The sequence below is a fragment of the Saccoglossus kowalevskii genome, chromosome 6 (assembly GCF_978046115.1).
Source record: "Saccoglossus kowalevskii chromosome 6, keSacKowa6.1, whole genome shotgun sequence".
In the NCBI taxonomy this organism is placed as follows: Eukaryota; Metazoa; Hemichordata; class Enteropneusta; family Harrimaniidae; genus Saccoglossus; species Saccoglossus kowalevskii.
In genome coordinates, this window is record NC_140646.1 from 18,988,383 (window position 1) to 19,060,471 (window position 72,089).

Here is a 72,089-nt window from a genome sequence, read left to right on the forward strand (position 1 = left end):
TTCAACTAAGTTGGTGGTGTTACCTGGGTTAATAAGGAATGAATCGATAATATTTTCTGGTTCTCTGTCCAGCAACTGTTGGCGACGCTCGGTAATAATGGCTTCGATAAGTGATGACACTTCCGCTTCAACTGAGAGAAATAAGCGTTTCTTGGTTGTAGGAATATACCAAAATAATGGTAGAAATGTTAATAAATCAGTATTGGACGCGGCTTTTTTAGACACCTTCGCCAAAAGTGTTTTGAAATCATCATTACTGTATTCAAACCTTTTACTGAACACCAGGGAACAGAAAACGTTACCAATTGCTATATAGATGGCATCTTTTGGATATATTGGTTTTCCTGCAGCATTAGAGATGTACTTCTCTAAAACATCGCATTCTGTCTTCAGAATCTTTTCCATTCCTTTATTTTTCACAACATATTCATTTAATGTCTTGATCATATGTTTACGTGTAACTTTCCAGTCGTTCCATGGAGTGGCCACACCTATAAGACAAAATAAAATAAAGTGAATACAAGTTGACCAGTGTAAATTCTTAACAATGAAAATGACTACTTTTTTTATATTCTTCGTTATATTACGAAAATACATGATCATGACCTTTACCTTTGTACCAATACGTGAACCGGGACTTGCAAAGAGTGACGAAATATTAAGTTCCTAACTGTTCACTGGTAGTGCAATACTAAACACTAACTCGAACAAACATTATGTGACCAATATATATTTTTGAGAGACGCATCAGTGCCATTTTTGTTGATTTCGAAGGCCAAAATTAGTTTTCGCTTTAGACATTTTCACTATATCCTATTTTTATTTTTAAAACACAAACCACTCGCTAACATCACTGTATTTCATTCACATGACGAGGGGAGCAATAGAATATATGTAATACAAGGCATTAGAACAAAGTATTTCAGCGACGTAAATAGCAGCTTGAAAATGCCAGGAAGAGTATTCTTGGACATAATGCTATTTCTATGGAGACATGGGCGTGAGAATATGCGTACAATGACGAACGAAAACTGTACAGATGGTTTTGAGTACCTTTACCAAGCAGTCGGTCAAATGAATAAGAGTAAATTTCGGCTTAGTGATCATAATTTAGAAATTCAAAGCGGCAAACGACAACGAGCAAAACATTCCTGCGGAAGAGCAAGTTTGTAAAAAATGTCATAAAGAACAGCATTTTATGCTAGAACTTCAAATAAACTAAATAAAAATAATTTCATTAAAATACTGACATGCTTTATATCCCAAAGCTGTCACCTGTAATTAACATTACATTTTTTTAGCTGCTGTATTTTTATTATTTTATTTACCAAATTGCGCCCTCTGATGGCATATTGATGTAATAAGTTATTACTAATAATGACTCTGTGTGTGATATAGTTGGCGAAAGACAAATTTATGCTGTTCCACGTGAGTATCCGTGTACCTTGTATTAATCATAATTTTTATCTGACTGTCCACATTAATCCGGACGTATTATTACAAGTTAAGTAATAAATCCAGTAACAAATTCATCAATAGCTTCTACAAAAAAACACCCATTCCGACACTGAGGCAATTGAAAACATCAAACCAGTTACCCAAGTAACCCCCAACATGATTGAGTCTTGAACACACTGTCTCATACCCAGCTTGATAATATTAATAGTGATGTTATTGGAGTAATAGTCCACAACTCAACAGTAAATGTATCTAACTGTGATGTTACTATCAACTAAACATTTACGTAGATGAAAGCAGGAAAGTTTCATTTACACATTTCCACTGTTTACTCACATTATATATATATTGCATATTTTTCTTTTCTTATTAATATAATAAAAACAATGTGAAAGGGTATAAAATATTCTTTGAAATTGCGAAATGTTTTTCCTAGTTTTATTAGGAAAACGAGTGTTACTACTATACTCTATGTTGTGTTTATATTATAAACTCATGTATGGTTAACCGCAAAAACGGTAGCGAACGTTATATTCTTGCGCCCACGATCGAATGATTTCAGTTTCAACGTCACTTATTTTTAGATCTATATATTCAGTGAATTTGCTTCAATTCAATTTTAAAATAGATTAAGCCGACTTATATTTTTGTACTGGTAACCAAGAAATAATAGTCGAAAATTACAGCATAGTTTCCTTGTGGCATCAGGATTTTGCAACGTAGTATGGTTGTCGTTCTACTTGATCTATCAATAGTGTATTTAAAATTAAATTGGTAATATTAACGATTAACATTTTTCGGCCCAGTTTGCGTCTTGTTGTAAGATGGACTTTTCGCATTTCTGATGTAGTTTTCTTGTATAACAGATAAATTAATTGCAGTGTATTTAAACGAAGCACAATAATAGTATGTACTAGTAAAAAGGAAGTATTCATGAAGCGGGCAGTGATAACGTGGAATAAAATACATATTTGGTCGAAATGTTATATAAGCAAACTTTTATATTGTGGTTGTTGTATGTTTGAAAAAAAAGATGACTTTCATTTAATATTGGCAACAATGATTGAGACCATGCAGAATGTTCAACACACTGTTGAAGATCAATTGAAGGAACCTCAGACTTTGGTGCATGGTCAAGCACCTGATACTGTCACTATGGGTGAATCTAGGAAGCTACATCGAAAAAAAAATAGTGATTGGTCAACTGTGTTGGTTGTAGTATGTTTGGAGGGTCCATACACCCACCCGACAGGTGAGGAATGGTGAGATTAACCTTAAGGGAGTGGAATTGCTAGCGCTTCAAGAAGGAAGTTTTACATCAGGTGTGAAAAATGCAGAAGTTGGGTATACCTGAGGCAACCCATGGTACGGTCATGGGGGCACAGGACGATGACATGGTACATCCCGGCAAGGAGAGAATGATTTGATTAAGGATTTGTTGGCCCAGGATGGAATTATACATGGGTACAAAGGTGAAAGCTGACCCTTGAAGGAAAGACTTGGACTCTTTCTGGAGCCATAAAAAGGTGGATGTAAGGATATTGTAGTGATCTAGTTTACATATGAATGGCATTCCCTCCTGAATGAATTGTATGCATAAATTAACTGGTGTTTATTTGATATTCAGTCAACTGTGTGTACGTGTGTTTCCTTTATGCTTTGCCACCATGTGCCCGCTCCACTAGAATAGTACACTGGTGACGAGGATTTCAATTAAAGTCTGAACTTTATTTTGATATTTAATGTGAAGTTGAACTTCTAGCTATCATGGCTGCTCAGACTGGTTTCATTTTTTCACAAATTGTTCCCTTTGACGTGCACGGAGATTCTGGTACATTGGCTCGACGATGGAAACGTTGGCTAGCCCGTTTTGGAAATAGTTGTGTGGCCTGGGATATTACAGATGCTGAGAGTGAAAAAGCTATGCTTTTAGGCATAGTTGGCTCGACTTCTTCAAAATTTATGAAACTTTAACAATGACTACTGAAGAACAGTATGACAACGCTTATAAGCAAATTGTTAAAGCCTTTGAAGATTATTTTTTGCCAAAAAAGAATCCAGAGTACGAAATTTTTCAATTTAGGTGTACTGTATAACATGGCAGGGAAACCATTGACAATTTTGTTACCCGTCTTCGCAAACTGGTTGTAAATTGTGGCTATGATGACCAAGCAGCGAGAGAACATGAGATAAAACATCAAATTGTACAAGGAGGGAAGAACGGGAAAGTTCGTAGACATGCGCTTTTGGAAGAAATGACCCTAGAGAAAATCATCACTTTTGCTCGAAGTTTCAAAGTGTCCGAAAGAGAAGCGCATAGAATAGAATGTGACGTGCAGACTACAAACGCGGTGAATGAAGTTTTCCAATACTCCACGCCCTTAAAACAGACTCAAAGTTCCGATTCATCTTCGTGGGTGAAAAGACGTAACCAACGTTCTGGTCGTGACAATCGTTCAAGGGAAGATCGAAACTTCAAGTCTGGGACTAATCCAAATCGAACATGTGGATGTAAGTACCCACATACAAATTTATGTCCAGCAAAGGACAAAGAATGTCATTATTGTCATGAAATTGGGCACTTTATTTCATGTAGTCGCAAATTACGCAATAAGAATCGATCAAGTGGTAAATTTAGATCATGTGAGAATTCAGAAGTTAAACATGTAAATGAGCAAGATTCTGATACTACCGGTAGTGCTGAATACTTGTACAATATTCATATTTGTGAGAATTATGAACGAAAACTTCCATTTGCTGAACTGTCCATTAATAACAAATTAATTCGTTTGATGCTAGATTCTGGTGCGGCATGTAATAGTTTGAATCGTCAAGATTTTGATACTATTAGCGAGTTCGTTACTTTAATGCCAACACACAGAAATGTATTTGCATATGTTTTAGGTACTGTTGAAGCCAAATTGAACTTGCAGAATTATAATCAAAAATTGAAATTTATTGTGGTTAATACTGATGATTCGTCCATTTTAGGATATTCTTCAGCAACTCAACTTTCATACAAGTACATTCTCATTATGAGAGTAATGTTGCAAACACCAACACACGTACACACATGATCCAAGACACTTTCCACACGTGTAACTGAAATAACATCTAATTTACAACAAGTCTCAGAAGTATTGAGGCAGCCAATTTGCAAACTCGCTAGCAAATTGGCTAACTGCTTGGGTTTTGAATCTCGCTGGCGCAGACTCGTGTTCGCGTCCTTTCTGGGCCAGTATTCCAGATTGCATTCAAAGGAGTAGGAACATTTAACGGTAAGAAAGTAAAGTTACATATCAATCCTGAAATAAATCCTGTACGCCAGAGTCATCGACGTATTTCATATCACTTACGGAAATAGATTCTTTGGAAAAGGCCGATATTTTAGAACGGGTTGATAGTCCAACTACATGGATAAGTCCAATAGTTGTGGTTCCGAGAAGTGGCACTGAAAATGTTCGAATATGTGGCGAATACCGAGCGGTCAATAAAGCCATACAAAGAGAGCGCCACGTAACACCCACTGTTCAGGAAATACGTACGAAATTAAATGGCGCAACTATATCCAGTGCGTTGGATGCAAATAAGCATTATTTACAGTTCAAGCTTGATGAGGAATCTCGAAATTTGACAACAATTAGTACACATATAGGTCTGAGGAGATGTAAACGTTCGCCATTTGGTATCAATGCAGCCGCTGAGGCTTGTCAAAATCAGATGTCCTTGCTGTTGCAAGATATGGCAGGTGTTGAGAGCATCTCTGACGATATTATTGTACATGGCAAAGATTAACATGCACACGATGCGGCTTTGAGAAAGTGTTTGGTTGTCTTGCCCGTAATAATCTAACACTAAATTTGTCAAAGTGTAAATTTTCGGTACCAGAGATTACATTTGTTGGATTCGTGTTTGACAAACATGGTATGCGATGCGATGAAAAACGCATTAAAGTCATTCGCGAATTGAATTATCCGGAGAATATTTCTAAAGTTAGGTCATTTTTTGGGCATGTTAAGTCAATGATGGTACCACAATTCAGTAGATTGAGTGAACCGATAAGACATCTCACGAAAAAAATGCATTGTGTTCTGAATATCACTTGGTTATTTTGATGTGAGAAAACCTACAACACTTACCGTCGACGCAAGCCCTGTCGGTTTGGGTGCAATATTAAGGCAAGGCGACACTTTAATTAGCTGTGCCAGCAAATCTCTTTCGGAAACTGAAAAACATTACAGTCAACTCGAACGAAAAGCGTTAGCCATTTACTTGGAAATGGATCACCATCGTTTGTATCTTGATGGTTCTCCAGAATTCGTTGTTGAAAGTGATCATAAAGTGCTTATAAATATCTTTAACTGCAAAGAATTACATAAAATGTCGAGTCGTGTTGAACGATAGGTGACTAAAGCGCAAAGGTTTAAATTCACTGCTGTGTACAGACCCGGAGTTAACAGTCCTAGCGATTATATGTCTCGGCACCCTCTACGTCAAACTTGTTCTACTGACAAAGGGTTTGACGAATATGTTTCATTCGTACATGAAAATACAAAACCTCGTGCAATTAGTTTGGGTGAAATTAAATTTGCTACAAACCACGATCCAAATTAATGTTTATTATAAATTGTTTGGAAACTAATAATTGGCATAAAATCCCGGTAATCGTATACTGTGACAAGATTCGTATATTTAAACAACTTAAACACGAACTATGCTTTTCAGACGGAATTTTAGTTAGAGGTTCGCGAATCGTTGTACCGTCTTCACTCCAAACCCAAATGATTTGTACGGCACACGAAGGTCATTTAGGCGCTTCAAAAACGAAAGCGTTGATGCGAGAGAAAGTGTTGTTCCCGGCAATGGACACGTTAGTTGAAAACGCTGTAGCCAATTGTCGCGCGTGCCAATTAAATGTAGACATGACAGTTTGTGAACCACTAAAACCAACACCATTACCGAAATTAGTGTGGTCACAGATATGTACGGTCCTTTACAATCAGGCCAATATTTGATGAATACTCTCGATTTACAGAAGTAGAAATAACACATTCTACAAATTTAAAAATGTTAAAAGTGATAATGTATCTCCGTATAATTCCCGGGAGTTTAAATTATATGCTCGACGTTCTGGTTTCAAACACCAAAAAATTACACCAGAGTTTGCAAGAGCTAATGGTTTGGCTGAGAATTTTATGAAAAATCATTGCAAAGTCATTAGATGTCCTCACCAGTCAACTGGCAAAACGCCTGCTGAATTAATGTTTGGTCGCAAAATGAAAATAAAATTACCTGATTTCGAACTGCGAGATTCTGATAAACGAGGAAAGACGAATGCATAATAAAAGCATGCTAAAAAAACAAACGTTACCACGATAAGTTAAATTCACAAAGTTTAAAGAAGGGGAGAGAGTATTAGTCAAAAACACAAGACGAACAAAATATGAACCACGTTATAGGAAAGAAATTTGAAACTGAGAATGTGTAAGGAAGTATGATTTCCGCGAAAAATAAACAAGGTAAAAATATAACGTGTCACATTTTTAAATTTACCATGGTCGTGATAATAGTAATATAAATGAGTTTAATGAAGATCTTGAAATAGAAAAAATTCTGCCAGAAATGGCCAATTGTAAAGCTAATCTTGCGCCTGCGCAGAAAGACATTTCACAGTCACCAAAACATTGATTCCACACGCTGAAGAAGAACCAATTGTACCTAGAAGGTCTGGGAGAATTAGAAAACCCAATGTTAAACCTGATTATTTATACTATTGAATTCAAATGACTACGTATCATGGAATTGTATTTAAATGTATGTTATGAATATAAAAATCTATAAATTTAAAAAAAAAGAAGAAAAAAATATAAAATGAAATTAAAAAATATATATGTATAATTGTAATTTGTGTATAACGTTAATGTGTCGCATTACAAAAATGAGTATCAAATGTCATGTATATTATAGAATTTTAGATTTACAAGTTTTATTCTAAGGTGAAGGGAAATGTAGTGATCTAGTTTACATGTGAATGGCATTCCCACCTGAATGAATTGTATGCATAAATTAAGAGCCTATATAAGTAATTGAATAAACTTGAACTGGTGTTCATTTGATATTGAGCCAACTGTGTGTACGTGTGTTTCCTTGGAATGGATAGTGCCATAGATACAACAACATGATGGGGACATTGAGCGAGTATCAAAAGATTGACTGGAAGAATTATTTTGCAAGCATAAACTGTGAGAAGTCGAATCTACAGGCTACTCTCCCTACTACCTGATATATGGGACAAAACCACGCTTACCTGTGGATATATATCTGGGTCTACAACTTGACAGTTCTGAGGGAGACATGAAGGTAGCATGCATGAGGGAGAGAATGAAGGTTGCATATAATTTAGCTTTGGAGGAGGCAGTAAAATATTTTGTATGTAAGTGATATTGTCCGCTCAGGAATCTACTACTTCCATGTAGCGCATTGGTGATGCCTTACTCTGATAGACCAAAAAGGGAGAGGGCCAGGTATGGGAATAGCCAGACATGCTCCAAGCAATTCTGAGTCTGAGTTAGAAACAAAGTGGGAAAGTGCAAGTTCTGATGGCGGGCTTGTGTATTGCATTGTATGTCCAGAGCCACACTGAGCCAGCAGTATCACCCCTGTTGGTTTAGGTGGTATATTAGATAATGAGCATCCTGATGGTTTGATCACAGTCCCGGGTTAACTGGTGAACAGCAAAAAAATGGAGGTCAGTTATGCAGGTGCATCTTGTGGTGTTACGCAAGTGTTGGGTGTTAGGGGATATTTACACATAGACCCCCCTGCAAGATATGGTTATGATTGTTTAAGTAGACTGTAGACTTGTGCAATCCTTGTGACTTGTTGGAGTTGTATGCTGAAGCAAAAAAAAACAGTTTGCGTTGAAGGCTGAAGAGGCAGATGTCACTTGAAAATGAGGTGACTCAACTTGAAGAAATGTTCAGTAATCACCTTTGAGCTCTTCATCTTTTTCTTTATATACCTTGATGTGACATATATGTTTGAACAATGTGATCCCTTCCTGTTTTTTGCTGGTATTATCAGTAAGCCTGCTAGGATGGGTGACATGCCTAGCTAGGGTGTGGGCTCCCCCAAGATACTAGTGTGCCATGAGGTAGCAAATCAGTGTTGAACATACTCTCTTTATCTGTGACTCCTGTTGGCAAGGTGCAGCCCTCACCTGCACACATTGAGCAATTTGCTATAAGGAAATGTTGAGGAGTTAAGAAAAGAAATAAATGATCTGCAGGTCACCCGGATTGATGACACAAGATTCCGTCTCGTCATCATGAGAAAATGGGGCTCGCAAACACAGCAGAGGTTGCTGCCACTTGTCTGGCTGCCTCATATCTAGGATTGACGTGATGGATGAGGCTCTATGCAACCAGGCAGCCAGAAGTTAGAGTCGACAGACATGAACAGGTGCATGGCATCGAGCTCCAGTGGTAAAGCTGGGTCTTCGCCAGGGTCTCTGGGATTGAGATGTGTATTGTGACCAGAACATTTCTGGTGGACAGTGGGGCCAAGGATTTTGTCTTCTCAAATAGAAAGTGGAATTGCATGGTACCACACTTTTGTCTTATCCTCCGGGTGAACTCTTCAGGTTGTGGTGTCTGTATGGCAAATTGTACCCAGATAAGAGTTAATGGATTGGGTTATTTTTTCAGTAACTATTTGATTTCTGGGTCAATGTATTACACATCGGCAAAGCCATTGTATACATTGTGTGTATGTAAATATCCCACTTATGGGGTTGGGTCATGATTGATGATGCCAAAGTTGTGAGAGGATTTGAAAATCAGAGACGATCTGAGGGTGTAAATAGGGTGTAAGGAGAAACATCCTTAAATAACACTGCGCTGGTGGACTGCTAGTTAAACTGGAGGCCCTAAGACATTGATGGCAGTGTTTCGATTGTTTGATTAAGTCATTAATTAGTTTAATCCACTTCATCCTTTGTGTGAAGTAGTGCAGGTAGCATTTATTGTTTTATTCATTCAACGGGACCATTATTGTTTGTACAACAGTTATAAATTTATGCTGACGTAGCAGCTAGGTCCGATGAGGTTCATTTAGTTTAGAGGTTAAGTTGACTTGAAAACTAGGCCCTGCCTGGCTCATTTGGGGGTAATGATTAGTTTGTTATTTCCGTGGTGAAATATTTAGCTGAAGTCGTTATATTAAATTGGCATTATGTGCTGTTACTGTTTTAAACTATAGGATTAGTGTTGGCAGAATTGCTGGTTTGACTGACTCATTGCCTGACAGTTTCTCAACTCCTTAAAATCTGTCATTAGTATATGGGACAGTCCCAGTTATTGCGAAAAGGGAGACAGATACACATTTCTTACTGAGGTTATTTATTGCTAGGAAACAGTTTTCTCTAATGTTGTTTCATAACAGGCCTATAAAGGGACCAAGAATGGCCTGTCACTGTGGGACAAGTGATGCGAAAGTCAAAATTAAAGTGTTTAATTTACCGACAAAAAACATCATTCCCTAAATCAACATCTAACAACATTGAATGCTTTTACGCTTGTGTGAAGGAAGCTACTCTAACAAACTGATATAATGATTTGAATGAACAACCAACCTTTCTGATTTGTTGCTCTGCTGATTATCCACTGCTTTGGACGGTCTGCAACTTTTGTTGATGAATGCAGAAACGCGTCTCTTATCGCATCGTAGCTATTGAGTACAACCACTAACTGTACCCCAAGCCTTACACTGAATACGTCATCATAAGTTTGACTCCATTTGTGGAACGTCAAATATGTGTGTTCACAACATTGCAGCACTGACCCAATCAAAGGCCATCCTTGTGGACCAGGTGGTAAATTATATCGACGATGGACAACCACTTTGTAGACAAAATACAAACAGGATGCTAGTAGAATCAGAGTTTGCACCAGTGAAAATAAGAATGTGAAAGCCATGATGTAATCGTATTTGCAGTGCCGGGAAACAGTATACTGTAAATATAACAAACAGTTTCGTAAATGTATTACTGTTGAACAAATATCTCCCGGATAGACATTTCGCCCGACAATGACAATTCGGGTTTTCATGTGAGCATCTTGGTTCTCACGATTTTACCTTGGAAGTTCTGTGCATTACTAATTCTCACAATTATATCTTATTTACACATGAAAAACAAGTCTTCATTTTAAATTCAAAGATGTATGGGTTTGTGAAATTAGTTCAGCTACATCCTACACCTTTTCAGGCAATATTTAGTTTTTTGAAGCAGACCCTAGAATAGTGTGATTTTTATAGATCTGAAGATGGGGGTGCAAGATTCTCCAATGCAAATTGCGATCATGACACTCTGCCGATTTAATTCTTAATATTGATCAACATAAAATTATATGTTAGGTCAGCTGATGTTATTGTTAAACTATTTAAGGGAAGTTGCATATAAGCCTACACGTTTTTTCTTTACAAATATCAAAACAACCCTGTAACATATGGTGATACCCGCCAATGCTGCCATTCATGGCTGTTCAACTGTACATTATCCATCTTTAACATGATTATATGTTGGCGTAACATAATGCTGGAATCATTATATAGTTGTGTAAATATATATTTGCTAACATTGTATTATGATGGTGTATTCTCATATGCTGGAATCATATGGTTGTGTACCATCGTTATAATTTATGTTGGCGTACAATCATTATATATGTTTGTGTGGTTAAACAACTATGTTATATGCCAAGACGTCATTATATCATATACTTACGTTATTATTTGGAGAAGTTTCACTTTATTATGTACTAGTTCTTTATTGAGGAGTTTGAGCACGGAGCGATTGCCCATGCACAGTAAATGAGTGTTTGTCGGGCAGCAAAGGAGGGCATATTTTGGCAGTTGGGCATCAGTAATCTATTGCAGAACGCATTGACTCCGATGTTAAATCACTAACGTTAACGTATTGTTGAGTATGTACCATTTATCGGTTGCAACACATGTGACTGCAGCAAATGAGATCACGGACAGCACTCTGCAGTGTCCCTGCTCATGGCGTTACACGCCGCATACAAGGGCACGGCTCTGAGTGATGTTTTACGTCAACATGCTTTCGCGCATCTACTCGGTGACAATTATGAGAATAGCTCATTATTAGTATTCAGATTACCGTTTAAATTATTAGACAAAAATAGATGGCTGATTTGGGGTCAATACTATTAGTAGCTTATAGACGTTTATGATCATAGAAGCGCATGTCAACAGTCCGGATAAATATTCGTTAGTTATTGCGCGGAATTTCAACATATTTAAAGAGTGTTCACGTATTTCCCCATAAATCAATGAGGCAATGTGGATAATATTTGGTTGAGTATTTCTAAAATAAAAAAGAAATCATCAGTTAACACAACCGAAACTGCACTGAACATTTCAGCACTCGGGAATATATTTATCTGTCCTATCCAGACTAGTCTAAACACAACGCCAATTGAACTATTGACACTACATAAATGTTCGTGAACTGAGATCTCATTCGTGGGATTATTCCCCCACCATGCGCTGCAAACATTTCCTTTAACATGAATGTGTCAACATTCAAGCACATATAATGAAGAACTTGAACATAATAGAGGTGCACCACCACAATGACGTTAGCATATACTGTAATGACGTTTGAAAGACATATTTAGCACACAACATAATCACATCACACATATGTTGCCGCACGAACATATATATGTTTGTACATAATATATTGACATCCACTTGACACGTTAGAAACTGCACAGAATAACACATTTTTCGATACAATGCCAAGAGTTTATATTGATTATTGGTAACACCTGATCGGAATGAAAAGACTACTCGGCAATGCGACTAATGCATTTTTTTTTATAAATGATTGTTAAAATGTGTTAAATAGCTGACTTACATGAAAATCTTTGTCTTGAAAAACGTGTCTTCTTTATTGGTGTGGTAGGATGTGATATGGAGTATGTGACTAAATAATTTGTATATATTTGTAGTACATACCAGTAGAAGTAAAAAATGTTCTTCCTGTTAAGGTCAGTATTTTACGAGAGAGAGAGCTGCCACCAAACCCCTGGACAATTGCTTAGTGTATTTTAATAATCATGTTCAGTTTATTTGTAAAATGTCGAAATCCAATTTATGACGGAAGGGTGTGAATAAAATAAAGATGACCCTGCCTTGATGCGAACGTTTTATAGAAAATAACAACGAATTTCACTTTGAAAACAGCAACGTTTATTTCTATTCGAAAAAGATACGTTAATGGCTACATGACGTGGAACGTGTATATATAAATAGAAGCTGGCATTAGTACTCTATACTCTAGTATAAATAAGCATACTGACATACTGTGTTTAATGACACATTTAAAGACAAATTATAGAGGCATACATTGCATATTTACGTGTGTTATATTGGTTTATTTTGCTATACATGCAGAAGTAATGTGCATAAGGCCGGGGAAATATAATTTTCATATCACTAAAATCTGTTTTGAATTTTGTTTAGTTTGGGTTGAAATTGTGAGTGGAATTAAAACTGTATTTTTTTTTCTGGATACAACAATTGTCTTGCATATTGTTATTGGAAAAGAGGTTTCTGGGCCTTGAGTCCATCTGTATAATTAGATGATTATCAAAGAGTGAGCAATGTCATGACCACTCATTTGGTTTTTATGACTAAAGTATGCTGATTTGTCAATGTTGCAGTTCAATATATACTAATTGTACAAAGCAAATATTAATCCAACATGGGTGTTATCACAATTATTTTATATGAAGGCCAAATTGGAAGATATGTTTACAGTTAAAAATAAAATGTAAAACCCTCGATACAATATGTTTATTTATCCACATTCCCATTGAATTGCATATTTTTTTCAAAATGAAAAACAACAACATGTCTGTAAAGTGTATTTGTCCAGTAATTTAGGTAGTCTCTATACATAGGTGAGACCAATAATGTGTTTACATTATTCTCACTTGAACAAGACATTTACAGGCAAATAAGTTTGCAATTATAAACATTCATATAGACGCTTTAGTCATTATGTGCAACTGTTATATTCGTTGTGTTATATTGTTTTCGCAGCAACAGTATTTTTCTAAATGACCTCATTAAAAGATAACAGCACACAGAACACACTTTTAAACTGATAAATAATAGCTTTTTTTGCAAACTTGCCAATGTTGTTATTATATTATATCTTATATATACATTTTTTATGTACAGTTTTATTGGGTCAAATTTATACAACTCTGTATTATGTTGCATGATGCATATACAATAAAATAAAAATGCTGAATAGTTCTTTTGGAAGTCACAATGACAGTAGACGATAATTTCATAGATAATCCAATACTCCATTTAAGCAGGCAAATTTTATTGAAAAACTATATGGCGATACTTTTCATAATAGATGCAGAAATCGTGTAACTATGACAACGGGAATATATCCCTAGAAATACAGTCCCTGTATTAAAGCTATATTTGCACAAATCCATTAAAATACGGCTTCTGTATTAAAGTAATTTTTTCACAAATCCATTAAAACAGTCCGTTTTTAGCAATGTTTGCACAGATCCATTTAAAACGTAGCTCCCGTACTGGAGCTATATTTAAAAAATCCAGTAAAATACGCATTACTTATCACTGCACAAAGCAGCTTTGCAAAAATATCATTTGCATATCCGAATATGTTCGAACTACAAGACCCTGTCGGTTAACGAAGTTATGTGAAAGTCATTTTAATCACTTTTATAAGACGTTTCACGCCCTGGCTCCAATAAAATTTTGAGTTAATTAGATTAAAATACACGTGACTTGGGCTAGAAAAATGCAATCCTTTCCTAGATGCCAAAGCATTAGATTGTACAATAAATGATTAATTTTATAAACTTACTAGAACCTTTGTGTTCTATGGCTGTTAGACGCGGAAAATCGAACCCGTTCAAGCCAGAAATAGTATTGAAATATTCACCAGAATACAAGATGAACGGAAATGTTAGGAAACCCCTTTCAGTAAAATAATAAGTGTTTTTTTCCCAACTATATACGTTAACAGAAGCCCCCACCCCAGTTTTAGTGTATCTCGTGCGCCATTTCACGACAGTAACATTACCTTACCAAAACATAGTCCGCGATAAAATTTACGTTTTTACTGGAGTCTGACATTAATAAATAGTTAATAACATTAATAACCCCCCCCCACTTTTTGTAATACGTTTTCAGATGTGACAACTACAGGAAAATGGCCGTGCGTAGTGAGGAAATTTACCACAAAATTGAAGGCTGTTGCAGGGGTATTATAGCGTAAAGCGCAAAGACCTGGATAGGAGATTGCTTTGTCATATGTTGGCTGGTTGGTTGGCGCATTAAGCCACAAGAGGCCTGTAGCTAGTAACGGTTCCAGAATTCTGATTAGTCAGTCACTTTCTCCTTGTTTGTTCTATTTCCCTTGGTTAACTGACGTCAGCGCTCGTAGCCCGAGAGCGGGGGTTTCCTTGTACTTTCGCAAGTTGAGCGGATATAAAACATAATAATAAGTATAAAACTGTTTTTCTTTTGTTATAAATTTCCACAGAAACATCTCGAATATGTAAATCTAAGCACGCATAATGTATTGGAATGGCGTAATGAAGACTTGTTTTCAGAAAACGAATATTATAATGTTTTTAAACTACGTCACTTAGTCACGTGACTTCCTGTCGGAATTCCGGCCACGTGGGACACCATGGCAATTACTAGTTACCTGCGTCCTACTTGCCAACCGCAAAGGACGCCGGGAACCAGCGAAGGCGATTACTAGTTACCTGCGTTCTACTTACCATTCGCAAATGACGTCGGGAACCAGCAAATGTCACATGCGTCTTTCTAGGCGATTTTGGCTAAAATGACGCTCCGCCATCTCTTTACACTAGTGTTTATGAACGGAACTTGTTACTTCTTTGTACAATCTAAGTTGCTTTTTAGTATTTTAATGAAATATTATTCAAGGCAGTCTACGCCTATATAAAGGATCTGCGCGTGCGAGGACTTATTTGTCAACATCAAAAATTGGGTGGGACACAAAGTGGCTTTGCACTCCGGAAATATTGGTTTATGAATGTTATGTTGGGAGTTACAAAAATAAAGATAAAAAGTGATATTATATACATTTTAAACAAATTACACTATATATAAATACACTTTTAAACTAATTTCATATTGTAAAACGTTTGATTAACGAACATCTGCGCACGCGCAGGCTATATCGTCTGCAAGTCATTTTGACGAAGTGGCTAGTCCATTTATTTTCTAGGTTATATCCACTGTCGTCTGCCAATAGGTAAGTCATTGTATCATTTTTGTAGATCAGCACAACTGAATAGAATGTGTAGTTATTGCCTATAGTAATTTTGACCCCTTTGCATGTTCTTATTGCTGCAAATCGAGCAGTGAAATATGACGGACGAACTTGTTATCGATAGCGGGCGTTATAGGCGATCAGCTGTGTTGTGAATGGTCATGATGTTATCATCTCCAGATTATCTCCCTCGTGTCGTCGTTTGGGTGGGGTGGGGGTAGTGATACAGTATATAGCTGGGTAGGAAAATGTGTCCCTGAGCCTGACCATTTTTATACCAATGTATTTACCACAATATTTACACCAAAAGGAGAAACCCAATGTCAGCCTGCAAATTTTATATACAATCATCTGAATCATTGAAGGAATCAGAGCTCTAGTTTGTGCAATCACGCTTGACAATTTCAAATTGTAATGAAATAAAGTGCATTCCATATGCCTTTTTGCTATATGTAGTATTCACCGGATGAATATACAGCTTCGCTGTTTTTACCAGCCATCAGAAACCACAAGATTTCAGAATTGTGTGCTTTCAAATGTTTATTTTTATTTTTAAATGTCAAAACCTATGCATTTTGGGTGTAAAATAAATTGGTTAGTATTTTACCCTAAAGCTCACAACCGTATTACGTACTTTAATTCTGTATCCAGCTGCAGCACATGATTAGTATTAAATTCTTAGAACAATACAGATGTTGGTCAGAAATCTTAAAGATTGTATAGTATATGAGTAAATACACATTTTCATATAACGACTGCAACACAAATAAACATTGTATTCTTTTCTCGTCAGGTAAAATCACTTATTCCAAAAATATATTGAACAATGTAGTTGTAGAAAATTTGTCATAATAGAATGCTTGGAAGGCATTTGTAATTTCACAGAATACTTTTTGACTCCGTGTGCGAAACACACAATTGGAGTCTTTGCTGTTACATATTACATCATAACATGTAGTTTTATTTCCAGTTTTGTGTTACAATAACAACATTACAGTTAACTGAAAAGAAGATGGTTAAAGTGGTTACAACTGTACAATAGTGGCCGTTAATGTTTGTTACTTAGTAATAAAATGTTCAATGATGTTGATGTGAAATAAAAATTTTTATTCAACTTGTGTGGAACATCTTTCTGTCTTTAGATTTTTTCCAATGTTGTAATGCTGCATTAAAGTCAAATGTTTTTATTGGGTCACCTTCAAGTTTGACTATTAGCAAGTCATCAACTCTTGCAGAGGACAGCCTATTTCTAGCAGCTGGTTTAATCTGGTTCTGGGCACTGACACCCCTTTCACAATCAGCAGTATGGATTGGGGCGGTTAAAGCCAATGAGGCCAGAGTTAACAAATTTGGAAAATCATCTTTATGATACTTGTTAATCATTCCCCACAAATCAGCCATTTTGTCTCTTGGATAACCAGCTTTGACTACCAATGGCTTCACAAGGGACCACTCTTTTCCTGTAGTTTCTGCATCAATTATTGGTTCAACTGTCACAGGAGTCTGGTCATTCAGAGGTTTGGACACCTTAGGCATTCCATACTGGCAAACAAGTGTTTCTAAATGTTCATTACCCCATGTTTCAAGGTCTTTTTGAGAACAGAATGACATTGGCCTCATTCCAAGCACACCAAAAGCATACACGATATTACTATCATTATTTGGAAATCTCTGGTCAATTTTTTCTAAGATTGCATTAACAAATTTTTCCCTTATTGAATCAATGTTCTGTTTACCCTGTATGATATGGTTACCTTTGAACGTAAGTCTCCCCTTTTCAGAGTTCAGATGCTCACTCTGTAGCAGATACAGGTAAGTATCCTATTTAGAGCCGTTTTGCAGTGATCTACTGACACTTGCACTAAGCTAACATCAAGGTCAGATTTTTGAAAAAACAAGGCACAATTCTGAGACTATTAGTAATATGTCCATGAGCAGGTAAGTGGGAGCTAAAAAAAATTGTACTTGGACATCTTACTCCCATAACCTTTAGATTTAGCATCTTTGTCGGTGGTAACAAAATGAGAGAGTCTAAACACCTATACACAGTTTTTACATCCAGCTGGTAGACAGACAACCATCTCACTTTATGAACCTCTTTATTTTTTAAATTGGGTTCTTCGAGCAAATTTTGAATATCTGTTAAATCTTGATGAACGATTTGATGATGCTTTAAAAAGGTAGAAAATCCCAGTCATGATTCGATGGTATTCAACCAAGTAGGGAACCTCATCAGCTGCCAATGCTAAACGATGTGCAATACAGTGGTAATTTAACATCATTAGCCAGTTACACCCTGTCATCACGGTGGCGCCGTCTGTACCAAGGCCCATTATCTTGGTTGGTGGAAGCTGCTTTTCTTTTATAACACCAGACAATTCTTCGTGAATGGCTTTGCCTGTTTCACTTTTTACTTCCACATTGCATAGAAAATGTGTTGATGGTTTGAAGGAGTCCGGGTTTAAAATTCACCTATAGACAACCATTTTTTTTAATACTAATATTTATGGTCTAATCACACAGAACACTGACAAAGAGCGACTTTAACAGTCTATTATCAAGTTCTTATCGGATAACAGTGGCAAGAGACTCTAGCATTTCACATGCTGCTTTGTTGGAAGCGTAAATTACATTTTTTCCTGTTCTGAGTCCTGTCACATGTGGACATTCAAGTTGCTCAAGCAAGTTAAGTAGGCTATCATTTTTGTTAATTGCAATTTCCTCTTTTGCTAGCCAAAACACTACACGTAACACAACCAACAGGCTATTTTCATTTTAAGTGTGAACATTTTTACCGCCTTCTTAAAGTCGGGAATCATTGAATCTGACATCATTGCTGCTTTGTGATCGTTACATTCTGCATGGCGAGTAAGTGTGCTTGTTCGGAAATTAGCATTCGCTTTGGTAATAGTGTTCTGTTTATTATGCTTGATACACACTTTGCAGGTCATTGCATTCTAGGAAGCATCATATTGTAGCCACTTATCTTGACAATGTCGGACATACCTTGAAGTTTGCATTCCCGGGAAAGACTGTTCACCCCCGATGTCACCTTCACGCTCTTGCGATGTACTAGTAGAATCATGTACCGTAGTTTTCGAAGACTGTGATGTTTCCGGTAGAGATAAAGACACATCTTCCACAGGAGTGGATTCTGACTCATCTAACCCAATCTCGTCATTCGATTTGCTTTTCTTTTGAGCTGATGGTCCGAAAAAGCTCAATATTGTTCTACCTTTCGTTTTGAACCATCGTATGCAGACAACTTGCTTTCAGGTACCGACTCAATAAAACGGCAGTGTTGATTGGTTGAGGGCGTGAGCTTCGCCAATGAAAATCAATTTCACAGTTGAGGGTAGACTGACTGTGCGCTGGACATCGCTGTGACAGCAAGCGTAAATTTTAGTACGCGAACTGAGCCAATCAAAATCAATTTGACAGGACGTGCACTAATTGAGCAGTCGCTATGTCAACCATGACTGATAGCGTAGATAATTCTAGTCGTGATTTTAGCCAATGAAAATGGAGTTCACATCGGCGATTAGGTAGTATTTCGTAGACACAATATCAACACTGTACGCAGACTGTATGATAGCATATAAATACATACACGTGGGCCTAGGTAAAGGCGATTTCGGGTTTTTTTATTCGTCATTAAAATAAAAATGAGTCGTCAAATTGGCGTGATTTGTTTGAAAGTTATTAATCATTACAGATTTGTACTGGCAAAATGAGTGCGCCCAAAGGCCCTTCCAGCCAAATAAAGTTGCGTCATTTGTTATTTTTTTGCGGGAATGACGCAAGGGCGCGGCCTCGGCTTAACACTGAATAGTGTTTTAAGGATGGCAGTAATTCAATAAAATTATGGAAAAGATTTTTCTGAAATGTTGTGCTCCCACATCAAGGATTTTGTCTCCTGAAAACATGATCCGATAGGCCAGAAAATTGAAAATTTAGGAGGCAATATTTGGAAATCATGATACTAGTGTTGAGGGGTTGTTTTAACATTTCTGACAATTCTAGAATACTAGTATTTTGATCGCACCAAAAGTAGATGGTGCCAAATGTACATTTGTGAATCAGAATAAACACTTTTACATTTAATATTCTGTAACTCCAAATAAAATGTGATAATACAAACAAAAATTTATCAATGCAGTAAAAATCTGAAAATTTTTTCCCTAGTCAATAAAAAATCGCGTCAAAAATGAATTAGATTGGAATAGATTTTTGAAAACCCCCAGGAACCTGGCCTGGAAATTAGTTAAGATAATTCGTGATCTGAAAAACAGGTGACGGATTTTCAATCGGCTGACAGTCTATGAAATCTTTTCTTCTAGTTGTTTATGCTCTTTAGTTCTTTGCGGATGCCCTTACTCCGGTTGTCGGAAACCATATCGGTGACGTCGATGTACTTGTCCGGATATTTAAGATTGCCAACTTCAGCTTCCTCTGCTGCATGTTCGCTGCAGCTATCGTTGTCCGAAACTTCCGAGGTGGTCCAATCACAGTCGGGAAATGCTTCTAAATATTCGAAAACTTCGTCACTGCTATCGAGAACACGTACTGTAGTATAGTATATATATATTTATTCAGTACCATTGGCCATAGGCCATAATGTACACACTTAAATGTAACACAAATAAATAAATCGTTTGACAAGAATAATCACTGCTACTGCTTGTCTGAATATTACAAATTTATACTTCACCTATGAATACCAAATTTATATTTCAGTTAAATTTCCCTCCAACAAACTATGACGTTTTTGTAAAGAGTAGAACACGTACTGTCACGTACCACGGTCACCATTGTGAAAGTGAACAATTAACATAATCACGCAGTTTACTAAAGGTTGCGTCATTTACATACTCGCTTACCGAGAATCGCGTGGCTTTGACCCGATACTTGGTAGCGAACCTCAATTTATCGTTAGTTTATTTTAGTTTAGGCCAGACATTTTTTATTCATTGTTTCTCGAGTTGTTATAAGACAACATACCTTGGTCAATCATATGTTCAAACTTCACATACTTGTGTATTCATACGTTATATTGTAAATATCATTTTGGTAATTACCTAATATTTCAGAACAGTGATGACATGCAGTATCAGGAGATACGTGTACAAGCCGGTAGGCTGGATGGCGATCCGCTCCGCTCAAAAACAAGCAACATGTTTTTTGGCTGTTTCCATGGTGACATAAACGTGAAGCTGACGTCGGTTTATAACTAATACGAAGTTCGCAAACACCATTCAGTCTTTAGAAGTCACTTAGTTTAGTACTAGGACCACAGTTACTCTCTCCTAGTAGAGTGACTGTGCTAGGACGTATTCTGCTGTTACATTTATTATTTCCAACCGTTTTGCAATAGCATTTTTTAGAATGAAGCGTTTCCCGGAAATGCTGGAAAGCGAAATAATGAAATAACGAAATGGTAAATATTTACCTAAATTGCAGTGTGTTGACCTTCATAACAATATACTTCATAATGCAAAACACTAGTCACAGTGAGTAATTTAAATATACGACTCCTAATCGAAAAATATGACCACAGTCCAGAATTTCAGACGGATATTAAGCAACCTAAGAGCATATCAGAAGCATTTACTCTAAAATATAAAAAAAGAACTGCAGTCAAAAGTCAAGAATGCCAGCAAATAAAGGACTCTGTCCCACAATCCTTTGTGCGCGTTATTACGGACACGCGCAAAAAACTGTACCACGCTTGTCAAATCTGGGTCAAATATACAGTACGCTACTATCTTGCCACAGATTGTTTAGTAGTGGAGTGTTCGGTGACCATTGAATTAGCCCGTGATTCATATTTTATGTGTATTAATTTATTCATGAATTTTCGTGACTGACAGTACTGCCCACATTTTAGTCAAAAAACGCAACTGGTGAAACAGAAGAGCATCGCCAGGCGATGGACGCAGGGCCTTTTGGCAACGACCGCATAGAGGTCAAAATACGCGTTCTATTTTTACGCATTAAATTTGGCTCTTCCCTTTCGCCCCCTCCGGAATGTTCTACTTTTGCAGCCTAATAGCAGGTTTTTCGAAAAACGTCTAAAAAACACAAGAATTAGTAGAAATGTTCCTGTTTTGGGCGGATTATTGATAGAGAATAATGTCTTTATTACAAAAATGCTGAAAAACCGTGAGTTGTTGCTTTAGTTATTTTTTTATTGGCGAAAAACTGCGAACTCGGCAAATTTGGTTGCACAACTTCCCTTTATCATATACACCCAGCGACACCGATGCCAGCTGACTGTGTACAAAACTGGTAGGAGGTAATACATTTGGGGCGAAAGTATTCAAAAATCAGTTTTTGGATGTTGCAATGGCAGTGGTGGGCCAGGATTTTTTTCCAATTAGTGACGGCACGACCTACCTGTGAAGTATGAACAAAACCAGCCGAGCCGTTGCTGGTGAAAAGTTACCCCAGCTTTGGGGTCAAATTTCTCGGTAATGAAAACAGATATCAAAAATTCAAATGGTAACTTTGTGCCCACACTCAAGCTGAGTAGAATGAGCTATGTTTGAAGTATTTTATCCCAAATTTGTAGGAGGAGATACATTTGGCGCGAAGCTATCCAAAATCAGTTTTTTGGCTGTTGCTATGGCAACGGTGGGCCAAAAAAAATTTCCAGATTTTCCCTTATAACTAGGGTTAAGGTGTGACCTACCTGCCAAGTTTGAACGAAATCGGCCAAGCCAAAAAAATCACAGAAGAAATAATACGTGAACACTGGAACACTGGAAATGTACACACACAGACACACACACACACACACACACACAACGACAAAAGTGATTATAAGGGCAATCCTAGCGGAGCGGATCGCCAATAATTGTTGTTGCTCAGTCGGTAGAGCGTCAAGCCAGTGATAGAAAACAGTTTGACTTGAAGGTCTCTAGTTCAAGTCCAGGTGAGGCTATTCTAGACGCAATGATCCCGGGACCCGCCGTAGGCGGCAGTATTTTCATTCGAGGTCAATTTTGGATCACCAGGTCATTCCTAAACGCGTAATTAGGACTGAGTCGAGAATCAATTTTGGGTGCCAGAAATCATCCAAAGACGTTTATTTGGGTATAATTTGCGCTGTCAAGACAAAGTTCAGGCTAATAAAATAAGATTGACGACGTTTTCCCATGAGAAAAAAGTCAATTATTTGTTGAAAAAGGTGAAGAAAAATTGATACGCAGAAATTGTGACGTTGACTCTACGCATGCAATGCAGCGTCATGGAAATTGTCTACAGTACACGTACACGCATCTTTCGATGACGTGATTATTTTGCCAGCCAGCCCAGGACGCCGTACAGACATTGTACTAAGGTAAGAGCCTTTGCCCTTTTCCAAAAATTTTAATATATTCTTAACAATTGCTTTACCTCTAAAACTCTGCACACCATGCTCTGATCATTCAGTGTTTTGTACTAAACGACTCATCGCTTAGCAAAGCCAATTTTCAGGATTTATTGGCACATGATGTCATGAATCAGAGAAACTAATGACAAAAAATAAATATTGCATCGTATATAAATGATGACAGCGATTTACTAGGCCTATGGCCTGTGAACTCATATGATGTGTGTACTAGTAACAATTACCTAACCTACCAGTCCTTCACGGCCACAGTTGTCGCGATGCATCTCAATGAAATAGCATCTAAAACCAATTAAGGCCGATATGTGTAAATACTTGTACATTCATAGTCCAGTCTATGCAACCAGCAATAATGACATGCAAGAATGGAATTGGCAAAATGATGACCTCGGATGTAGCCATGTCTAGGGGCATGGATATGATTTAGTCTTTGCCCATTAATGTAATGTTATAATGTATATGAAGTATGTGATCATGATCTTCATGATCATTTGTGATCACACCATTGATTATTCGGCATAGGCTACCACACACTATAATATTGAGCAGAAAGTCATGCAAGAAATTGCATTTGATTCACCACATTGGCATGGCTGGCTGTATTCATTCTTACTTTTTCATGATCATTGTTTGGCTCACTACAAGTTTCTTGTGATTTAGGCGGATTTTTGTCACATGCAAGAAACAGCAAGAGCTGCAATGTGTACATCAGGGGGCTTTTATCATGCTTGTGATGTTGCTACTGTAGGTAATTGGCCACAGCAGGAATGTACATAACTGTCATTTATTAGGCAGAAACTGATAGGGGCCAATTCCTTGTGCTCACTACATACACATGTACATCAGTGAAGGTTTTTCTGTTGTCAGCTGCCATTTTTGAAATGGTGCCACCGATCAACAGTTCATGCCACTCACCTCAACCTTAAACAATGACACGTGTTGTCATTTGTTATTAATTTTATTTTTATGGAAATGAGTTACCTTTTTCTAAAATAAACAAAATTTGATAGTAATATCATCATGTGAAAAAAAAAATTGTTTAAAATGATTGTATTTGATATAGACTGAACATGTTGGGGAAAAAATAAATCTAAAATAATAAAATCCCTGCCTAACTACCCAATAGTTTTCACTCTAATATTGGAAACACCAAATTTGTTTTTCATTAGCCTCGTAATGGTTTGAGATCTTTTTAACATGGTCCACATAAATAATGAGGGATGAACCGAGATTCTGTACAAACAGGTCCATGCATTTACATTCTATGTTTCTGGTTTGATGTTGACTCATTTACAGCCCTGTCATTGGTGATACAAGAAGTTTACTCCTTATAGCATGTGTGTGGGCTGTCTTATGCAACCCAACAATGCTGTTTTTGCACATGGTCAATTCACTCCAGTTATATGTCAGATGACACATTACCATTGCCATGCGATAAATTCATTACTTTTACCGGTTCTATCAGTCTGATGGAATTGATGTCATCATTGATAACTCTATGAAGTACAATTACATTCCATATAGTCTCTTTGCACCTACTTTATTTCTTTTTCATTCTGAATGGACAGTTGGGTGAACATACAATAGCCTAAAAGTATGGGGGTATATTTGTACAACACCCTGTAAATTTGCATGATATGGGTCTATAATACTGTCTTGTAAACAGTTAACTACTGCTTTTGTACAGTTTATTGTTGCTGCACATATACTTATTGAAAACAACAAGATATAGTATTTTCGGCAATATGACTACTACCAAATTGGTCGGTGGTGATACCTATCATTTGGGTCTTCCGTCGACACTTATCTGCTTTTGCACCATGAGTCGTTCCATGCACATCATACCAGATTTAATCATGACACTTCGTTTACAACACTAATTTACTTCATTATAATGTGCATAACCTGTGTTTTCATTGAGAGGATGCTTGAATGCACGGTAGTGCTTTCAGCATCCTCTCACTAGTTATTTAAAATGTGCCTCAAGATTTAATTTATGGAAAGTCCAATCATATCCAAAGCATTTCAACAATGTTCTTCCTATTGAACATTCCTTTACTCAACACCTTACTCAAATCATTCATTACAATATATAATCCTTACCACTTGTTTTTTTTATTTTCTTCCAGGCGAGATAATTCAACCATCACCTGTAACTCCTATTGGTTCAACTTTTTACTTTATTCTTACTCGAATTTTGTATATTGATGGTTAAGATAAAAAAATAAAAACTTTATTTTTTCCTTGTTCATCACAGACGTTTATTCTATTCACACTATCTTTACTGGGTTGTCTTCCAACTAGTCATGCTGACTGATGTCTAATAGCAGCTGGCCAAATTACAATCGAGTGGTGGGTGGGTCACAGTCAAGTACAAATAAGCCATTCACTGCCAAAGAACAAATATAATCATTCTTTCCGATCAAGTACTTTAACCCTCTTGATTCAAATGACATAACCAAAAGACGTAAGACATCACCTACTTCCTATAACACACAACACCATATTCACATAATTGTTCATACATGTATACATTGTCACAGCAAAATCAATTACATAAATTTACCAACGGCTCCAGCAAATCATCTGCCCATATTAACTATAGCCTCTTTTGTAATCCCTCTAATACTTCTATTTTGTGTTTCAATTACATAATGTTAGTCCAAAAATGTCAGCTTCTATTATTTGAACACAATCCTATTATCAAGGTCACGTTTGTATTGCGCTGGTCCCGCTAACTCTGGGTGCTGCTTAGTTAAAAAATGGAAAATTTTATGAGGACAGCTACACTTATCAATAGTGAATGCTGTATCACTTCAAATCACTCATTAACAATAAGCTAACAATATATAATTACCACTTAATCCCTCATTTCCTGAATCAATGTTATGTGTGTGTCTAAGATTTAACCTTAAAATGTATATATTTTAATTTATGTAGTTCAAACCTTCTCTGTGAACATTCATCACTTCAGCCTACAGTCCAAATAACCCAGGAATTATGTAAAGGTGATGATGAATCACTAATTAATATTACTGGATTTACAGACGAATCTGTTGGAAGTCAACCAGTAACAATAAATAATGGTTCATTTAATTCCGATAATGAGATTGTGTTTAACTCAACACATACAGTTAGTTGCTTCAACACCAATTAAACTCACTGAAGTTGTACATGTAGATAATACAAAACTTGATGTAAATAATGTTGTAAACAAGAATATTCAACAACACAAAATAACAGCTGTGAAGCGTTGTTTGGAAGATGATTTTAGCTTAAAGAACTTTCCGCCACTATGTCTTTTGATGTTTCATTGATATTGAATTAGATATGATTCCCGAAAATTTAACACTTACCAATATGTTATCACCTGAGCTAGAACTAACAAATGATCAGGTTATTGATCATTATGAAAGTTATAAGTGGGCATCTGGTTGCATGGCAAATTCTTGTCACCACGATGCCTTCCTTGAAGCAATATACTATCCATTGAAGCGATGTCATGCACAGCTCCTTAGTAAGCCAACGAATGATGCCACTAAAATGATATCAAAAGCATATACATCAAAAGAAGAGAACTCACTATCAGAAAGCAAATTGATGATTTGGAAATGGCTCTGATTAAAAAGTGACAGGTTTCAATTTGGTGAGGTTGCTGCAATTTCTGAAATAATTGATCTTTTATTTGTAAATGCTAATGAAGCTGAATCTAATTTATTGCGAGCAGCAACATAAACAACCTCTTATTGCAGCATTAATGAAGCCCACCAGCAACGAAGATTTCACAATAATTCTGTATTAATTTTACGTAATAGAGAATTAATAGTTTGAAGTAATGCTTTGGTGGATTTGGATCGCGTTGTAACGAACAAGCTATTAACAGAAACAGCTTTAACATTACAGTGTGATCAAGTCATACCAGATTTTACAGATAGCAATATAGATGATGATTGTGTTGAGGTTCCTGCTATCCCGTGCCCTGGTCAAATGATGGTAACCAATACAATAACCAATATTCCCTAGTTGTTTATAGTTGAGATTGAAAATTCATTACAGAAGGATATTAGTTCTTAGTAACATTGAGCTGTGTACAGGTCATTGCTACCGCCCTGCCTCCGTTATATATTATTCAAATTCTTCAAAACACTTTTGGTGTGATGTTCTGGTTACTGACAAGAATGTTATTCATGGATGGTACACCCATGATGGAATGCAAATGAATGGTCATGGCAAGTTTATCGGGAATACGCCATGCACAAAGCATGATACACATATACATATGGTGGTATATGAGCATGTAGGACAACATTTACTGTTCCTATCCAATTGCACCAATCAAGGTACATGTAGCTGATGGTAATACATTTAGTGCAACCAAAACACAACATTCATTCCCCATTGATGTCAATGTTAGCCCTTGCCTTACTGAATCAAATAAAAAACGGACCATTGCATCTGATACTTCAAATGGTGTTATCAATTACAGAGGTCTATAGAGAGAGAAGGTACTAGTGGAGGAAACCAAATTTATATGCACCAAAAATAAACTGAGTGAATTAATATCGATGTGTTTATGTACTGAATGTAAACAACCATTATCAGCAATGAATAGTGTTCTTGTGGGGGCATGTTGGAAGTTAAAGCTATTATGCAGTAATGGACACTTCATCACCTGGTATTCCCCAGAAACACATGCAGGAACACTTGCAACAAACGCCTTAGTTGCAACATCATTTCTATGTTCTGGAGGCAACTACAGTCAGTATTCCCTGTTTTGTAATTTTCTTGGGCTTGGGAATACAAGTTCAACTGCATTTATACAAATCAGGCTAGATTTGTATCACCCATCATACAGAAAGAATATTGTATGATGACAGATCAGATAATCCACTTTTGTAGTTTTGTATGCTGATGGTAGAGCAGACTCACCTGGTAACAGTGCAAAACATATAACTGAGTTTTGCAGACCAAAATAGTGGGCACATTGCAAAAATGATACATGGAGAATGACCTCTGTTCCCCAAGATTGAAGCCAGCAAAATTTAATTATGGACTCAATTATTTGACGCAAAGATTGACAGTAAAAGAAGTTGTGACAGATGCTAGTCCAGCACTGTAAAGCGTAATGCGTAAGTTCAAAATACTACATTATATTTATATTTCAAACTAATTTAATTTACCATGTCTAACCGTAAACTGTACTGGTAGATTATAGTTGTATAACCTTTGAATGCCATGATCAACTATGTTTTGTTAAATCATGATCAATCAAATTTCACTCACATGTACATGTATATTGTGTCACAATACCGTACAAGATGGTTGACTGGCAGCCATAGGCCATATTGCAATCCCAAACCATAATGAGATAGATGACCGAATTAAACACAACTCGTGAAGCGTGCTGCAGTTGAATTCTAATATAACTATCGCACAATACTCTACTCTTTACACATGTTAAATTGTCTTGTAGTCAAAGTTTTAGTTCAGTGTAGAACTTGTACATGTACTTGATCAAATTCGAAATTCTTAATGGCTTGTCAATGACAAGGGCTGATGTAGTCGAGCCCTTGCTTCCTACAAAACCAGGTCTATGCTAGTCATTCCTCAGGCTGCCGACTTGACTAATCAGGCTTATCAATCAAAAGTTCTATGTAACTAGAATGGAGGTAAGTCTGGTGTCAAGTATTGTAAATCCAAGTCAAAATATCTGTTAACGAATAAGCAAGCATCTCTGAGGTTGGGGACTGTTCTTATGGGTTCTGTGTTATTACGTTATTAAACCTGTTGGTTTTTGTATGGGTTTTAAAGCGATGTCCACATTCTGCTTGAGTCCAGTATGGGTCTGCACAGATCCCATGCAAATTCGTGTAGCGTTATAATGGCTATAATTATAGATCTGTCACCATAAGTTACAGCGTGCCATAATTTTGCGATATTTTACGTGGTATTTTGATCCTACCATATTAGGAAATGCGAATTGTGCATACTTTTCGGTATCCTCATAATAACCTCATATTATCATTGCATCATGTTAGTGATTGTTATTGTCCAGTCTCACTTGGGTTATTTTTCTTCTCATACTGTTGTACTGTGAATATTGTGGCGTATGTTAGCGGGTGATATTTCATACTCAATACCAATCATGGACAGAAATAACCGAAAAATGGTTTGGCTCGAGTGTAAATCTGTGCGTCAAATGAGGTGCATTTGTAAAATCTTTTTACACCCACCCGACACCCAACTGCTATGCAATACTACTGTCCGATTATCAATTTGTGTTTAATGGTGAATGTAGTCTGACGCCATGACCAATATTTATCAATTAAGTTTCAGTAGGGGGGGGGGGTTGGAAAAAACTAAAGGAATTAAGTTTTTTTATCCGACATCGATCTTTTGACGTCGTCCCTTACGCTAGCAATGTTGATAAGGATAAGGATACTAATCACAATTTTCCATTTCAGATACTAGGGTATCCACAGTGGTACAATATCACTGATGAAGGTTCATCTATTGTTTATACTGATAAGTTATTAGAAGATTATGGAAAAGAAGATCTTAAAATTTAAATATTGTATTGTTGTATCATTACACGTTGTATTTTTAAATTGAATTTTCTTGAAAAATAAAAATTGAGCTAATAGTTCGCAATATAAAAAAATATCTGCATCGGTTTTTGATGACGTAGTACGCGCGTACATGTTTGGGAAGTGCGCATGCTCGGGTCTCTGTTTCAAAATATCCGCGTAGATGGATTTGTCCTTTTTGCTCTGGTGTTTCGATTTTCACAGGATTTAACCCGTTTAGTTCGAATAAAGGTAATATAAGTCGATCGATAGTTTCTACCGATATCATGCTTGAGTTTTGTGAAGCGGATCGAAATATAATTTCGATGTCATGGTGTCAACGCTTTCCTCTTTGTGACTAACTATGCCGATCCCACTTTAGGTCATTTTTTATTATCCAAGAAACGTTCCGAGCGCCTGTGCACACATGTACAATACCCGTAAAATATTAGTAAGAGAATTTATAACTTGGGCAAAAAAGCATTGCCATAATGATGCATTTTCCTATCCCGGTAACTAAATATGCGTCTTGCAATTGTCCATGAGAGACTGCAGGATTCTTTTATTATTCATTTTCTATAGCATACTTGTCAGTCATTTGTTTTGTGTTCTTGCCTTCTGTACAAAAATCGGATAAATGTATATGTTCTCCAGCATAAATACCGCTTTGTTTTGAAGCAGAATATTACAATGTGAACTGTTGTTGACAACAAGAAAATTTTAAGTGTGTTGCCGGGGCCAAGAGAACCACAACAATCTGTCAGCCATCACCACATCCACTGACATAACACCACACTAAAATGAGCCACACAATCCAAAAAGGTAAGCAATCATTGAGCCATTTTGAAAGGATGATTTGAATTGACAGCTGGGCCACCAGTGAGAGTCCCCAAACGATACAATGAATATTCTGCACGGCCAAGCGAATATATAGGATATTTTGAAAAGTAGGGTATTAGACTTACAGTAAAACCCATACATGACTGTAGAACAATGCTTTGTCAGTATTGTGTTCAGTCAAATTCGTAACTTTTGTTATCATATGTGTACAGGATCCTGGGATTTCAGTAAACCTGGCATTATTGATGACATTGAATCAGATGACAGATTGTGAGTAATCACATGTGTTAATGGTAAGATTTAAAGCGCAGTGGTCGTCGAGCAGCGCGTATGCGAATGTAAAAAAACAATGCATTTTACACGCGTTGTATACGTCGCTATGAGTCCCATATCGAACAGAACGCGGCGCACGACGACTACCGCCCTTTAATTTAACAAGACAAGGCAAATTACCTTCGTTTTTTCTTTTTGTGTGCACCTTTTCTATGGAATTATTTGTGGCACCAAAGCTAACTGCAAGAAATAATGGTTAGGTAGCTGCCTGTTTCATGTTTGGTTATGCTTTAACTGTTCTCAAGTTGCTGTGGAGAGAGTGATGCAATCAATAAACAAAAATAGATTGTCGATTACAATTATCCAGACAGAGCTAAACACCCCCTCAAAAAGAAATCTGTCATTTTTTACCGATTTCTGCCAAAAAAAGGATTTATAGTGATTACTAAATTGAATTTTTGCATCTAAAATAAAAATTACCTAATTTGAACTGTAGATTTCGAGGTGCTGGGTGTATTGCTTAGTTCTCTGACATTGACTCCTGTTTAACTAAATACCAAATAAAGCTCATTAATTGTGTTTCCGATGTTTTCCACTGGCATACTCTAATATAAGTAGGTTTTTAAACCGCTCTAAGTTATTATTAAACACACTTCGGCTAATTCGAAATATAACGTAATGAAATATAAAAGCAGTACAGCGATTGACATGAGATTGAATAAAATGTCAAAAATTAAACTAGTATCAGTCTCCTCGATAATTTCTTCAAAGAACTGTTGAAAAGTGCTGAATTAATTTTTAGCCATATTTTATATGTATCTGCTAGAGTTGGGATTTTGCCTTTCATCTGAGCACTAATAAAGAATGGCGTTAAAACTACCACTGAACGACATAGCCACGTGTGACGTCATTATACAAATTAAACTCTCCATGCTTCTAACTGCAAATGTATCGTTCCAACTACTTACATCAGGTACATTATCTTGCGTTATATGAAATGGAATTGGTTGAGTAGCTAGAGGAGTTTCTGTATCAGTCAGCATTCATAAAGAGGTTCAGTTCTGTGACGGATAAAAGCTGGCATGATGAAACACTGCTATAATTCTGACAATACAAAAGCAATACAAACGTATATTAAATCTATTCCAGACTCTGCTTGTTCGACATTGCGCTCTGCTAAAACAAATTTATTAGCTATAATACTAACCTGTATGCAGTTCTCAAGCATAAAATTGGAACTGTTTTCATTTCACCCAACTCACCCTATAAAAAAAAACTATATCGTGTGTTGGTCGCATATGAACGATTTACTTACATTACTCTCTCCCGTTTAAATAAATACAATTTTGTTTGGGTAGCGCAATCCTATATATTAATACTTCGATGAATACACGTGTTATTAACAGTCAATACAGATTGTTCTAAACTTATATATCTTGGCTTTTATATTTGTCTCTTGTCTCCAGACCATTTTTCTCAACTCACCGAAATTTGCAGCTGGTGTTTCTCTTCTTATTAGTTCTTGTGTTATGTTGAATAGGTAGTTACTTGGAAGTCTTGACTCTAATTTCTACCACTCTTCTCTGTCTTCATATTTCAGGTTTTAGGGTGTAACTACACAAAATAAACCATATTTGTGGTTTTAACAAATTAGAATAATTACATTTTTGGCTCTGTCCATTCTGTCGATGCACTTAAATTGTGTTTTTCTTGGTCTCACTATGGAAAGCTTACTCGAAAATAATGCTTAGTCCACCTGTTATAATTTTTTTTTCAATAATCTTGAGTAATCCAACAACAAAACAATTAACTATTTTCAAAGCAAGAGGCCCAACTGCTATCAATCAACTGTAACTGTGGGTGCCTACTGCTACTTCTTATATTCCTGCCATTAGCTGGCTCATTACGAGGTTCAGAGCACCTTTAAATTCACTATTATTACCCACTTGAAGCTTCTTCGGAGGTCCAAACATGCGAAAAATATCAACTAGCTTTGGGGTCACTTCTGAATATTCTTTGAGTGAAAATAAAACGTGAAAATATATGTATGTATTTATAAATTTCACCACTATAGGTGCATGGTGATCCAGACATGTTCATTAAATCTATCTGCACCACATCCATAACAGATTTCCCAACAATCGGTGTAAATTGGCCTTTGTTGTCAAATTTGGGACACTCTTTCCCATGGATTATAGACTTGTTAAGGCAACGTTGAACCTTTTTCTCTCCAATGGCTGTGAAATATGTGTTTCAGCACCAGCGCCTTTCATTGATGTATAATAATGTGTTATTACTTCATCGGTATCCTCCTTGCAAACAAGAATATTTTCCTTTAGAGTAATTCTACTAACTTACCAGATGATGGGAAAAATATCTTCTGCAATTTGTAAGCAGATTTCTTTAGTCTTTTATATAGTGAACTTCTTTGGATACTTTTCATAGCAGTTCACCTAGACAAAATATCAACCATCGTTTGATATTGTACCCTTGAAGGTGATGTCACTTATTTAGGTCCTGGCATTCATTGTGTTATGATCTAAAATAAAGCATACAGTATACATAAATTAGGTTCAGCAGTGATGTTAAAAAACAGGTTTGTGCACAGTTATTCTGGATGGGGGGGGTACTCGCCAAAATTACTGGTAGGGGTGTGGGACTGGTGGTATCAAATCCCTACCCCTTTTTACAATATAAAAAAATTTAAATTCCTACCCCTTTTCCTTACAAATACAAATGGTATATTGATATCCCTTTCCAGACATTTGGTATCGTTCAACAACATTCATAGACACATTTTTCGCATGGAGATAAAAAAGGAGCAGTAACGCCTATTGTTTTCTTTGTGTACTCTGATAGTTGGCAATTGTTTGCCTAGAAAACAATGTAATATCTGTTAATAAGCGTTGAGTGGAAACCCCGGAAAACACTAAACCAGTTGAAAAACACTAAACCTAACCCTAACCCTAAATTTTTTAAAAATTCCTCGGAAAACAGCACATAACTAAATGTATTTAACCCAGATTTAATACATATAATAAACTTAATAGTTTAGATTACATTGAGGGCGCCCTTGTGAAATCAGCTGCCGTCGTGGGTTCTGTTTCATGTTTTCGCTTTCTTTTAATCAAATATTCACTGGACGATTATGGTACACCCATAATACACCCTTTACCTCGGGTTTAGTGTTTTTCGACAGGTTTAGTGTTTTCCGGGGTTTCCACTCAACGGTTAATAAGTATCCTTTAATGGTGATTACGCGATTTGGTGTATTTCGACAAACTTCGCAAATTAACCGAATGAACTGTGCAGAACCGTTCCCGTAGAAATTTGCGATATAGTTGAAGATTTGTCGCAGAAGAATCGGCAGACTTGGTAGTAGTTGAAAATGAACTACAATTTTTCAGCAGTCCTTTTGTATATGTGGTGGCAAAGAAACAGAAAGCACGATTGCATGTGATGACAACGACTGCACAGTGGAATGGTTTCATTACGAGTGTACAGCGAAAAATATACCATCGCATCAATGTTCACGATTTTCGGCAACCGCTCTCTGTCGCACGCCAGATTTGACAGTGGTTTTCAAAAGCCGAAGATGCAAAGATTCTATGACAATATTTTTGCGGAATTTTGTGGATCATGTAAATAAAGTGTTCCAAGCCGACTCCTTGGAGAGGGTAAAATATAGTAAATCTTCAACTACAAACAGGATTAAATGTCCAACTGTCTAGTCACTGCACATGAGTACAGACCTTATTTATGATCTGCGCAATTGATTTAATGTTTCTGTGTAATATGAATATTTCGGTCAATACACATGCTTAAAGGGCGGCAGTCGTCGTACCGCGTCCTGTTCGACATGGGACTCATAGCGACGTATACAACGCGTGTAAAATACATTGTCTACATGAAATTCAAACACGCGCTGCGGGACGACCACCGCGCTTTAAACAAACGGCAACTATCATCGGGTTTGAACAATAGGAGTACTTACTGTTCTTACATGTGCTTACTGTTCTGCTACTGGGGCAGATCCTAAAACAGACCTAAAAAAATATAAGACTGTTCTCACTTTGTGTGCCGAGTGTGAGAAAAATGGCAAAGAGGCTGTTGTTGTGAGACCATACTGGCCTAAGAAATAGACTTGCTTGCTGTATATAGTTGAGGTTATTTTGTTTAATAAAGTGACATGACAGAATTCAAATGGTTGTTTTGGGTTTTTTTCATTCTATAAACGTACAATTCGAAATCAACATTCAGTCAGTTACCAGAGACACATTTTTTTTTGGGCCTGAACATTGTGGGAACAACAATATTCATGGCAAAAATCATTTGATCGTATATAACTTCATTTGGAGGCATACTTTCTTTCTGTCCATATGTTTTGAGGCTATGAGAGTGTGAATTAGGAGATAAACAAATACTCCTATTTTGAGTTGTAACTTTAAAACTAAAAATCCGATCATATACTATTAAAGAATGTTAATTATTCAAGCACGTATTGCGAATTGATATGTGCCTGAAACCAATTTTGTTCATATAATTTGCAAGCAAGAAATAATGGTATACATATGCTCATCTTGTTTTTTTTGTCATTGATTTTTGACAAACTTGTAAGACTATCAACTGTTACTCTATCGATTCATGTATATCTGAGCCAATTTTATTCAAATTTTACATCACACTCAACATCAAAATATGCATAAATGAGAAACTAACTGAGAAGGGGTACAATTTTCACACAAAAAACAGCCAAATGGAAGTATCACTGGACTGATAATGGAAAGATCCCTAGCACGATAAAATCGGGATTGCTCGTGTGAATATCTCGTTCTTGCAAGATGTGCTACGTATTTCATAACCCAATTAAGATGACATCCTCGTCTACCAATGAATAAAAGCCATGAATTCCGCACCTGTTAATATCTTACCCTTCTAAATGCATATAGTTTCACCCAAACATTAGCACTGCTACTCGGGTTTTTCAACAACCCAGCATAACAATTGACAATGTAATAATACTTGAAAGTGGTAGGAACCAATTTTTAGTATCCTTGAAAATTTTAAAAAAGAGCGACATTCACATATACGACATTCAAAACTTAGTCTATAATACTTGGCTGATTTGAGCACTACAACATGGTGATCTGTTTATGAGAGCTATGATGCATAATGCTATGATAAATATGGTAATGTTTCAATGAAGCATCTAAAACGAAAAAAAGTAGATGGGGAAACTGGCTAATTAGAGGACTAAAGTCAGTCAGTACAAACATATTATTTATTAAAAATAACCCAAAACATCTCCAAAATGCACGCGAATGTAAACAACATAGAAACGTAGGCTAAGCTGCTCAAGTCGGTCAAATAAATAAATAAATAAATGTTCCTACTCGCGGGAACAAAAATAAAACATTACAGGTTCTAAATAAAACAAAAACAAAATCATCTCCTCTCCAATGATTAAAACTCATCCATCGACAAACCCTTAATGAACATTTCTGATATAAGCAATGAATTTAATTAAGGGTGACTTTCGATTATATATCACCGAAAGTCAAATTACATTTTTCTACGCAGGTAGTGAATCTAAGTTTTCTATCAAATCAAATCCTGATAAATCAGTAGGGTATGAAGAAATACATCCTAAAACGTTCATTCACTCAGCGAACATTATTGCCCGAAAAATAAAATATTAGATGTTTACAATTATTTAACTCATTATGTTGTGTAATAATTTGTACTGATTAATGATTTTATAATTGTAGATGGTCAACATGAAGCAATCCCTAATGCAACTATTGTGAATCTTCATGAGTTAGCAGAACGTGGCTGGCAGTTACGTGATATATTAAATCATATAAGAGAATTACAGACTCCGGAAGGATACCATCCTTTGCCATGGAAGCCCCACAGTAGGGAAACGATACTTGATACTCTACGCTCTATCATTGCCCAATTTGAGTATACACACGTGGTGGAGCTTTACAAAAAAAGGACATGACTTATCAGATACAGGTAAGTATAATGTAGTTACATATTTCAAACAATTCTTATATTTGTTGTATAGAATAAATTCACAGATTTGTTTGCAATTGAACAATTTTAATTATATTTAATTTATTTTAACCTTTTCACCACTAGTGTTTTTTGCCCAAATTTTTCTGCACTTTTTTATAAAATAATTTACTCAAACAATTTTTGTTTTTTGTGCAAACAAACAAGACTATCTGAGGTAAAAGAAGGAACTGGTGTTGAAAATGTACATGAATGAGCTTTATGAATTATGGTAAATAGATTGTTACAATAACAATATATCTTTAGTATTGACATATATACCATCTCTGACTTCTTCCATGACAGAGAAGATCATGCTCATATTCTGAAAAGAATTGCTATGTCTTTTCAAGATTGTGACCCAGAGGTTGTAAATGTTAATGCATTTAAAGATGTCCTGGAAGATCCTAATACAGGTCTGACATATGCTGCATATACCGGTAGTGGTAAAAGAAAGCAGTCAGTAGAAGATGCCGAACACCTTCTTTCATATAATGTTGCTAATTTCATGGAGCAACATGGTTATCAAGAAGCAGGTTGTTATATTAGGCTGGTAGCCTAATGGCACGAGGCCAGGGATGGAAGAGGCCTCACCCAACTGCAGCGATGTCAATTCAATTACATTTTATATAATTATTTATTGGATGACTTGATGCCATGGCATAATGAGTTGTATGACTTTTCAACATAAACAGGTAATTATCATATAGTGACTTCCATGAACTATTTCAGGCAATCACTACTGAATGTTGAATTAATTGTACAATCAACTGCAGTTATCCCCTGATACATCGATAACTTGTTGACATGTCAAAGTGTGTGGATGTTGCGCTATACATATGCAAGATATAGGTGTCATATGAACACAGTTGAACAAACTGAAACATTACCAAGCTATCTAGCTAATTCTGTGAGTGCACATCAAACCTAGGTTGAATTTTGTACTTGTGATTTCCTTTAGAAGAGATCATTGAATTGTGAGTAAATAAATGTTTATCAATAAAGGTGTTGCACATGCGCATTGTAGCGACTACCATCTTTTAAAATGTTGATATTTTGTGTTTTATTATTAGTTGTCATTTTGAATTTACTAACTTTGAACAATTTCGTTTCACTGCATATATGAGAAATGTTGTCTACAAGGACCTCACACAACACACAACCTCTGTCCCCCCTGAACATTTTGTTTGAAAGCATCCTTAAGCAGTGACAACATTTTTATTAAATAAATTTTCGATCAATCAATATCCTTACTATTCATTACACCCTTCGTCCCATTACACTTCACTTCATGATCGTCTTGCTGAAAGTTGAGCAGATTATGCAACACATATACCATTATTAACCAACAAAGTGTGAACATGAGGGCTATCGGCCTTCAAGCTACATCCCATGTAACCATTTTCTCCAACTGCTGTTTTAAAATATATATAAATTCATCCACTGTTTACCATACATGTATTAGCAGTGATTTTTCCCAGTAAACATTACAACTCTGAATGATATGCATCATTGTCATGTAATATTAACAGATATTATTATACATTTGTCACCGTAACGCGATAAGTTACAGCGTGCCGTAATTGTGCGGTATTGTCATCCTACCATATAAGGAAACGCAAATCCGAATATGGAATGATTACGCGCGTAAGCGTCCTCTAATAATTAATTTGCACAAAGACAGTACAGCTGGAGTATCGACCGACGCATAGTCTGCCAGTATGCAAACGACGTACATCAAGTTGCAGTTTAGTTCTGGCAGCTTAGTTCCTTGAGCTCCGACAACAAATACATTTATCTAATTATTTCAACAAGGTATTGGCTGAGAAGCATGTCAGATGTTCATCTTTATGAGCCTGGCGGTGACTGTGACAACAAAATCAATTTTGAATTATTGCCGATTGAAAGAAATGACAACAACTTTACAGATCTGCTAAACCTAGCCAGTGAGATTGATAAAACAAGCACAGAAGAGACCAATTTATCAACAGATTCGGAAATATAACACCGCCAAGGAAAACAAAATATGAAACAAGCAGCCTTCGAAGATTCTTGCAAGGACAAAGGAATGAAATGCGAGAGATACACACAATACCATCGTATCGTAAGTACTCGATAACCACATACAACGCTATCTTTTTTTAAAGCCTTGAAGCAAAATGGAGGTCTTTATGAACCGGATACCTTAACATCTCACCAGAAAAGTATACACAAGTACCTAAGGGAAAATAACTATCATTGATCCATAATTCGAGTTTACTAAATGGCGGGAAGTTGGCGAAACAAAAGAGTTTGAAAAAAGAAGGGAAACAGGCCGAACAGAGCAGAACCTCACTGTTAGCGATGAGTCCGTGCTGTGGAAATGTGGCCAGCTTGGTCTCGATAATGCAAAATCCTTGCTAAATACCGTCTGGCTCAATAACACAAAATGCTTTGGTCTGAGTGGTCGTGACAAGCACTATAAAATGACATGGCGAGATGTGGTATTGAAACGGAATTCCGATACTTTGGGTATACGTCTTTGGAAGAAGTATATCTTAGGTATACATATTTCCGGAGAGTAAACCTCAAAAAACAAATGAAAAAAGAACTCAACAGTTATACTCAAAGTGTACTTTTGAGGAAAGGTATGCATTTCTATGAAGATGCCCATGCATGCTGATGTTGACGGTATAGCACACAGCTATATTTAATGGACATGGCTGCAGGATCTAAAATAGAAAACTTGAACACGTGTTAGCTGATTCAATGCAATAATGAAAAACACATGCAACTTGGTTATCTTAGAGAAACAATCAATTTATTTCAAATTATTATTACGCAAGAATTAACTTCTCAAGGCAACACCATATTGTTTTGTAAACCTATGTAGTATTATCACTTCAGAGTTAAAGAATTCTGAACAAATATTGAAAACATGAAAAGCACCTATAACTGCACCCCCAATTTAACAAAACCGTGACCGCCTCACTGTTTCAACCAGCTGGTTCATTTGTTTTGATCACGTGCCTAAAAATATTCACACCTATTTTTTGTTTAGGGGTGATAAGATGTCAGACACGTAGTAAAACTGCTTTTGTTCTTGCGGCAATTTTTGTCAATACACTTCATACATTTTTAACAATGAGTTGTTATTACCTTAAAAGTGTTAAATTCTTCTTCAATGCTCACTTATCATGTAGTTTTCCCATCGAAATCAAAGCCAAAAAATCGCACTAAATATCTCCTGTGTTGCGCTCTCCATGAAGTCTGTGAACTGTAATTAACACATTTAAATGAGCTATAGTAATTTAAACAAGTTGGCACTATCAAACATTTTGATTGGTTAATTGGCGTCTTGACATATCCGGTCAATAAATAATCTCGTGTGCATTCAAAAAGCATTGCAGATATCATATCGCATCAAGCTTTTACATGTGACCAAAATCATTCACTTAGGGTGAAACTAAGTTGAACTTTACTTGCATTTCTTAACAATTTATTTATGATGCGTTATTATAATTACTACTGAGTAATAATCACTTTGAAAACTAGTAAGTTATTCACTTATAAATCGCAGCATGGCTACCGTACCGTACGTGCTACTAAACAATGCATTTCGTTTGTTTTTATTTGAAACTTCTTTTAGAATATACTTTCCGTTACCAAAAAAATAAATGCATGTTACATTAAATATACTGATTGAACAATTTTTTTATTGTCATTTTTCAACATTTCCTGACGCCTATTTTAGAACTAAATTAAGGCATTTCACTCTTCCCTAGCACCTAAATTAGGGTGATGCTTATTCACAAGATTATAAGGTGTAACGTTTGTTTTGTGCATGTGTTAAGAAATGACCACGCCCGTTTAGTGATTGCAATTTATACGTAATATAAAATGCACCTTGAACTTAACACTGTTTATATTAGGCCTTTCACGTATTACCTAATTCATTAAAGGCAAGGAAATTAAACTATTTGAGGTTTTCCAGTATTACTTCTACTGCCAGACATCGCAGACATCATATTTCGCAGTGAAAATAGCAACATATTTCTAGTGACGTGTACTGACTCACTTATCGATGCAGAACACTATCAGAAATACTCCAAAAAAATTATCATAGATTGTCTCCTTTAAATTCCTTTTGTAAGTAATGACTTTCCAATCTGGTTTATGTGTGATAATAATCAACAATTAATACTTACTAAGAATTGAATATTTTATGTCCTGATCAATTCCCATTTTGTTGTTAACATCATTAACATTCATATTTCCCAATTCCTCATTTGAGTAAAAGCACCTAAATAACCACCGTGCAGCAGACGTTGGCGTCATTTTTTTAATGCTGCCTGGTATGCATAACAATACTATTGTAAGTTCAACCATCTACACAATAATAAAAAGAAACCATCTCCATATGTGCTATTATGCAACCTCCACACTTTACAATTCTGGTCATCTAGCTGTTAAAGAAACTTGTAAATAATGTTGTGTGGCAAATTTGATGAGATTAAAATACCACCAATTAATTAAAATATTACTTATTTTGACCATAAAAACACCTCTAATGTAAGCTCATGTGCTATTTCTCATTTGGGCTATGTTTGCTAGGGGGGCTTCAAATATTTCAAAAAAATGATGAGCTTACCTTGAAAGCATGTGCCATTCGTTTTTCCGCTTTTCCAATTTTGTCTGATGAAATATATACTTGAACTTCCAACCTTGGTCATCATAATGCGTGACTTGTGTTCTTTTTAAGTGTAACATGCCTCGGACCCGACATATTGTCGACCATTTTGAAGAATATACTGGCGCTGACATTCAACAACCAAAATTGTTGACTAGAATCAAGTGTGCCGAGCGAACACATTCGGTGCACATTGGTCACGTTATTTCGAAATACGATTTCACTGAAATATAAAGCACAAATTTAAAGTGGAAAATAATGTGCAATGAATATTACATGAAGATGTTTTCAAACGTGATGAAACTATCAAAATTCACAGCGAATATATTTTTATTTTTTTTATTTTCTTTCTTTATTTAATTAATTAATAACACGTGTTTCTGAGGGAAATATCACGATTTGTTGCCTGCCCAAAGGATGATGGTTATGACCATAATATTGATGATGCGCTCGCCTTCGGCTAAACAAATGTTTATTAACAAATGTTTAAGTACTAAAACAACACTTCGCCGGGGGAGCACGTCATCTGAATTCAAACTCACTGTTTTTGTCCCATAAAAATGTGAAAGTTTCCTTTTTGTTGTTGTTCAATTGCTGTATCCCGCACGTAGCTCATGACGATGACGACTGACACTCATAGTATGACGATTATTAAACCCTGCTTCACTAAGAATCGTGATTGATGTGGCACGAATACAGTGATTGGTGTACCGCTGGCTTAAACTAGCGCACTTGAATATCAGAGCCATCATTTCTGACAAGGTGTTTTTGCCAATAGGTTTGTTTACAAACCATACATCGTCATCAGCAGAGTAGTTATCACGGGGTCGTTGGAAGAGAGCATCACATCGTCGACTGACTATGGATAGGTACAGTTCAAAAGCACGGACATGACAGTGTCGAGGGTTGCTATTGTTTGCATACATGATGCCACCAAACACACCATTGTAATTGCATTTGTGATTTTTGCTCACTTTGTTCCCCACCTGTAACGTACTTGCTACCGTTATCGTCCGACTTCACCATAAAATGACTTCTTCGTAAGTCACACTGACCTTCTCTTCCTCTGCGACAAAAATATAGCATAATGCTTAACCATACTTTGTGCAGAAGGACGGGAACACTTGTGCTATATCTACTGAAGTATGTTGTTTGTTTGCTTAGATCGCCAGGAAGAATGGCTGGCTTGTGACAGACGTTGTCTTTGCTTTGACTTTTAAGCTGCTTAGCTGCAAACATCTTTCGGCTATCGGCAAATTCATCTCCATTAACTAAATCAAAATTTTGGCGGATTGGAGGTTGGTTATAATACCTTTGTATACTATAATACCTTTGTATCCCATATCTAAATTTCTGTAATGATTTCATCGTGTATATTTCTCTCTTCTGCGTTCGTACCTCGGCGTAAAACGTTCTCAATGCAGAATCGAGCGTTGTTGGTGTAAACGTTTCGGGGCGCCTTCGCCGTATCCAAATTTGCAATATTGTTTAAATAAGGAAATGGCATTACTTGTTGCCATCCTGGTCCTTTTACTGTCATTCTCAAACAGAATATTGTCAAATTCACAGGGTGAAAGTTCTGCATGTCTCTTTGAAGCCATTACGACAAAAAAATAACAGCGACGACCAACAAAAACGAAATCAGCGAACGGCATTTTGTTATGCGCAGTCGTTTTAATGACGTCATACATGTGATATACCAAGTAATATCCACTTGGCGGGGAATATACCATGTAATATCCATTTTATTATGTCATGTGACTGAGTCTCAACCAATCACGGCATGCGTAACAGTGAGATATGATAATTTATTTTATTGCCAAGCAATATTTCATTTTTATTCAAAAAAAGTGACGTTGATTCCACCAGGCGTTGTGTTTTACTCGCGCATTTTTTGTAATTCAGTATGGAGAAACACAATACTTTACTCGGACCGTATTTACAATATCTGACCTCGCCGAAAAGAGCACTTCTTTTAGGTCTACATGTCAGCGGTGCCTTTAAGGCGTCGCGAAAAGTCATGTAAACAAACTTGCAACTGCATGTTCGCATTCCGAGATGGCGCAAGTTTCTGAATTGTCTGATGCGAATTGCAGTGAAAACGTTACGTCGGACATTATTGCTAATAACTTCATAGGAAATGCGAGTGACGAAGCGAACGTTCTTTGGGTAGAACAGGCGATCGATGAAAACCCACTAGTTGACATTGACAACAGCACAACATCTTCGGTTGCAGACGACGACAACACCGCGCACGAGTCTGAAAGTGATATGGAACATGCATACAGCAATGCAAATGAATACATGGATGACCGTGGTGACAATATCGACGAGCAAGAACTTGGTGGTGAATCGAGGTAGGTGCCAATTCACGTATGAACTTCAGTTTAAATGTCGGGTCCTGCATGTTTTTATTTTATACCCATGATTAGGGCCATATAAAACTAAGTTGGTGTTTCCGGTAACAGTCTAAAATGCTGGGTAAGTAGCCCGAGATATTAATTCATTTCTTTTTATTTAGTTTTCCACTGCTTTAAAAGAAAAAACCTATCAATTGTCATGCAGAAATTTGGGATTTCCATGATGCAAGACAATTTACCTGCTTATTGCTAAGTCCAATGATAAATATTTCATGTACAGGTTATATAATATGATTGAAATTTATTTATAAACCTAAATATTTGTTACAACCACCATTGCATCTCCACTACCAAAACGACGACGACCATTCGTGAATAGTGTCAGGGGATTGACAAGAGATACATTTATAGCACTATAGTCACCAATATAGAGTCTCAGGAATTTCGAAGGCTACAAATTGTTAGCTAACCAACAATAGATGACTTGGAATGTTTTTTTTTTTAAATTTAATCAGACGAAAACTTGGTGATGTATTCACTCACCAAAAATTTACTTCATGTTGGCGAGCTGTGCAGGTATATCAGTAAAAATTAAATGTGTATAAAACTGAAAAGATTCTTTATATAGCCAATACGCTCATATGTATTCATTTAATACAAGTTAAAATTATGATGTAACACATAGTAACATACAATTAGTAATACCTGTTTTCAAAAGGGCAAGCAAATAAACAGACTTTCATTTTGTATGACAGTGAATTCTGCAAACAAGCCAATCCCAATTTGTCATATTATTGGACAGTTTCACAGCGCTATAAAAATGATGCAGAATTATCATTTGATGATAAATGTGATGATCATCCACAACGGTTACATACTGCGAAGCATAGAACAAGGGAAGATGCATCTTTATTTGTTGCTGGAAGGGCTCTTTCACCAGAACTTAACATCTATTCGTGCATGTTTCCACCACATTCAAGTTGGATTACTTTTGCCACCTGTAGTTACCAATATCAGAGAACATGATTTTAGTTTAAATTATTTCACTTTTAATACTGTATTTTTTTTCTATGAGTAACATGAGCTTATGTAGTTATATGCACTTCTAACAGAGCAAAAACAATAATTTGTTGGTGTTACATATTATACCAGTGATAGTGTATTTATTTCGATATGCGAACAATTCTGTCCAATGCACACATTTTTTTGAATGGGCCAATTTTGAACTTGGCAGACAGGTCACACCTGTGGACAAATCTCAAAAAAAAAAATAGTTCTGTCCTACTGCTGCCATGGCCTGTGTATTTATCGACCCTTATCTGGTCAAGTCAATGTAAAAGTACATGGGGTTGACATGATAATGGTTAATTTATGTCTGTTCCTTTTATAAAGATTAATCATTTCATTTCAATGAAACTTTGTTTTGGAACTTTTATTAATTTTGGGTTGAAATCCTTGAATACTATTTTTCAGAATAATTAGATGTCTTAAGAACCAATCAATACATGTCAAATAAAAACGTCATGCATATTATCTAATTTGCAAGAATTAGGCAATTTATATATATATCCAATAACCACTCACCAGATTTCAATGAAATATAGTACACATGGGTTTTTGGTTAATCCACCAACAGGTTTTTATTTAGGTTTCAACTTACTGTGAATAATAATTATCTAATTCTCATTCGTGTCTTTTTCAGTTAATTTTAGATAGATTTATTGACATTATTTGTATTTTTATAGTACATGTATTATAAATGAAGATTTGTATATTTTGAAGGAATTTTGTTCATATTTTGTGAGGTCCATGGTGATTTGTTTTGCGTTTGATTCCAAAATGAGTATTATGTTGTTAGTCTTGACTTTTCCTTTAAATATAAATTTATAGTACTACATTTATAAGGCATATCAAGTCAAATTACATTTTTTTTCATTTGTTAAATAGTTATTTGCAGTAATGTGTAACATATTTATTTGTCAAGAAAAGTGAAACGTAATTAATGGATGGATAATTGCTGATGCTTCACATATTTAATAACGGGTGCGATAAGGTGCCACTTTTGAGAAGTAAAATTTTTGTTTTGAATGAAAAACTTTTGTGTCTTGATGACACTGCCTCACACATGGTTGTGCTTAAACTTGGTTTTTATTCATAACAAAAATCTTTTAGTGACATTTTACCCATCCAATGACACATTGTAAAAACTGAAAATAAAATAATATCATCATTGTGGTGTGGACATTCTAATTTTGCCACTATACACACAACGAACAGTGATATTGCTTCTAAAATGTGTTATTATTTAAATACAATGATGCGACTATAAAGACAGGATGAACCGTAATACATCTATTTTATGATGTCATGATCTGCGAGAGGTCCATCTAAGGTAACTACCGCTATATGTATAACAAAGCAATCAAACTTGCGGTTTTCAACAAAAAGTAAAACAAAAATTTGAAAATTAAAGGTATCAACACAAAATGAATAAACCTAAGACAGGTCTATCCAAGGTACATATACACCAAGTATCAAAGCGATCAGACTTTGTTCAAAAAGTTAAAACGGAGCTAAAAAAATATCAAAAACCAAGACTGTGTAACTCATCCACATTGATATCACCTCATAGCTTAACCATTGGGGGGGGGGAAAGGATGTACAGTTGGTTAAAGTTAAAGAAGGTAAAACTGCGGGAATGAGAAATGACGCTTAAAGAATAATAACCCAATGTTGCAATTTCTTTTCATGTCATACATTGAAAATACTGAATGATGAATGACGTGTTTAGCTGAATGAAATCAATATACCACATTATTATATACAAGCATATTACTCAAGTAATAATGTAAAAAAAAGCACAAATAACTTCATAATGAAGCCCTGCATCAGTTGTCTTCGCATCCACATAGGTAAGTAGGCATAATATTCAAATTATATATTTCTATGTTCATCAAGATCAATGATTAACAAATCAGAAAAAAAATATTGTTAAATTGCGAGCAAAGTTTCTTCTTGAAGCAGATAAGGGCCAGACTTAATAAACTAAATGAGGGTGAGAAGAACCGAGCAACACCACATGACAATAAACATAATTTGTTGGTACAATATCAGTATGTTGTAACTGCGGGTAAAACTGATATTATCAGTATTTCCATGATACTAAAACATGGCGATGAGTAGCATTTTTTAAAAATATCAAATAAAAGAATGCCTCCGTTTCAGAATGCATGAAATTGGACTGATTGAGTTGCAAACATGCTTCCATCTTTTTTTCACAGATGCTGATCAACAAGAGAAAATAACACCAGAGATGACCTGACAATAACTTCCACCCATCACAAATATATATACCCTCTTGTACCTTCCTGGCAGAAATAGCAATAGCAGTCCTAATATAAATCAACTAGTTGAAACTTGTTACTTTAAAGTGTGTGTTTACTGAGAGTAAATCTGTTGATGACAGACAGTATCAGTAGCTGGAACATATGAATAAACAAAAGCTGCAATTTCTTCATCGTCAATTTTAAAATAATGAATAAAGATGCATTAGTTCCAGAATGTATACTTATATTTTTAACACAGGAGCTGTTTGACAACAATCACTTTCAATAATATATACCTTCCTGTGACTTCTGGATAAAAATAGCAATATCAAATACCTTGTTCAAAGCAGTGTGTCAACCCATAGCTAATATTTCCTTTAAATAACATGTTCATGTTCCTTTTAAAGTAGAAGCCTTGTAATGACAAGTGATCTGTTTGATCTTACGGAATTTGTGCATAGCAGTATACGAAAGAGCTCATGTGCATGTAACAATTTTGGACTTTCTTGAATTGAATATTAATAGCAAACATTAATAGAAAAAATACATTGCCTAGATACAAGGTATTTTACTGATTTCAGATTAGGCTTCTAGCTTAAATCAGAATTCTAAATATTATCTAGATCATCGGCTGGTCATTTTCCTATTTTGGTATAAGCTACCCAGTTTTCAGTACCATCACTGACATTTACATTGTGTGGAATATTCCAAGACAACTGAAGGATTCCATTGTTAAAATAGGCTAGTCTTGCTTTTAGAATACAGACAACTCCAACATATCCAAGCAGTGACCATTTATCATTCATTTTGGCTTCAAATCTAAGTGCATTTGCATCAAATGCATTCTCTGAATCGGGGTAAATCCTAAGGTTAATATTTCCTTTAGTCTTCTTACACAAATTATAGGAACATTCATCCCTCAATGTTGTACCTTTGAGTGAGAACTTTTGTGTAACAAAACATTCTTCTTTTAGCTCTTTTAAAAACTGTTCTGATCTTTCTTTTAATCTACATGTATGTGCGTCAGAACTTGAATTTATAAATGACGTAGATGCTGTTGCAGGCTGTGGTGACTTGGGAGATGATGACGATATAATAGACACATCCATTGCTGCTGTCTTCAGTTTGGCTGATCCACTAATCGGTGGATATTTGATAAATTAAAAGTCAAGTATTAACAAATTAGTAATTCTTGACTTGTATTCACCTACAACATCATAAAATAAACACAGACTGCAATATTTCATTTCATCAGACAAATAAAACTTGAGCTTTATGTGATGTAATTAAATAAATGTTTCACAAAAACAACCACCCAAATTAACAAGCAATAGGCAAAAAAAAATCAAATTAAAGGCCAAGCAGAACTTATCACCTTTCTCTATTATTTTCTGAAATGTTGATCAAGACCTTCAGTCAGTCAATAGGAAATACATTTTTAGTCCCCGTTTGGACGAAGTCCGAAAATGGGGACTTATAATTCGGTCTCCGTCCGTTCGTGCGTCCATCCGGAGTCATATCTCAGAATCCCTTGGACCCACTCCGTTCATTCTTTGCATGTGCCTAGTACTTTATGTGGGACATATGCACATGTAGTGGTTTAGCGATTCGATTCAAAATGACCGACTGGCAGCCATCTTGTTTTTTGAAAATGTTGTATTTTGGACATGCTTTGTCAGTTTTCATTCAAATTTGGCACATACATGTACTTTATACATGTTAGGATGCATGTCCATGACAATTTGTTTCAAAGGATGGCCGATTGACAGCCATCTGACTTTTTGGCCTTACTACTATACTATACTTACTACTTCCACAATTTATGTACCATTTTCATTCGTATTTGGCACATACATCATACATATCAGTGTGTTTCATAATCAGATCAAAGATGGCTGAATAACGGCTGTTTTTATTTTGGCCATATTACTATGACAGGAAACACGTGTTTTGATGTAAATAAACAATCTGTTGTATACGCCACTTAGAACTCAAGTTTCAAGGACACGCTCGCGACAACCCCTCCGCTTTAATATGACGAGCACAAAGAGAACTTAACGGGGACTGTGTCATTTTCAATGACTTGTTTCTTTTTTGGTTACACATTTATACAGAAGTTATTTATAACAAATTAGTAGAGTGAAATGGTGAAGTTGGAATTGTACCAATATTTTGGTGGGAGAAATTACAATTTGAAAAAATACAAATGCTTACCTCTATGTCAGTACTTCTCACAACTGCGAAAAAAACTGCGTTTTCACCAATTTAGTAGTGTGCTTTGTAGCTGCCAGAAGAATTCTGCCTATATGATCAATGTCGTCAGGAACTGCAACATACGCGCCATACACTGGGACACAAAAACAAGGCAGTGAAAGAATGGGAGCCTCAATTTCTTCAGTCAACTTTAAAAATAACTAATAAAGGATTATTTATAAATAAAGATGCCTCGGTTCCAGAATGCATAGACTGATCGAGTCACAAATATTGGGATTCAATTCCCGCGCTTGCGAAGGTAACTACCCTTCCCCTTTAACCTCTCTAATGATAACCAAACATTTTGTAACGCCAAGAATGTTACACATACAAGGTGGTTCAATGCAATATCCTGTTCTTTTAATTCTGGACCCGATTCGAACAACTGTAAATTAAGTGAAATACAATGCTCCTCAGCTGTGATGACGTCAGCAGGCATGCACAGTTCCGCAAAGTCGTAAGCATGTTGCTTTGTCAAGCGCACTCATGCGAGGAATTTTCCACGAGTGACAGGAATTATCATTTTGCTTTATGCCCCGAACAGCGGAAATCAGGCCCAAAACCAGCCCGCAGACTACAGCAACATGCTTAAGAAAACTGCCACGAATGAATTTTTGCTGAGTAAGATGCTGTAGTGTGCGCCGGGCTTCAGACGTCAAAATAGCCCAACAACTCTTATACCTGTTTGGTTTTCTTGGAATTTTGATTTTAGTTTCTTCAAATTCTTTTGTCATTGTTGTCTTTGATCGTTGATCATTAAGCCATTTTTTGAATGCTTGCTGTTCTACCAAAATAAAGCATTTTTTTCTTGACATGGGCTTTCCATGCTAAAGATCTTTATCACTAACCGAAAAACAAACAAAAAATAAAATTAGGATTTAAGTTTGGTGCAATAACTTTACAATAAACACTTCTTTATATTTACAATTTGTTTCATTATCTGTTCTTTTAAGAGTGGTCAGACAACGGTTAGATCCATCCCAAAAGTAAACTTATCAGTTTCAAGATAATTTGAAAAATGATATTGATGTTTTTGAAATTGTACCTGTGTAATATAGCATTACATGAGACATTTCTAATCATTTGTTAAATTCACACCTAAAATATAACAGAAAACACATATACCCTTTAACTGAAATAATTGAACAAAACATCAGCAAATTACTGATGTTTTTCCTTGCAGCGATAAAAGGCATCGGTTGCATACTCACTTTGAGGGTCTGTTCATGTGTTCTTGAATCTGCATGACAAGTTTCTAGCATTGAATGATCAAATGGATAGCTGTGTTTGTGATTTCGTTCACTGGTTTTCATAGTAGTTCCAGAAACCAGACAAAATGGTCAACCATAGAAGGCATTAAACTGACTGAATTCAGTGAGAAGGCGTCTCACAGAGGCATTCCACTCAATATATTGCTTTTAAAAGTCAAGCCAACACTATATATTACCACACCTGTTGAAAACAATACACCAATTGAAATTTACTCTTATAAATGACAGATGTTTGTCTGCAACCCAAGTATTATTTGGTTCAAATCGATTCATGCACCTTTTAGACGCAATTACAAAAACTTCCATGGGATTCAACACTACAACTGTATAGACCCAGTATATATTTTTTTAGAATCGCCATGGTTAAAGCTCGCACTCAAATATAAAATATTATTATTTCTGAAAACAAATAAATTATGCTCACGTATGCTGTAGTAGTTCCAGTAGTCTGTTAATTGAATGCATCTCAATAGTCTACTCATATGCTGTGTTTAAAATTTTGAATTCAAAGATCAAGTTTTAGTCGCATTGCCCCAACCCGAACTACAATGGTGATTCCCCAACTCCAATTTATATAAAACGTCATGTCTGGAACCATGCCTTTTGTTTAACAGGCTATCAAAAAAACTGGTAACCCAGTCGCAGACACCTGTGAATGGTTTTACTTACTTTTGGCTTGTAAAACAAAACACATGAACTTATTCAAGGAGCTAAAATGCGTGATTGATGATTGCTGTTCGTTTTTTTATTTTTTGGCCAATCAAAAATCACAATCACCACAGTGGTGAGGTTAATAACATATGACACTAGTTTTTTTCACTAAAAGACTCACTTTGTTATCCAAAAGACCTTGGAATGCTTTTCAGATATAGTATGGTACAATTAAAATTCGTGATAATTTGAGCAAAACATAAGGTGACTAGTCGACAAGCCATTTCATATTAAGGTGATTTTCAGACAGTCTGAAAATTTCAGAACAACATTTAAACACTGATTTGCCAAACGCCAACGTTTGTGTAAATAATATGATCCGTGTAAAAATTTGCAGGGCTTTTACCAGCCTGCAACCGCCCAATCTGTCTGTCCACTTGCGGCAGATTTGCCAGCTACTTTATAATTAAATATTTTATTGAAATCAAAACAAAATATGTGTTTACTTTTTCATTGAGGATGTTTCATAGCACATTCTGGGTCTTCCCCAGATTTAACAAATTACGTACGCAATGTGACCATTAGATTTACTTTGTTTGACCCTTGGCGACCTTTTGTGCAAACCACAACAAGCGTTGGGCGAAACGAACAGTCCTATTGGTTATTTCCCGATCAGCCTCCTAATATCAGCCAATCATAACACGCGTACTATTTACAAAGCTACCATGGTAAATCAAAATGGCGGATAAAACAAAAAAGCATGCTCTTTCAGGGCTCATACCACTAATTGAATTTCCATAGACGACAATGTTAACATATTACGAGATTGCTATATGAAAATGACGAAGAAAGTTGAAAATATGGCTCAAAAATGGGAAATCAACATGCCAGTAATCAACCATATGAAAAAAACTAACATGTTGGCCAGCTCAAACTCTTGCAAATCTCAGGTAAACAAGACACACCTACTGTATTTGGATTGCACCAAGAGAAATCACTGGAAAAACACCAAGATTAGAACATCCATTAACACACAGAATAAACCCACAGGTACACAGCCGCTAAGTAGTAAACAAAAGACCACATGTTGGTCTCACCTCTGACCCAGGTGATTACGCCCTCAAACAGGGAGCACCTGAGAAAAATAATATTTAAAAAATTTCATTGGTTCTTGCTGGGCATTTAAATTGAGGGCTACGAGCAGCCATTGGTTAATTAGTGGCATGAGACCTTCAGAGAAATAAGAAGGTTTAATAAAGTTCTTGTTGATCTTATATATGATGGAATATCATTAGACGAGTAATTTCCCATGCAAAAAAAAATCCCCAAAATTTAAACCCTGGGAGTTATTTATCAAAATCTACCACTTGGTGGCGCCCTATACCCAGACAATTAGTTGTAGAAAGTGGCAACATACACACTCAGCATAACACCAAAATAGATGGTAGGCAATGAATATAAGCCTGATTATTAGATGCAGTACTGTAAAATATAATGTTCTCATTCACCACAAACAAGTACAGACCAACGTTTGGCATGATTAGTAATTTTAATTAATTTCTAGAAATAATACATAGAATAATGACAATTAAAAGTAGTTTATCACTATAATTTAAAAAAAAAAAAATTCTACTGAATCAAAAGTCTCAATTCATCAGCTCATTATTTCTCCAATTAATTAAAAAAAAAAAAAACAATTCCACGGTATCTGCATTTAGGCCGGAGACCTGTGACGGGCAACCTTGGATATACCAAAACACAACAGTGGTTTGATTTACCATGGCCACACATAGAATTTGCTCAACATAAAATACTTAATCAAATCTTATGTGAAAAAAAGTAGTTCAACGAAACAATTTTATGATTTAAAAAGAAATAAAAATAAAAATATACAAACAAGAAAAGGATCTAAATATAAAATACTTGTATTACACATCCCTGATCAAATTAAATTCAAATCAACAGGATTTCTGATTAATTGGGGGGGGGGGTACATGCACTGTTCAATAATAAACTCAAGATGGGATTAATTAGCTAAAAATTCACAAAAATTCTGAGAAAAGAGCAATAATTGTGAAATTGAAAGAGTTGTACTACTTGGCTAATATACTGACAGTATGCAAATCTCTTGTCAGTGACAAGATACACAACACAATTTTGAGAATTTATTTAAATATTTGGGATTTTGACCTCATTAAACTTTGAATACGGTCCATTAGAAATGACCGCACTACAAATTGTTAAGTTTGTCTGCCATAATGTGAAAATAAGACAAAAAACCCATAAAATGGGGTTAAGCATTTTTCTCAGAATTCCTAGAGCCATTGAAATTAGTGGTGACATGAATAATTCATTGATGAATGAATAAAATTTTTGGACCAGTTTAATAAAAACATTTATATTTACAGACCACAGCCCAACCACAGCCAATTAATAAGATTAGGGCAAAAAATATACAGAATTACAAATTTTCAAAATCTTCAACCAAGATATAAGAGATTGACAGAAATGGGTGAAACGCATAGCAAAATATAACATTTCTGGATAAAAAATTACTCCATTGTGTCTAAATAGATGAATACAAAGCAAGAAAAGTGGTAAAATAAAAATAAAAAAGATTCCCAGTTACTTTGCACTATACCTGCCAAATCAATGGAGCTGATCTCATGAAATGTGTGCTTGAACACACAACCTCATAATTATCAGATCTATGCAAGGTCAGGAGAGGTCAAAAATTATAATAATTAGGTCAAAGTAAACTTTGGTTATGTAAGATGAGATCTGCCAAAAATGACTAAATTCCAGTGAATAGAGCCATAATTATGGTTAAAACAACAACCTCAGGTGGTCCTAGGCAAACTGTTACTTCAGGGCTCATACCACTAATTGAATTTCCATAGACGACAATGTTAACATATTACGAGATTGCTATATGAAAATGACGAAGAAAGTTGAAAATATGGCTCAAAAATGGGAAATCAACATGCCAGTAATCAACCATATGAAAAAAACTAACATGTTGGCCAGCTCAAACTCTTGCAAATCTCAGGTAAACAAGACACACCTACTGTATTTGGATTGCACCAAAAGAAATCACTGGAAAAACACCAAGATTAGAACATCCATTAACACACAGAATAAACCCACAGGTACACAGCCGCTAAGTAGTAAACAAAAGACCACATGTTGGTCTCACCTCTGACCCAGGTGATTACGCCCTCAAACAGGGAGCACCTGAGAAAAATAATATTTAAAAAATTTCATTGGTTCTTGCTGGGCATTTAAATTGAGGGGCTACGAGCAGCCATTGGTTAATTAGTGGCATGAGACCTTCACGTCCGGGGAAGTCCCTTTTGGATTCGGGATTTAAGCGATCAAGGGTAAGTAAGCACATTGTTACAGCCGTGGATCGATCACATTTGTCAGAAAATAATAGGAAGCCATTCGTATTTTTATTGTTAGAGGCCAATTAGTATGCCGGGGTGTTACTCCCTTTGTTTTTGATTTAAGGTAGCGAGACTATTATTTGTGTTGAAAATTACGATTTTCACATTTATTTATTAATTGATGAAATGCACTATAAACTTTCATGTGATAAAGTCAACATAACATAGAATGTCATGTAAGTTGGTTAAAATGTAGATTTTCTGAAGGGAAGCAAGGCAGCCTCAGTAGTGTTTTCCAAAATCAACAACACAGGTTTAATCTGTGTGTCTATAAGTTTCAAAGATAAACTCAAGACGAAGCAATGTCAGGATGTGTTATCAGTAGCTATCTGACACAATGAGTGTTTCCAAACATTTGAGTGGTTTGTCTCCGCCCCTGTTTGTTTCACAGATTAGTCGTTTGCATATGAATGTGTCAGACACAAGGTCACACAGCCACTGAAAAAAAATTATTGATTTTGGTGTTTTCATATGCCGAATTTATCCAATTATAGCTATCCCATTCCTTTATTTTTTGGGTTTCCAATAGCCTTACACATTTGGATGTCCCAACACATGTTAAAGCAGACCTTGATGGGAAAACAAATTGATTGTGCCGATAAACAAGCTTGAAAATCGTTGCTGTTACTTCATGGACGTTTTCTAGGAGTTTATGTTTTTCAAAATACAAGGTCTTTAGCAAAAAAATAACGTATACTTATTGTCGTCGGATTAACACCAAATTTTCACAGCTTTAAGGTGACAGTGAGAGGAACTTGAATGTGTCCAGACAAACTATTTCATCGATTATTTACCAACGAGTTGTGGTTTGAGTTGGGAGCAATGCGACTAAAACAGTAATTGAAATTCAGCACACTATTTTTTAAAACGCGTTGCTTGCATAAAACTGACCAGACACATTCAATTTACCAGACTATTGAACAAGTAGGAAAAGTGAAAAAAATACTTCTTATCGCCAGCATAAATGCATAATTATTTTTTTTACAGAAAAAGTAATTTTTCACCTTTAATTAAGTAACGGGTCATAGAATGCAGATACGGGCGTGGCAAACACACCTTTGTAAAGCTTGAAGTCTGGCGATTCTAAAAATATATACTTTCCTGGGTCTATTTGTAGTCATTTGGTCACAATTAGAAGATGAAAACAAGTATGCAAATAATAGTCCCGCTACCTTAAATTACCGCTAATAATTTAATTTCTAGATGTTATCAATGTTGAGAGATTGAATATTTGAAGTGGGTAAGTTGCAGCTAAATTGTGTTGGGTGTATTGGTGATGGTATTATGAATTTAATACTTATTGTATTTGGGGGTGTTTTTTTACGATATTTGTAATTTATTTCTAATAAATTATTATATTCTATATTGTAACGTTACCACAGTGGTAGAGTGCTGCATTTCTATGTGTGGTAGTAATACATTTAGTATTACTCAACAATAAATAGAAAGTTATTGTTAGTGTCATCCACACAAAGTATTATTCTAATCTAATTTTTAATAAAATGATGGAGTGAAATTAGATCATCAGTTGGTTAGCATATTTACAATATTTTTTTTTACATTTGTAATTTCTCGGTCTGTAACTCCTACCAATTCACAGTTTCTTGGAGCAGAAAAATGTATTATGCAGTGGTTAATCATGCATGCCCCAAGGGCAGTACTATACTGTCACTACTCGCCCTTATGTCACATAATTTTACTGACAATTATTTACTCTTTACCGAAGTTTGTAATAGTTGTCAACTGTTGATTGGCACTTGCAGTCTTCTTTAAGTCAAAGAAAAAGAAAAACATTATTCATTTTTTATTATCAATACTTCTATTTCAGTGTCCAATACTAAACAAGAAGACACATGTTGCTCTGGGTTAGCACTTACCGGTAAATTTCAGGCACCTCAGACCATTGTTGCTGTAAATCGTTTCTTAACTGAACATTCAGAATAAGAGGCAACTAAAGTCATCCTTGTTCCCTGGTGTTGAAAATGACAAAATACACCATTATCACTAGTGTGTTCTGGATTCAGTAAATCAGTGGAGAAGAGATTGAGTACCGTACCGAGGTCTTTCAATCATAAGTGGATTTTTTCCAGGAACAATAGTTATTGCATGAAAATAGGATTGTGATGTTGCGTGTATGTTGATGGCAAGGGTGTTTTTGTCTCATTTGCAAGAAACATGGTGATGTCAACCCACAAAATAAGTCAGAAACCTTTTCCAAACCTTTTCCCACTATCCTTCAACAAGATACAAGCGTATTGCAGTAAATGATCATGTCGGAAGTCAAAAGCCCAAGAATGCAGTGTATGCTGTGTCTAATTAGAGTATCCTGTTTTCAGAATGAACTACATGCCAGGGAGAAAGTAAATGACAGTGTCTCGCTGAAGATATTTCAATCAGTATATTAGCCAAAAAAATCTTTAGCAAATAAAAAAATAGAAACGTTGCTTACCATCATCGGAAAACTAGGTGTTATAGACATGAAATACACGAAGTGCTGGATGAAAGGACTAGAACCTGCTTTTAGCATAGAACCGATCACCAATGACGAGGTCGTCAATAACCCCGAACAGAAATCTGTTTCTCAGCTGATCGACACTGCCGCTTCAAATGGTTTGGCCACGGACTATACAGAGAATATATTAATGGATTGGATTACTGCTGACGACGATATTCCCACGTTGATCAGTGGCTGTGAAACACTCATACCGTCCGACGATGTAGAGGAAACAGACAAGGAAAACATGAAACCTTCCCCAACTTCAACAGACGCAATAAAATGACTGGTAACAACATTGGTGGTTTGAAGTTGATGCAGTTAAAGGGATTTATTGATTGTTAGGAAACAACGGCAAGCAAGCATAACCCAATTTGTTAAGTAACTGTTGCTAGGTTTATTAGATGAAAAAACACTGAATATTTAATGTAAACACTGACAACCGTTTTTATTGTAGTCGCCATTTCGCACCTTTTTAGTCGCAATTACATGTACATGTATATGATCAATGACAACCTTTTAATAAAGACACTCTTTTCCTGTGTGGTTTTGATTGTATTGTTCTCTCCCTTTGTTTGAATCAATAGCCTCTTTCCCCAAGAACCTCGATAAGTCTCTTTCCCCAAGAACCTCGATAAGTAGCTGTTTTTGCTTTCACCCCGACACCGAGGGGCCACTGTACTTTGCCCACCGATCACCAGCGTCACTTAGATACTTTTTAAGTAAATGGCAATGAAATCTTAGAATCCATAGTGGATGCGATGAACAAAGTTGGGTGTTACGGATTACTGGTGGATGTGTGATATATCAGTTATAGAGTAAATGGTTGGTTTCATTCTTATTTTTGACCAGACAACCAAGGAAGTAAACACATATTTTTGTTCATCAAAAGTCTGTTGAAAGATACAGAAACATTGTGCAAGAACGGACTTGCTTCAAAACTGAAAGCAATAAATTCACAGATTATTTCATCACACTGTATTTGTCACTGACTTGCACTTGCATGCACTGATACAAATCAAGCATTGACAGAATTTAGAAACATACTTGAATCAGCTATGAAAACTCTCTGAGAATTCACGAAAAATATGACCATATTCCTCAGAGTTCAAGCATGTTAATTGTTTGTAGGAAATTGAAGAAGGCCTATAAGACTAGATAGTTGTCGTTTGATGCATCTGTTGAAGCCATTTACAACCAGATCATCCCAGTATTATATACAACTTGATCTGGCTGAGGGAAGTTTATTGGAGCTATCTACATCTTGATGAAAGATGTTTTTTTCCAGTTTTGTTAGTAAAATCCTCAAAAGAAGCATAATCAATTTAGCACATGTGGAGCCTTCCGTGAAATACACAATTGATAAACTGTCCGACATCTTGGAAGATTCTATGCCACTCGAGCGTCTCAAAATTTATCTGAATCAAGATACTGGAAAACTAGCTACATTAGAATTGAAGTATTCAGCTCATGATGAAGAAATTTCAAAATCAAACATCACTGCCTTCATTAGGTGCTTTAACTGCCTTTGATCCTACTATGATACCAAACGAACCTACTATGATATCAGACAGCTCTGAGTTTAAGAAGTATGGTCAAGAGTGGGGAAAGTATAAATATGAAATGACAGCCTGAAAAAATGTATTGCCAGAAAAAAATTTGAAGAATGGAATCAACAGACTGATGTGTTACATGACTTGTATCATCATATGCTAATTTCTATCCTGAATTGGTCACGATTGCATTGGTTCTTCTTTTTATCCTTGGACGAAGAGCTAGTCAGGTGAAATTAATTAAAACCTGATCAGAAGTAGTTTGAAGAATGTCATCAATTCATTACTTCAGATAATGATAAATGAACCTTATATATTTCCTAAGAAATGTGACACTCCATTGACAAACTGTGTATCCAAATGATTAGCAGCCACACAAACTGCCAAAGTATTTCCTGATCATTATGTTCAAGCTATCACAATTATTCTGTTCTGTTTATCTATATATACGTCCAGCCTCTGACAGTGTGATTATACAGCCAGGTAGGAAGATTTTTGTGCATATGTACACTTTGCGGTGAAGACACCACGACGCCACCTTGGCATGCTCTTGGCTTATAAACTTGTTTTTATAGAAAATAGCCTAATTGCGACAATGTGATAATTGCTAAACTGTATAACTAGCATGGCTGGAGGACTGTGAGAAACATGTTACAGATTGAATTGGAGAAACACTGATCCGACTACTAGAATAATGGATTGAAATAACCCTTGTCCCCACGCCTGCACTCCACCTGGAAAAACCCAAGTGGAATTGGGAGCACATATAAAGGTGGTCTTTAATTGGTGTTCGAAGTGTGAGCAAGTCATGGTCTCTCCCTGCTTGTTGTAAAGTAATTCGGGCCAAGCTGTATGCAGACTAACCAAGGGAGCTCTACCAGACCGATTATGGAAGACACTAACTATTTATTATTATTGTTACAATTGATTGTATTGTTCGAGAAGTAATTATTTATTGTATGCGGTATTTCGTTTACAAGTATATTAAATCTTTATTTTCTTAAGACCATGTTTTCATTACACGCGAGTGACGTTACATATTACATATATTTACGTATTTAGTATATTACGATAGTTATCCGAAGGAATAACTTCCAATCAGGATGTGTATTGAGTGGTACAACATAGAACCCACAATCACGGGTATTGAGTGGTGTCCTTCACGGACACAATTGTTCATGCAGAATAACATTAAACCTCGTGACATACACTAATAGCCAGTATCGGAAAAAGTAAAATGTATACACTGTCACACCTTGTCCTAACTTTTCTAGGTATAGTACTGTCATAATGTTAAATGACACTTTTTCCTGTTTATTATTTGCATTTTTTTATTTAGTAGTATTCATACTATATGTTTTACATATGGGATAGACCCAATTGCCCTTCACAGAATGAAACAGTGGTTAGCACGTGCTAAGGATCTGGATCGGGTATTAACAACGGGTTGGTACTTCACGCACGTTTCCATTGCCCTGTTAAGGAGCTGTGCGTGAACACACTACTGCGTGTAGTCACTAAAATAAATGGTGGTAAGTAAACATTGCATTGTCTTGAGTCAATCTTTGACAAGAAATGAAAACAGTAGATTCACTATAAAATAATAGTACAATGACGCGCAGTTGTGGGATCGGATTGTTTCGGCATCGAAACTTTTGCATGAAATCGCATCATGAAATACGAAAGAAGAGGTGCTTTTGCGATGAGTACAATAGAATTGAAACATCGTTTGAACTACATAATGGTTGATCTAAGATTGCGTCATTGAAAACAGCATTGTATTGCTTTTGGGTATCACAGAATGATAGATAGTACAACTAGTGACCATAAAACTAATAGAGATCATCATAAAATAACACGTTGTTGCTTTTCTTAGCTAACGTATATTTCAACCAAAATAATAATTGAAATGTAAATGATATAAAATGTAGTTTCAACTTTGTATCATTTGAACTAGATTGCGTTCTTGCAAACAAAAATGGTTTGCTGCTGATTGGCTCAAAATTGAGCGCGAATGATTGTGCAACTGAAAACGCACAATGTTTATTTCGCGAAATATGCCGCAGCATTAAGGTGGCACAAATACCGATTCCAATCCCATTATACAGTTTATCTAACACTAAAAAATATTGTCGATATGTAAAAGTAACATACACTCTAAACATTTTGACGCCTAAGACGCGTCCCATGTGTTCAGTTTGACCCATAGAAAGCGTAATATGCGTTCAAATATAAAACAGGTGTGTTCAGAAATTGAACGCTACTATTCTGATTACACCTGGCAACAGTTCTTATATGTGTGATTTTATCCAGACAACATTTTTCGTACTTTAAATACATCACGACCCTTTTAGCGGATATTGTTTTTTTTTTTTCTAGTTCCGGCAAACTTCTAAAAATACAAAAATAACATTGTTTTGTTTGATGCTCGTATGCGACTAAACACTGTAGGCCCTATTGTAAACCAAATATACTGTCACGTTTGCTTCACATGTTTGTTTTGTATGTTTGTTATTTAATTGTAATAAAAACAACGTAAATGCGTTTAAACGGGTTATTTTAAGAAAATAATGAGAATAAAAAGCTTACAGAACGCTAGTGTTCAATTCAAGAATGTTACTATTCTAGAATAAATCATTGACGGGAGACACTAGCGTTCGATTGACGTCACAACTGAGCATGCGCAAGACGAGCGCGCCATTTCTGTGCAGACCAGGGGCAGACGACATTTTGCTGCAAGCAGGAAACTGTTTTGTGCCGCTTTCACCAAGATTACCTGTTCTCAGTATACCGTTTTTCTGACTGCGTGATAACTGTTGATACATAATCAAAGCACCTTTGTTTCTGTAAGTATTGTATTTTGTGGCAAAATGACATTGAACATGTTGCAAATTTGAACCGCGGCCCATTCGGTATTTTGAAGGGTCCAGTTTTTTGGCATAGTTTTTTGTTGAGTACCCACCTTTTTCGAGCAACTTTGAGCGACTTACGATCTCAATGTTATATATATTTATTTAATTTTGTGGTCTCACATACGCGAGACTAATATTTTGGAAATTCTGTGAATCAAACAACAAACGAGGCTAAATGTCGGATTTCAGAATAATTCTGTTACACGCCGCAGTGCTGAACGCTAGCGTTCATCATACTGATTATTAGCGTGCTATCCAATTGAACTAATAGTGATACTGTTGGGAAAGAGCTCTGATTATTCCGTTATAAGGTTACATTACAAAGATAGGCTAATCATTAGTACATATATTCAAATAAAAACAGAATCAAAGACAAATCTGTTTTGTTTCAAATCTAATTTGTTGATATTTCAATCGAACGAAGCTGACTTTTTCAAAATAAAATAATCAGAGGCGAAGTTTTTTTTATAGGGCCTAATCAAAACAGTAATAATACCAGGCATATTAAATGTTTTTTTGTTTGTTTTGCACTCAGTCTGTTCTAATTACAATACACACTGATTTAATATGGAGGAACCTATATTTAAGTGTTGTTTGTGTTCATATTCAAATCATTTGTTTACATCCTTCAAAAGGCACTTTGTACGCTTCCATAAAAATGGTCCCAATTTTTCTGTAGCTTGCTGCATTGATTCATGTGCTTACACAACCAATCGCTGGACAAATTATAAGGTTCATGTTCATAGAAAGCACAAACACATAGACATGAACACTGCTGAAGATGACTTTGATACAGATGAAGATACTTTTGTTCTCCCTTTTGTAAGAGAACCAGGCATCAACCATTTTAATGCCATGTTTACCCTCAGTTTAGAATCAATGCACAATGTTTCACAAGCTGGGATTGACAGTATTGTACCAACAACAGACACGTTAGTTCATAGTCAAATATATTTATACAGGAAACAAATTGCAGAAAAGTTAGAAAGTTTAGGAATTGACTCAAATGTCATTAATGACATTGATATTGTTACAGGGTTGGAATTATTTTCTAGTGATGCAAAAAGAAAGGCCTTGTATAAAAAGAAACTAGAAACTCTAGTTCAGCCTGAACAAGTAGTGATAGGTGAAAAGTTTGTCACAAAGAATGGTACAATCCAAATAGTACCAAGGTTAGGGTACATCATTCCTTTTAAGCAATGTTTACAGCAACTATTACTCCTGCCTGAAGTCTGGGAACACATACAACATCCCTGTATGTCATCTGATGAATTCATGTATGACATTTGTGATGGAGACTTTGTCAAAACACATCCCATTTTTGACTCCCATGTGCGAAGCACAAAATGGGAGTCTTTGCAGTTAATGTGTGTGTGTGTGTATGTGTGTCCGACTGTTCCACTGCTATCTCAAGAACCATACATCGGTTCTTGATGAAACTTGGTGCATAGATGCTCTGGGCCAATGCGCAGATTTGATTAGGTTTTGGTAAAAATCCATGCTCGTTAATTACCTAATTTGCATGATAATTAGCTAATTTTTAGCTGTTCTATGACTGTTCCACTGATATCTAAAGAACCACTCATTGGATTTTGATGAAACTTGGTACATAGATGCTCTGAACATATGCGCAGATTTGATAAATTTTTGGTAAAAATCCGTGCATATTAACTAATTTGCATGATAATTAGCTATTTTTTAATGGTTCCATGACTGTTCCACTGATATCTAAACAACCACTCATTGGATTTTGATGAAACTTGGTACATAGATGCTCTGAACTAATGCTAGGTTTTGATTAGTTTTTGGTAATAATCCGTGGATACTAATTACCTAATTTGCATAATGATTAGTCAATTTTCGGTTTTTCCACTGATATCTCAAGTACTAATCATCACATTTCAATGAAACTTGGTACATAGATGTCATACGACACTGCACAGACCTGATAGTTTTTATAGTAATATCAGTACATATTAATTACCTAATTTGCATAATTAATTAATTTTCAGCATTTGATATAAGTAGTTAGCATTACATTTCAATGAAACTTGGTACTTACATACTCAAGGACTATGCAGAGATTGATTGTTTTCGATAAATATTTGTGCATATTAATCACCTAATTTGCATAATTAGTTAATTTTCAGCTTTTCCACGGGTATCTCAAGTACTAATCATCGCATTTCAATGAAACTTGGTACATAGATCCTTTAGGACTATGCAGAGACCTGATTAGTTTTAGGGTAAATAATTGTGCATATTAATTACCTAATTTGCATAATTAATTTTCAGCTTTTCTACTGATATCTAAAGTACTAATCATCACATTTCAATGAATCTAGAATTATGCAGACCCAATTAGTTTCCGGTAAATATTTGTGCATATTAATCACCTAATTTGCATAATTAACCAACTTTCACACTGATATCTCAGGTACTATACATCACATATCAATGAATGTACATGGATGCTGTAGGACAATAGACAGACCTGAATAATTGTGGGTTAAAATCTGTACATATTAATTACCTAATTTGCATAATTAACCAATTTTAAGCTTTCACACTGATATCTAAAGTACCGTAAAAACTCCAAAATTTCGACCGGTTTTAAATAATTTGTGTTAGAAATGTGGCGTGTTTTTAGAGTCAAAATTAAGGTGCATTTTCGGACGGTTGAATTTTTCAGAATAGAAATCAGCAAATGAAAAAATGGGGATGATAGACAGTGTGCTTCATTAGTTTTTAAAAAATGCAATGTCCGTCAATTGACGTAAACTTCCTCATGTTTCACGGTAAAAGCAAAGGTCGTGGCCGAGTTGTAACTCAAAATCTAAACAAAGTCATCAATCAGTATTATGACAAGCAAAACAAAACATCAAGACGCGGAAAAGAGGTCAGCACAAAACTAATAGGTCAAAAGACAATAGGTTTAGTGTTTTTCAACTGGTTTAGTGTTTTCCGGGGTTTCCACTCAACGATTTATGTGTTATATTTATACCTTTGATTATTGAGAGCAGGCAATATTGTTTAATGCAGACCATACTGTGTGTGTGTGCAGCTGTTATGGTAGTGTGTTTGGTATAGTCAGGGACTGACCAATAGGATTTTAGGGGTTTTCCTATTATTATTGAAGGTGAATCACCTATGCGTTGTTTGATGTGTTTTAACTTGCTTATGGTGAATATATATTTGAATTTAAACATATTTGGCCTGTGTCTTGTCTGGTGTTCAACCGTATGTCGTTACTGTGTGCACACTCACATGAAATCAGAAGTCAACTGTGTTCCCCCGGTCGCCACCCTAGATAGATATACTTTCAACTGAATTTTGCTTGAAGGTTGGTAACATATGCATTTGGTTTGCCAGTACATAATCCATTTTTAACACTTATTCTAACAATAACTTCAATGGCTGTTTATTCTGGTTTGGCACTTAGGGTGACCGGTGAATCGTGTTCAAAACGTGCACAGCGTTTTCGACACGAATTAAAAATTAGTTGTAAGCTGAAATCCTAAGGAAATCCTAATTACCAGTATGTTCACGTGTTTGGTAGTCGTAAGCTAAAGATTTTTGGGTTTCGTTTGCCGAGTTACAGAGTTTTGCCTAACTCATTTTAACAATTGTTTTTGCTGAAATACATTGTATACTGTATATATTTTTGTCTTATTCTCTCAAATCTGATGTGGTAAATAATTTGATCGGATTACAACTCTTAACTTACCAAATCTTAGAAGTGTTATTTTTATTGTGATAATCAAGAATATAAATTTGGCATATACACCCTCGAAGTTTATCGAACAGCAGATATACTGCACACTTCGCGCTTCTTCGGAAATTGCGTATTTCTTCGTAAAACATATCCGGACATTTTTTAAACATCTCGAGATGCATTCGGGACATTTTGACCTTTGCAGCTGTGTAAGATTTTTGTGAATCGACCAACATTTAGGCGAGTTACAAGTAACTGAATGTCCTAGTATATGCCTCAAATAGTTTGGCCATACAGCAGCGTTTCGAGCGATCATACCACTTTGTGTTCAGGGGTGTCGAAACATGGGATAGCTGGTGTCATATACATAATATCTTTCAGCGTATCAACGTGATCTGGTTGTGTTATTTTTGTCGCGTTTGACTTCATAGTATGCGATATATGCGTTGTTCGTAACTATCGTCCTCAGATTCGCTAAATTCTTCCGAAAATGCCATTTTCGAATTTCGACATGGCATCTTATTATCTCCATGGTGTGGTTCACTAACAACTACTGTCGTCTGTGTCACTCCCTGTGTTTATATTTTGCGATAGTTGATTGGAATATGAATAGATCTCTCGTTATTTTGAGAGATATAATGATAATCTTGTTGCTCCACAACGTTTACCAGATATGTGGCACGCATTAATTCTGTCACTCTGTTTATTAGTTGTCTGAGAGTTGGGTTTCCAACATATTCAACATAATTTTTCCATGGTACATTCAAAACACAAATTGTTGCTGAAAAGAAAAATCTTCCCTTGAAATACAATAATACTAAATGATAAATACAATAATACTATTTGACTAAAAAGCGAGAGAATGTTTTTCCATCGCGATGTATGCGCCATAAAATCACTAAAGTCGATTGCAAATAATTACGGGTTTTAGATTTTAACGATATTCATTGAAATATATTCAGGAGCAGGGTTTTTTTCACACATCGATTCTGTTGTAATTTTCAAATTATTCATTTCAATTGGACATTTCATTTTTGTATTGTAATTGGATGTTTCTGAAAATCAATGTGTGGCAATATTTTTTTTACGACACCGTGACGATATTAGTAGTGTTCACGCTACAGGAAGTACGAGCTAATCTCGTGTGTTTGTATATCGGATAGATCACTCCCACACAGATGGGAATAGTGGTTAACACGGGCTAAGAGACACACAAATTGGTTAATAATATGCAAGTATCTTAAGTTATTTCAACTATGATTACTAAGTACAGTAACTTTATAGGAAGATATATATATAAGTTCTACGGTTATAAAACAATTTCAAAGCAAGTGCAGATTGGAGAATAATTAGTATGTCTGGCAACAACAGGCTCTTTTGCCTCTATCCACACACGGACAAATAGACGATTCACACACACAAATATACTGCCAACAGTCGGCCGCACCTAAAATTAATCTATTATTGTAAATAAATATTGTGTATAAACGTAATAGGCGTGGATACATAACTCGAGGGAACTTATTTAAAAAAATAACTTTCTTTTCGTTTTTCCACCACATTGCCACTATAGCCCTTATCATGGAGCTGTTGCCTACAAGTTGTCATCAGTTTATTTGATGTGTTTGTTTTAAATTCACTGTTCCTCTATCCCCGGTCTAGAAACGGTTATTGTCTAAAGTGTGAATTACTCCCAGTGCTTCGACAGCCCTCGATATGGCATTCCGCAAAGCAGAGTCTCTTGATATCAGATCATTCCATTGTAACCAAAGACACTAATGTCATTGTTGAAACGTTCGATTCATTGTTCCCTGCATATTGTAGTTTTTACAACCAAAAAAGACCAAAAATGTTGATACTTTATATAAATTTAGAAGCTCAACACAATTCTTTAGCCGGCAAGTCTTTCTATAATTCACGGTTACTAAATATTAACCGTGAATAGTGGCATATTGACATTATTCGTGAATATTGCACTTAAACTTGAGATACTCTATCAGGGATTGCAACATTTCAAACAACCTTAATTGGCCCCTTCTATTAGTCATGTGTTTTAAAAAGATTGATGATTTTTTCATTTATTGGATAGCTTAAAACTAGTTGTAGTTGGTGGATCGGTTTATTGTGCTTGTTTTATTTAAACAATAATGAACGACCCGCCAACACATAATGGGTGAAAGCTCACTTTGTGCGACATATATGTACGAGGCGTGAGCCAAGTACATATATGGAGCACAAAGTGTGCTTGAGTCCATTATGGGTTGTCGGAGAGTTCATTATTGTTATTATTTGTTAGCGTTGTCAATACCAGTGGTTTTGCTGCCTCTAAAAAGCGAAAAAATTGGAGAAAAATCCACAGTGAACAAAATAGTTTCAGACACTGGCCCGTGAATCAGAATAATTTAAAATGTCTTTCTGGAAAGGGTTTCCACAATCTCATATGAAAAACTAAGAAAGAAACTAGTTTTAATCCATCAATATTATTCTATTGAACTCATTTGCATTGCGAGTGACTGATGTGTGGTGTGGACTAGCATTGAAGTGATCGCCCAGGCGAATGGCACACCGTGACTGATACGGCGTATCAGACAGGCTAGATCGCCGCCGTGGTCCAGCTAGGTCGACTGTGCGTAGGGGTGCATACCCGAGGTACATGTACGTACTTACCGGGAGCCGACGCTGAAGAAATACAAGGCACGCCGGTCGTCGTCAATCTCGTTTCGCAAATTGTGTGGTACTACACACTACAAAGGCAGAACAAATTCATCTCTTTGTACTCGTAGACATGTGTGTGGGTAGTTTTTTGTTCTACTGTGGTGAAAACGCTGGCGTCTTTATATTTCAGAGGCAAACCTTGGTGGCAAAATGCCTCCTTGTTTATGTGTGTCAAAACATTTTGAAAACCAGCTTAGAAAATTTTCACCTGAATGTAAATAATCATAAACTGTTACTTAATAATGAGAGAATTCACTGAACATCAGATAACAATTGTGAAATATTTTAATGCCGTCTATTTTTAGTTCTGCCACTGTGATTCTTCGTCATTCTATTCTGAATGAGATGCATTTTCGTTCCGAGCTTACAGTTGAGTGTCAAAATGCGACTTGGTCTTACTTCGAAGATTTTCCCAGCCACGATTGCGTGGATATATCATAGTATTCATAAATACTTAATTTTGTATTCCGCTAGGAATAGTATTCCTTGGTGGACTATTGATATCTGCGTCTGAACTAGCAGGCACAGATGACATATTAGAAATCGAAAGTCACGCGATCAGTGACGCCATCCTGGGACACTAGCTGATGTATTAGTTTTCCATTGGAATTAGTAACTTTCTGAGCCTGGATGACTTCATTGAAACTACTGCGAAACCATACAAATTGCTATTCGCCACACTGTTGCAGTCCCGGGCGCTATTGCTTTCAGATTAACAAAAAAACTTTATCCATCCGAGATAGACAGTGAACGTGTCAGAATATATATTAAGTAAAATACTCTGTTTTGATGCTCCTGGTATTCTGTATATTAAATGCCGCAACCGGGAAGCTGTGAAGCGTTCTACGCTGTGAGCATTTCTGTGAGTGTCGCACTGATGCTCACAGAGAACGATCTAGGCTGAGTGACTTTTGAATCGAAGATGTGATATCACAGATGTGATATGTCTATGAAAAAAAGTCATTGCAATGACTTCAACGGCACTCTGACATTTGTATCAGGTGAGTGGTGGAATAACTTGCGCTTGAAAATTTCTCAATTCATTTCAATGATTATACACTCGATGAATTGAGTGATTCACACTGCTGAACAAGGCAACTAAAGGGAGTTTTCGTGGCTAAAAGTAACTTGCGTATCATGAGTAATTTATTGACATGCAAAATATGGCGGAATTGGACGATCAATAGAAACTCCCAAGTAAGTAGACGAACGTACGCCCTATATTTGTCTACCATTCATGCATAGCCTGCCCTCAATACGCAATGATATATGGGGTGTGATAATAAGCATATAGTTTGTTTTGTCCATATTAATGGTTTGTTTGTTTGCACTGCACCATTGACAGACTCTCGAATGTGTATTGTTAATAAGGGGAAAATTAATAAAATCTGTGTTATAGTATTGTAATAAATTTGTATCATCTGCAAAATGACCAAAGTCAAATGCAGTAGAAGAGTTGGCTGTGTCGTTAATATAAATTAAAAATAAGACTGAGTCTAAAATTGATCCTTGTGGTACACCACATCGAATGTTATTTCATGGGGAAGAAACGTGGTTAATGTTGACAAATTGTTGGCGATTTGATGAATAGTTTTTGAACCAAAGCATTAGAGTCTCATGGATACGGAATGGCTTAATTTACATAATAGTTTTTCCTGATTTAATGTATCAAAAGCCTTTCTGAGGTCGATAAACACACCAAGAGTGACAGAACAATTGTCCAATCTTTTAGTAATATCTGTAACCAGTTATATGTTCTTGTTCACAAGTGACTCTATGATTTTACTAAAAATTGGCATTATTAAAATTAGATAATTCCTGGCGTTACACGCTTCTTTTTCTGTAAATTAAGATGACTTCTGCAAAAAATACCTTTAGTAAGTGAAACATTTACAATATGGGCAAAAGGACGAGAAATTATGTTTGCCAAATGTATAACCAGTTTGGGGTGAATATTATCATGTCCAAAAGACTTGTTAAACACTTGTGTATAAACTTCATTGACGATGTTATCAGTGCACCCACCTTCTGCATCAGGAATCCCGGATATTTCAAGATTGTTGCGTCTTGTATATTGCTGCAACTCGTGTAATTCATGTGTTGTTACTGTAAGATTCGATTGTAACTCAATGTTTTCATTGGTAATGCTGAGTAGCTGACGTGTGAAATTTTCAAAAATATTATTAGCGAACTGAACTGTTTTTGCAAGTTCAGTATTTGTACCTTTCATACATGCAAGGTTAACTACTTGTTGCGTCTTGTATATTGCTGCAACTCGTGTAATTCATGTGTTGTTACTGTAAGATTCGATTGTAACTCAACGTTTTCATTGGTAATGCTGAGTAGCTGACGTGTGAAATTTTCAAAGATATTATTAACGAACTGAACTGTTTTTGCAAGTTCAGTAATTGTACCTTTCATACATGCAAGGTTAACCACTTTTTTAAGTTAGCTGGAAAACAATGAGGATTATATCTGCTGGATGTTGTCAAATATATCGTTTGAGGTTTTTGTAGGTGATGTATGCTCTTCATTTTCATTGTCATAGTCAGTTATCTTGACTGGTGCTGTACTTGATGGTGGAAAACGTACAGCTTGGAATTTCTTACACAAATGAAGATCACCTTAGTATAGTTTGTCGTATTCCACAATCCTGGCACTTCATATTGAATTTGAAATTTCTTGGAAGAATAAAAATAGCGACTTTTGCAGAGCTCAGTGCAGCGATAATGCGGCGTTGCTAGCAGCAGCAGTGAAGCATGTAGAAGCAGATTAGTCATATTTGATGAACAATTCGCATATATAAAATGAACACAGGCCATATACAGTCCTACAATGCAATGCAATGCAGAGTATATTGAATTAGATTGTTTTATAGTTACTTTCGTTCAAAGTAATCAATGAAAAATCTGTTCAAAATGGTGTGCTTCCAAGAACTCAATAGCAGTACTTGACTAGTGCGGTTCTTTTCCAGTTAGCTGCTGCCCTTATTCATTCAACCATGGCTTCATTAGCACAGAACCTCTGATTCTCAAAGGGCGGTGCTCGTCACGCTGCACATTTATGTTGATAAACATTGATTTCCCACAATTCAATGCTAAAATCATGAGTACGAGTTATGACCATGGCGCGACGTGCACTTAAATACCATCGATGAATAATTTGGTACCTTCAATCACCAAAGAAATCACCCAGTGAAAGCTTGGTAACGTCTCTGTATGTATTCATTGGTCTGTGCAACCATAAAAGTCGACATGTTTGCTTATATATCTTGCGCATCCGTGGCGCGGCGACAACCACCTTTTAGGTAATTGAATAACCAAACCAATACTTTATGACATGTGGATATTCTTCCCATCTCAGACTAGCTACAATATTGATATTACTAAGTGGTTTAATATTCTTTATCAATTTCCTTTTATGTTGAATCAATTTATTCATGTAAACCCCAAATAAAGTGTGCAGTTCACATTAAGAAACTTTCAATTGTTCCTAGCACTGTCCCACTACCTTACCAATTGCAAGAATTATAGACATATATTACTGCTTCATATGAGTTCAGTTATTTAAACTATCATTAAACATCAGTTACTCGGCTCCCGCGACCTATTAACATCATAATATTATGATATATTCTTACAACATGACAAATTACGATTACACTTGAAAAATATTCATCAAGCTTTTTTTAAATTGTTCACCACTATACAAGGACATTGTATCAGGGTGTTAAAGCCTATTTTGTTTTCGA

At 35.9% G+C, this 72,089-nt stretch overlaps 1 protein-coding gene and 3 long non-coding RNA genes across 4 annotated transcripts in view; 1 reads left to right on the plus strand and 3 right to left on the minus strand.

Moving 5' to 3' along the window:
- LOC102805292 (cytochrome P450 2J4-like) overlaps positions 1-447 on the minus strand; it is a 1,456-nt gene extending 1,009 nt beyond the window's left edge. The window contains exon 1 of the mRNA XM_006811128.3: positions 1-447. This exon is cut by the window's left edge and continues 418 nt beyond it. Coding sequence (XP_006811191.3) covers positions 1-447 — 447 coding nt within the window.
- A 22,631-nt stretch (positions 448-23,078) lies between these two features.
- Positions 23,079-25,485, plus strand: LOC146741853 (uncharacterized). Its single transcript, XR_014929799.1, has 2 exons — positions 23,079-23,186; positions 25,367-25,485. It is a non-coding gene; the product is annotated as an uncharacterized LOC146741853 (long non-coding RNA).
- Positions 25,400-26,673, minus strand: LOC146741854 (uncharacterized). Its single transcript, XR_014929800.1, has 2 exons — positions 26,594-26,673; positions 25,400-25,626 (listed from the first exon to the last, which is right to left on the minus strand). It is a non-coding gene; the product is annotated as an uncharacterized LOC146741854 (long non-coding RNA).
- Positions 26,674-31,101: 4,428 nt separating this feature from the next.
- On the minus strand, positions 31,102-32,524 carry LOC144343557 (uncharacterized). The gene is made up of 4 exons (XR_013418980.2): positions 32,402-32,524; positions 32,124-32,179; positions 31,885-32,020; positions 31,102-31,224 (listed from the first exon to the last, which is right to left on the minus strand). It is a non-coding gene; the product is annotated as an uncharacterized LOC144343557 (long non-coding RNA).
- Between the last annotated feature and the right edge of the window lie 39,565 nt (positions 32,525-72,089).